Raw genomic sequence first — 70,649 nt, 5'->3', positions numbered from 1 at the left:
CGGATCGCTTACTTCTGCTTTAATATTTCTTATTTATTTCAACCCGGAGCCGGCCCAGGGCATAAGTGAACTAAGAACTTGCTTTAAGCCCCTTGACTGCTAAAGGGTCCCTAAGAGCAACTGAATGGTAAATGTGTCTGCGGCTGAGGTTGCGTGCAAATAACAGTGGCGAATATTCCTGCAAATCTGCATCTTGGCTTTGTGTGAGTGAAGTGGAGTCAAGTGACACATGTAATGTCAGACAGTTAGTCATAGAAAGGTCAGGTTACTGGAGGTTTTATTGGGCCCTATTGAGCTGTGGGCCCCTATAAGTGTCATCACCTTTCTCTCCTATGCAACGGCCCTGGCTACCAGTCATCTTAAAGGGATAGTTCAACATTTTGGCAAATTTGCCTATCACCATAAAATCCCCATAGTCATAGCAGTAGGTTCATTACCTTAAATTATCGGTGCATGTTTTTGGAGATCCGCGGGGCAGAGACGCAAGCTGCTCAGTGAACACAATGGAGGTGAATGGTACAGGTCCCCTGTCCCTCATCAAACTCCTCAAATACACAACTCATCAAATAGGATACAACAATTTCAAAACGGTTTGTTTGCTGTTAAATTGTAAACTGTATCAGGGAATTGCAGCTAAGTCTGTAGCTGTGGATGTTTGACTCCGGCAAGGCAAGGCATCTTTATTTATATAGCGCATTTCATACCAAGGCAACTCAATGTGCTTTACATAAAGACAAAACATTTGAAAAGAACAACATAAAAACAACCTTTTAAAAAAACAACAGTTAAAAGCAGGATCAAAGAAGAATAAAAAAGTATGAAAGTAAGAATAAAAGAAAATAGATAACGTTTAAAGTTATTAAAAAGAGCACATGAAAAGAGAAATGTTTTAACCTGGATTTAAAAGTGCTCACAGTTGGGGCTGATTTCAGTTCTGCTGGTAGTTTGTTCCAGTTGTGTGCAGCATAACAACTAAATACTGCTTCACCATGTCTAGTTTGAACTCTGTGCTCCACTATCTGACCTGAGTCAGTAGATCTCAGAGCTCTACCGGGTTTATACTCTACTAACATGTCATTCATGTATTCTGGTCTGGACCTAAACCATTCAACCACAGCATTCACAGTCCTACCCTTGTGAATGCTGTGACTGCTGCTCCAGCAAGATATGAATATTATTTATTTATTTATTGGTTTATTTGAGATGGGACTCCACATATTCATGAACATACAAAAAAACAATTATTTGCTGTAAATATGTCGGATTTAACTAGAAAGCTAGTTAGCAGTAGACAACATCATAACCTAACCTAATTCATGGTTGTGGTTTCCAGCTTGGAAATAATGCAGCATTGCATTCCCTTCTGGGGTTTTGAGAGAGTTGCTGCTGCAATTTAAAGGAATGACCCGAGATCAGATCAGCAGGTGGTTTTCTACGTTAGAGGCTTTTCCTGGCAAATCCACCTGGAGATTTGGGGTAAACCCTGCAGAGCACTTGACTCTAGAGATTATCAGGTCTCAGGATCCCTCACGAGGAGTTAGAAGATGTTACCAGATAAAGATCCGTCTTGTTTTTCTCACTCATCACACAACATGTTTAAATATCTTCTTCTCCCATCCAAAGGTCTTCGTCATCGTGTGGTTCGGCTCCATCATCATCACCCTCAACTCCAAGCTGCTGGGCGGCACCATCTCCTTCTTCCAGAGCCTGTGTGTGCTGGGATACTGCATCATGCCTCTGACGGTGGCCATGGCCGTGTGCCGGATCATCCTGATCACCGCCTCGGGGCCGGTCAGCTTCGGCGTGCGGCTGGTGGTGGTGGCGGCGTCCTTCGGCTGGTCCACCTTCGCCTCCACGGCCTTCCTCGCCGACAGCCAGCCTCCCAACCGCAAGGCGCTGGTGGTGTACCCGGTGTTCCTGTTCTACTTCGTGATCGGGTGGATGATCCTGACGTTCTCGCCCTAGCAGTAGAGGGGGGGAAAAACAAAAACAAAACAAAAAAGGGACTGGATTTGAGTTGAACTGACGGAGATGAGGGAGGTTTTTATAGAGTGAGAGAACTCAAAACAACCACCAGAATCTGCCTTTGAATGAGGATCGAACGACTACTGAAGAGGCCGAGTGTGTCTGAGCCACTGAAACAGCATTTATTAGACTCATGGGACGCCACAGTTAACTCCTTCAGGAGCAGCAGCGGCTCGCCGAGTCGAGTTGACGCCGTGCTGCAGGGTGGAGCGTGAAAAAAGCTGATGAATAAGTTTGGGATTTTTCCTGTTTGTCTCCTAAAATATGTTTACGAGCTGTGTAAAAAATAAAAAATCTATAGGCTTGTAAATAGAAAATACTTTATGAATGTTTAAACTACCAGGGCTATGATTATTTTATTTTTTTTCCTTTTCCCTCTTGGTCACTCTGGGTGTTTCTTGAACCTCACATGATCTCACAGACTGGTGCAAAAACACAATGGCTGCATCTTTATTTTAAGTATTTGAGGAGTGTTTTTGTTTCTATTAGACAGATGATGGTTCATCCTCAGCTGCATTCAAACCTGAGACTTCTCTGTCCAAACCAGTGTTTTGAATCGGCCAATCAAATGAGAGCTCTCTGCCCGACTGTCACCTGTTCAAAAGAATCAGGAAATATGGTTATTTGCTGTCGCACTGAGAGAAAACTGATACCTGGACTGCAACTATTGATTATTAAATGTCAAAAACTGGTGACAAAAAAGAACTGTTACAAAATCCAGACCCATATTGAAGGAACACATCAAATCCTTTCATTTAAAAGACTAGACTCGGCAAATGTTTTGATGTTTTTGCTTTAAAAACTGCCCGAAAAATGGATCAGTTGTCATAAATGTCTGTTATTTGACTCATTCATAAATACTGACCTGAGATTAAAAAAAGATATACAGTTATTTTGATTTTAAGACTTTTTTTAAAGCAAAAATGCCAAAAAGTCTCAGGTTGCTGCTTCTCTAATGAGAGGAATTGTTGTTTTTTCATCACTGTGAACGGAAACGAAACCAACAACACAAGGACTTTAAAGGCATCAAGTAATATATAAAACATAACGAGTCTATATTCTGACATTTTATTTTACTAGTGTACGTCAGTGAGTTCTTGCACATCGTTGAGTGGGTGGGTGGAAAACAGAACGCACAGACTATCATTTGAGGCCCCTTGCAGAGGTAAAACACCACAGACTGACCAGACCACACCACAGCTCAGCAACACAAACCTCCACAGTGCAACAAATCTCAGCTCTAACTCACAGTGGAGTAGTTGGTAAAATAACTAACACAACATCGACTTGTTGTTCCTCCTGCTCAGACGCTTTTCACTGCTCTAAGTCCAGTTATGACATGGAAACACACACAGCCTCACTAATCCAGCTGGTTATTGGCTCTAATGCAGGCGCTGTTGTGGTCAGCTGTAGGCTTTTTTTGTGTTGCGTTCAAGTGCGACTTTCACCTCGTCAGCCTTCGTCTGTGCTTGTTCTGAGGACATGTACCGCATTCAACACTAAGTAACCACAGAACACACAGGTGATGCTGGTTTATGTGTCTTTTTCCTGTAGATAGCAAAAATATTTAAGCAGCAGACGACAGACAGGTTGTATCTGTGAAACATCTTCTAAATGACCAGAATGCATTGCAGCAGTCGGATCTGTCAAATCATCCAGAGTCATCGTCATTGTCTTTACCTCCACAGGTGAATAATCACACTGTAATCATACTGACATGGAAACATATAGTGGGTGTGTATAAGTATGCATTCTGGGAAATGTAGGAAATTGGTAACTGGAGTATAGATGGAGCTGCAGCTAGTTGAAGAAAAGCGAGGAGCATAGTGTTTTTATTTATTTTTTGTCTCTGCTTTGTGGCTGTGATCAGTCGACTAATAACCCCGCCGGATGACCTTTAACCTCTGACCCCTTGGCTCTGTAGTCAGATAAGCTGTCACCTCACTTCTCCCAAATCACTGGGGCTATCTTTGTTATTTTCTTTTAATTTATGTCTATTAATTTACATCAACAAATGAAAAAATATTAAAATATATTTGATCCGCAGTGATCGTCTGTTTTGTACTTTTTTAAATCCACTCATCTCTGTTCATCTCACAACATAAATCATTTCCATTTATTTATAATTTTTCTCCATTATATAATTTCCTTATGTACATTTAAGATCAAAATCCAGGCTTCTTTCCTCCTATCGTGCGAAACAGTTTAACTCAGAGAACACCAACGCTCGCTCAGTATCAAATTTTCCCTTATTACACGTACATTATGCAGGAAATTCACCAACACCTGTCAGCAAAAGCTACACATATTAAAAACACAGTGCAAAGTGTCTTTATGTTCATTTAATCATGAACCGCATGACAAAGATGATTCTAATTATTACTTAATTTGAAATGATCATAGATTGAAAGCAATGTTTCCTCCTATAATAAAATATTATGAATACTAATTACTTAATTAATCCCCAAAGAAAATTTAATTTGTTTGTCAGCTCATCTACCATTTGCAGAAGAATTAAGATGTCTGTAGGTATAAAGATCTTTTATATCTCTCCATACTGCAGTGAAGGGAGAGGAGCCACAGGGTGGCGTCCTCCAGACCTGCACCATTTTCAATAAAAGAAGCTCCTCTACTGAAGAATCTCCTCTCCCCACAGCTACTTGACAAAATACGATAAAAAACATACAAAAACACAACAAAGACAGAGCAAAGGCGGAACAAAAACTCAGAGCTACCAGACTTTGCTGCTAACAGTTGAAGCGCATGTTCTGGAATATGTTATATAATATATTATGTGGTTATCCTAAAAATGATGTATCAAAATAATAACTAACAAAATGTAATATAAAAAGAGTCAAATACTTAAACATAAAGGCAACCAAGACAAATTAAATGATAAGATTTTGTGAATAAAATATGTTCCTATTAATTTTATTTAAAACATTTGTTTTATTGAGCAAGTATAATATACAGAACTGACAAGGTATGTAGAACAGCACATCAAAATGAAGTCAAAACACAGGAAAATAATAAATCATTACAGAAACACAGTTTAAAAAAAGATAAATAAAGTCAAAGGTAGGTACAAAAAAAGAAAAATAATTAAATTAAATTAAAAAAGCAAACAAAACACAAAAATTGGGTCAGTCAGAGGCTTCAGAGGAAAAAAAACCTTTTCATAATGACTAATGAAAAGTAGAAAAGGAGCAAAAGGCCTATTGATTTAGCTATTTTTTGTTTGTCAATAAAAAATAGATAAATGATGATTAAAGTCGGGTCTTAAAGAGCGCGATCTTCTGGTTATTGTAGCAAAAAAAATAAACGTTAAAAACCTTTAAAAAAAACGTCAGTGAATAACAATTGACGTCATCACGGCGCGACGGATCCATGGGCGTTCGGCAGTGCGGTGCGATGAACCCGCAGTGAAAGTAAACTTAAACCCGTGCTATTAACACAGTAGTAAATGAACGCTGTGTTTGTTTTAAGCTCCTGTGACTTTAGTCCCGGTATCAACCTGTTGTTTCACCCCCCGCGTCGTCGTGCTGCTGCTCTCCTCGCCCAGCGGGCAGAGCCAGAGTCAGGTGTCCCGGCGGTGACCGATGGAGGAGCAGCAGCAGCAGCTTCCCCCGGAGGTCTGGGTCTACATCTTCAGCTACCTGAGCACGGAGGAGAAACACACGCTGCGCACCTGCAGCAGGTACCTGAGGAAGCTGGTGGACCACCCGTCGCTGTGGAGGGAGCACACCGTGGTGCTGTCCGACCTGCGCCGCTACACCTACGGCTTCTGGGCCACGCTGCGGCTCCGCAAGCTCACCCGCGTCGCCGTGCGGCACCTGCGGCGCAAAGAGTGGCGCAGGCATGTAAAACAGTTACAAAACCACTAGAGTTATCGTACAAAAGTAGTCTTAAGATCCATGCCAAAAAACCACGGCATTACCATCATTGCCATGTACTTGCCAAATATGATATTTTGAGCTTTGAAAACCTGATTATACACTCAAATGTTTGTCTACTTCACAAAATTATTCATAATGCTTATGCCCCCCCTCTGAAAAAGTTAGTGACACTATGCTCTGAAAACACAGTACATCTAACTAGATCTGTTACGAGGGGTGAGTGTAGTAGCCTATTCCTCAACGTAGAACTCAGTTTGGCAGCTCTTCTTTTTCATGTGTGGCCATGAGTCAGTGGAATGTCCTTCCCACATAACTTATGTGTATGTGTTTGAATGTGTGATGAGAGTGAGAGAGATTGTATGTGCTGTTAGTCCCTATTGTGCACTTTATGATTTGGCGCTCCTGTTTCCCTGCTTTTATTAGTGCATTCTGTCAATTTTTTAAATATTATGGTTATTATGTCCTATTTCAATTAATCTTAATATTGTATATGTTCCCACTTGACCTGCCCGGGGACTACAGGCGGAAATTGGCAATTGTTGCTATAACCTGGTGTAGCCGATGTCATATCTGGCCCTCTGCGTTGTGTTTCTCACGGCCTGCCCTAGGCGGGGTTCGATCCCATGACCTCCCGCATCGGAGGCGACGATGCTAACCTCTTCGCCAAGAGGTTGACAACCACTTGGTGGGATGGTTAGCACGTCTTTTATGGGTGGAGTGAGTGCACATCCATTACACTGGCTCAAAGCATCTCTTCTTGTTTTACAAGATTAATGTTTTTTTGTGCATTGTCCCTGTTTCAAATAAATAAATTCATTCATTCATTCATTCAGGCTCGTCAAGTTCCTCCCGTCGCTCACCGCCATCGTGTTCGTGGACGGGGGGCGGCTGTACAAGGAGAAGTACTTGGATAACCTGTCGCGGTTCCCCGACCTGAGGGACCTCGGCGTGCGCAACGCCACCTGGGACGAGGCGATGCTGAGCCGCGGTCTGAGCGAGCAGCTACACGGACGGCTCACGCACCTGAGCGTGTGCAACGTGATGCTGCCGTGCACGGTGGAGTTCATCAACACCGTGTCGTCGTGCCTGGTCAACCTGCGGTATGTAATGGGAAATTTTGGTGTAACCCATAGTATGCTTTACGAGTGCTGTATAACCATGTTAAATAAGTGAAATTCCTTGCACCTTGTGGAAGGTGGTATTCAGCTAATCCCTTGGATGATAACAGTGTGAGATACTGTCCCCGTTCCTTTTCAATGTATATATGGATGACTTGTCACAGCAACTGAATGTATGTAATACAGGGTGTATGGTTGGCTCTATGTTAATTATGCTGTATGCTGACGATTTAGTAATTTTTTGCCCATAGGCCTATAGTGCTGGCTTACAACAGTTATTGAAAATATGTTCACAATACGGCCTCGACTTTGACATCAAATACAATGCAACTAAGAGCAACATTATGATTGTCAGAGGTAAAGGTGATAGGAAATTAGTTTTCCCTGAATTCTTTTTATCTGGTTCTGTTCTTAAAGAATGTAATGAAGTGAAATATCTTGGTCATCATATTGTAAACGATATGTCTGATGATAGAGACATAAACAGACAGTGTCGGAGGCTTTACTTGCAGGCCAACATGCTTGCACGGAAGTTCAGTATGTGTACTAGTAATGTCAAGGTAGCGTTATTTAGAGCATACTGTACTCCCCTGTATACTGGACACTTGTGGAGCGTTTACAGTAAAAAAAACATGCAGAGACTAAATGTGGCCTACAACGATGGCATGAGGATGCTTTTAAAGCTTCCTCGGTGGTGCAGTGCCAGTGGGATGTTTGTTAATGTTGGAGTGCCAAACTGCTCTGCTGTAATACGCAATCTTATGTATAAATTTATGTGCAGGCTATTAGCCTCTAGAAATGATATCATTTTGTTCCTGTGTGATGGTGAGAAGAGCTCATTAAGGTTCTCCTCAAGACTGTGGAGCCACTGGCGCTCTAGTCTGTATGTGAGGGCTGATGTCTGTCCCTCTGGGACCGCATCTGGTTGTTATTGATGGCTATGTTTGTGATCGATGTTTGTTTTACATTAACTGTTGCCATGTTTTTATTGTCTGTCTTTTATGTATTTTTAGTCCCTATGGACCTCTGATTGTGTCCTTAATAAAGTCTTATTATTATTATTATTATTATTATTATTATTATAATACACCAGACCAGACACAGAGACAGAGTCCACGCAAGACAGGTTAAAGGTCAGACCAGTGCTCTGTGTGAATTTATTTACAAGGGGAGTTGTGTCCTGGTGGTGAAGCCAGGTAGAACTATCAGAGTTCAATGTGTTTTGGGAACTATATAGGGGTGTGACTGTGTACACGTGTAAACGTTTACACGGAATGAAACTGTAAACGTTTAGTAAAAAATCCCTAAACGATACACGCAATTTTTTTTATTTTTTTTTACATAGCATAACGTTACCCTACATTTTGGGGGGGCTGGGTGAAAAATAGTCCCTCACACTGTCTTAATTTAGAGAAAACTATGATTTAATAAAAATGATGCTGTGACGCGCTTCCCTCCTTCAGACAAAATGTGTGTGAGTGCGGTTTTTTCCCCCTTAATTTCTTGTCTTTTTTTTTTTTTGCGAGCGAGTGTGATGGCGCCGCCACCGAGTAAACCGTAAACACCCATCCGAAATAAACGCCGGGTCAGACATTGCTTTTCTGGTTGCCAAAAAATATTCTATGCAAATATAGCCTCCCTAAACACAAACAAATAACCTTAAACGGATTGAAAGGGGTGTCTAGAGACACTGAAGACGGCCGAGGACTGACGAGACGCCTCTGGGCTGGTTGCTCCTGCCTGGTCTGTCCACTCCTCTCATCCGCACTTCAGCACCTGTCCTGGGCTGCACCGTGTCGGCTCGGCTCGCTCCTCGTTTTAAATGACTTATTACTCCTTTTAAAAGTAGCGTAAACTATTTACTGTTCTGATCACTCATACGCGTGTATAGGCAATACGTTGCATTATTATTAGTTATACTTAAAAAAAAAAATAAAGGACGGTGGAGCGAGCCAAGCTGTAGCCCAGGACAGGTGCTGAAGTGTGGGAGAGGAGGGAGAGACTGGGCGTCCGCGGTGGAGACCGCAGTGTCAGTGCTTCCACCGGCTGCGCATATCAGACTAAACATAAAATAAGGCTATAGCAACCTATAGCGGTCCTGAAGCGTGTACACGAAAAAAATTGCACAGTGTACACGTGTACATATTTTAGTACACGTTCAAAGACTATAAAGCGGGCTGAGAACATCTTCAGGCCACTCACTCACTGACTGTACTCCTGTTCGGTTGTGTGACTCCATTCATGAATGCTTTATTAAAACTCAAGAAAGGCAGCTGACGTGTCAAGATATTCTTTTTTAAATACTTTATTTAAGGAACAACATTTTTTTGCCACCACAGGTACCTGCTCTTCCACCAGCAGGGGGAGGGCTACGGGCTGGACACGGTGCGCCCGGTGCCCCGCGGCGTCTTCCACAACCTGCTGCTCAGCCTGAAGAAGCTGAAGCACCTGTCCTGGGGGATGAGGGGGGAGCCGCCGGAGCCGCTGCCCGACGACTACCTCAGCCCGGCGGACCCGCAGCAGCCAGGTCAGGGGGAGGCCGGGGATGGTTGTAGCATTCTTGACCCTTCTGTCTGTGTCTTTTAAAGGGATAGTTCACCCAAAATTCAAATTTCACTCATTATCTACTCACCCTCATGTCAACTAACTAGCTGTGAGAATTTTCAGAGTCCTCCGTGCCTTCTCTGAGTTACGGGGGGGGGTCCGTGCAGCAGTATTTGTCCATATAATGGTTGTGAATGGGGCTCACTTTTCTTCGTCCAAAAAGACACACCAAAAAACAATCCAAATACCTCCATACTGCTCGTCTGTAATGTCCCTCTTGTATTGAAGCCCCAACATGAGAAATTGTTCCGCCGGTCAGTGCAAATCACGCGAGATTTGCACGGACACAGGAAGAGCAGTGAACCGAGACACTGGGAGCTTCCGCTACAAACAAGCTTAAAATATAGACTTATTTAAATTTTTTCGGAACAATTTCTCATGTCGGGGCTTCAATACAAGAGGGACATTACAGACGAGCAGTATGGAGGTATTTGGATGTTTTTTGGTGTGTCTTTTTGGACGAAGAAAAATGAGCCCCATTCACAACCATTATATGGACAAATACTACTGCACGGACCCCCCCCACCCCGTAACTCCAAGAAGGCATGGAGGACTCTGAAACTTCTCCCAGCCCTTAGTCGACATGAGGGTGAGTAGATAATGAGATTGAATGAATTAGAATTTTGGGTGAACTATCCCTTTAATTGATTTATTATCACTTACAACAAAGAAAAGCAGCAACCAATCACATTTAAGAAGCAGCAATTTGCTTATTCCTGTCTGATGAATCTGATTCAAAGTAAGTTTTCCTCAAATTCAAACGTATTAACTGCAAACTGCTAAAGCATTAAACTCCTCTTGGGTCCTTCTGGATCAGGCCGGTACGGGGGCCCGGCGCTGACCTGTCTGGAGCTGGTCGATTACCCAGAAACCATCCTGCCGGAGAACGCCCTGCGGAGCCTGACGTCGCTCAGGTCGCTGACCGTCCGCTACAGGTACATCAGAGACGGCATCGAGTGTCGGCTCCGGTCCTGGCTCAGTCCCCTGCAGCAGCTGGAGACGCTCACCATCATCGGTCAGTAGATGCTTGTTGATGTTGTTGTTGTGCTCTGTGAACCAGGTTCTGGTTCTGGCTCTGGACCAGTTATAGTCCAGTAATTTAAAAAAAGGGGTCAATGTTGAACAAATTGCAACAGAAGCAAACTCAACTGATTTTGTATCCTCAACATGTCCTGAATAAGGGAAAAAAAAGCCCTGAAGAATCCCATTAGGGGAAAGTTTAGAAAAAGACCCAAATATATCCCATTTATACGCCTATTAATTATTTTTCTCACGTGAATAGGGTAAAATCTTTAACCTTTAGATATCTCCATGAAAATTACTGAGTTGATTACTTACATTAAGACAAACAAAAAATGTATTACAAGTTTTTTGAAATTCTTTGTTAACATGAGAAAATTAGCATACATTTGCATAAATTCCACCGCTTTGACGGCACATGTATACGTAAGGTGCTGTGGTGGTACCAGCATGAAAATTGGAAGGAGCTGACTCCAGAGGTTCATAAAGGGACCTGTGTATTGTCTTGAAATTTTGGACCAAGTCACGGAGTTTACTTTCACTTTTGTCAACTTACCAACTGTAGCTTTAATGAGCTAGGGCGCTTAGGCTACCATGTAAAACGAGTGCTTCCCCCAGCGACGGATTCTTGAAAAATTGCAGTCATCTTGAAATTTAAAGTGATTTCTTGTCGGTTGACCGATGGAGTCAACTCATTCCAATTTTCAAGCTGGTACCACCACAGCACCTTTATACACTGCTCAAAAAAATAAAGGGAACACTTAAACAACACATTGTAACTCCAAGTATATCACACCTGTGTGAAATCAACCTGGGATGATAATTTTGATTTACATTGATCATTTTTATGTTATTTTGTTTTCAACACACTCTACTATATATTGAATATTTCATTAATTGAGATCTAAGATGTGTTGTTTAAGTGTTCCCTTCTTTGAGCAGTGTATATACATGTGCTGTCAAAACGGTGGGATTTATGCAAATTTATGCTCATGTTAACAAAGAATTTCAAAAAACTTGTAATACATTTTTTGTTTGTCTTAATGTAAGTAATCAACTTGGTAATTTTCATGGAGATACCTAAAGGTTAAAAACGTTACCCTATTCCCGTGAGCAAAATAATTAATAGGCGTATGAATGGGCTATATTTGGGTCTTTTTCCAAACTTTCCCCTAATGGAATTCTTCGGGGCTTTTTTTCCCTCATTCAGGACATGTTGAGGATACAAAATCAGTTGCGTTTGCTTTTGTTGTAATTTGTTCAACCTTTTCTCATAAAATGACTGGACTATTAGGGTACATGTTCTCTCTCACTCTCCTCCTCTCAGGCGGTAACTCTCTCGCCACCTACACCACCACTATCCCGTCCAGCGTGACCAGGCTGACGCTCCGTGTGGCCATAACCCTCAAAGACATGGACTCCATCGCTCCCAAAGTGCCGGCTCTGGAGCACCTGGACATCGAGCAGAACCGGTCCAGCGGCAGCCTCTGCAGACGGATCCCCATGTTGTTCCCTCAGCTCAGGACGCTCAGGATACGGTGAGCCAACACAGAGGAGGCTGGAAATACAGTGTTTTAAAACATCATTCTTAGTTGCTGCACATACATCAGTTATCTTACTGTACATATATAGAAACATTGAAAGGGATAGTTCAACATTTTGGCAAATTGGCCCATTGCCATAATCCCTATAGTCATAGCAGTAGGTTTGTTACCTTTAATTGTCGGTGCAAGCTATTTTTAGAACGGCGGAGCAGAGCCGCGAGCTGCTCAGAGCTACGCTACGGAGGCTCATGGGATTTCTTGGTTTCCCTCATCAAACTCATCAAATACACAATCCAACGACTCCAAAACGCTCTGGTGGACAAGTTGTGACCTGCACATTTCGAGGTAAATACAGAGACTGCTTGCTGAAAAACTGTCCCTGAAGGCAATGCGCATCAGCGGTTTTGCATGAATTTCTCTCTAAAACAACTCTGTCTGGTAATGTTGTGTTATTATCTCATAGTGTGGTGAATGTGCAGGTCACAACTTGTCCACCAGAGCGTTTTGGAGTCGTTGGATTAGGGATTATGGCAATGGGCCAATTCTCCAAAAATGTTGAACTATCCCTTTAAGCTGTAATTTATAATTTCTTATGGTGGTAGTCAGTCTGAACAATGTCAGACATGTGGAGGCTGTGACCATCCCTGTTGTTTACGGACTTTAATTTACTAATTTCATTAGTTTGATGGTATTTTCATTATTTTTGGAATATATTATTAATATTAAACTAAGTTGTCATCATTTTTGACTGCTTTTGGAAATTAAACCTTTATTAAAAGAGGTACAAAGTCGGCCTTTTTGTCTTGGAGGTGCGTTCAAATGCCACAGGCTGCTCAGCGTCCACGGCTGTGACATACAGTATGATGATGATGTTGGAGAGTGCAGCTCGCAGGGGTGCAGATCCGATGCCAGGATTGGGGGGGACACAAAAGTGATTTTTTTTTTTTTTGCCCATATGCAACTCATACAATGCCGCCATAAATCACAACTCCACAGAGGCTCGGCATATCATTCAAAAAGTACTGCACAGGGAATCATTTATTGTGCTTACCTTTCTTGTTTATTTGTCCTAAACAGCCAACAGCCGTATCACTGCTGTTATATTAGTAAATTATAATTTAAAGGGTCTCGGACATATAATATCTACTCACATTCTTATCTTTCGCCTCCCACCGACCCTCCCAGATCCCCAATTCTTCTCACCATCTTCCTTTTCTCCCAATGTATGGAACTTTATGCATGATTAATTGATATGGATGAATATCAAAATATGAATCCCTGAGATTGAGGGGATCGTTTTTTTAAAGCCTGCTGATGTCATCAGCGTCTGTGTAAGAAACTACCCATTAATTTGCATCGTTGTGGTGGAGACCAGAGATGGGATGTGGAGTCAGAAATATTTTTGTCAAACATTATTTGTTCCACCATTTCAATCATTTCTTTTTCGATGTGAAGAATGTGAAGTCTGAAAATACATTTGTTAAGTTTTGAATAGTTTGGGGTATTTTTATTGGGGGGGGACAATTCATGTTTTTCAGAAATCCCCCCCCCCCCGGGATCTGCACCCATGACAGCTCGTCTCATGTCACATCCTCTCTCCCTCTTTTCTTTCGTTGTGTGTCTCCAGGTTTTTCCGCAGAGAGCCGGAGAAGGACCTGCTGAGCCTCAACCGGCTCCGCCACCTGGTGCAGCTGGAGCTGCTGGTGGAGCGCTCCTTCATCCTCAGAGACTACCTGAACGGACACCCCTGGCCCAGCCCCTGCGTGCGGGAGCTGATCAACCAGCTGCGGGAGCTGTCGGAGAACCGGATCACCGTCATCACCAAGATGCGCCAGAGAAACCCGCTGCGAGAGTGTGACTGTGGGTGGGAGGGAGACTGAAGAACCGGGAGGACACGAGAACGAGACAAAAGTCATCGTTGTTGTTGTTGTTGTTTTCCTCCTAGAGTGAGAAGAAGAAGAAGAAGATGGAGTTGGGTTGTACAACGGTACGCCAACAGCTGCTGCTGCCCGTTTTCTCCTGGTACTGAAAGGCGACCTTGAACGTGGTGCACACACACGCACACTTGAAGGCGTTTGGATGGTCAAATCTGAAATCACACATTTCATCAAAGTGCCTGAACATGATGATCCCTGGAGGATGCTCTCCAATGCCTCGGCTTGAAACTCCCCGAGAAACAAAGAACCAGTGCGGCTGGATTCGAGGGAGTTTGCTGCTGAACGACCTGTGAAGTGTTCAACAAAGCGAATCCAGAAAGGAGACAGTGAAGAGAGTCAAGGCTGAGACCTGAGAACAGAGGCCAGTAGCAGGGTGCAGGTTCACTAACTGGTTCTCTTCTGGAGCCAGTTCCCACATTTCTTTAAAGGGATAGTTCAACATTTTGGAGAACTGGCCCATTGCCATAATCGCTATAGTCATAGCAGTAGGTTCGTTAGCTTTATTTGTCGGTGCAAGCTATTTTTAGAACGGCGGAGCAGAGTCGCGAGCTGCTCAGAGCTACGCTACAGAGGCTAATGGGATTTCTTGGTTTCCCTCAATCAAACTCATCAAATACACAATCCAACAACTCCAAAACGCTCTGGTGGACAAGTTGTGACCTGCACATTCACCACGCTATGAGATAATAACAGAACGTTACGAAACAGAGTCGTTTTCGAGACAAATACTGAGACTGCTTGCTGAAAAACTGTCTCTGAAGGCATCGCGCATCAGCGATTTTGCATGAATTTACCTTGAAAACAACTGCGTCTCGTAACGTTCTGTTATTATCTCATAGCGTGGTGAGTGTGCAGGTCACAACTTGTCCACCAGAGCGTTTTGGAGTTGTTGAATTGTGTATTTGATGAGTTTGATGAGGGAAACCAAGAAATCCCATGAGCCTCCGTAGCGTAGCTCTTAGCAGCTCGCGGCTCTGCTCCTCTGTTCTAAAAATAGCTTGCACCGACAAATAAAGGTAATGAACCTACTGCTATCACTATAGGGATTATGGCAATGGGCCAATTTGCCAAAATGTTGAACTATCCCTTTAAGCTAATAAATCTTTAACAGCTCTTATAATTTAGTTATTTACATTACGGAAAAAACAGCAATGAAAACATGTGGGAAACATGCTGCCTGAACCAAAGATGGTCCACGGGTGAAGACTCACCACTCTGTTAGGTTTCTCAGTAACCATTTTTATTTTTGTAGCTCATCACAGTGGAGATCTGGAGCTCATTAAATTGTGACTTAACCGTGTCACAGTGATTAATTAGCCTAATTAGGCCCAATTAACATGAATGTTGTTTTATTTAGTAGCTGCCACTAAAAACTGTAGTGTTTGTGGTTAATTTTGTAAAATGCTATAGAATGATTGTAGCTTTGTCCCAGGATGGGAAACAAGCTGTCCTACCCCTTTATTGAGTATTGTTGGGCTTCTATTGTGAAGTCGCTACAGAAAGTGTTGATGATGGAGCCAAACATCGATAAAAAAGGAGGAGATTAAACAAAGCTTGTTATGTATCAGTATTTACAGCGGTTTGTTGTAAGATCCAATTAAATCTTTAATGAATTTTAGGTTTATTGTTAAAAGATCCATGATTTTTTTGAGGAGACTCAACTGAAGGATCCAGATAAATAAACAAACAGGTTCAATGTCAAAGTCTCATCAGCCAGTTATCCCTGGAAGTTGATTAATGCACCTTATTTATTCAGTTACAGCTGCAAAGTAATTTCAGGGTTTTTTTTAAAGGTATGAGGAAAGACATGGATATGAATTTTGTATTTCATAATTTTTTGTTTGTATTTAATAAACAAACCTAAACACATTGCAGTCACCTGCACAGTGAGGGATTAATATAGTTTTCCTCCAGTTCATGATACTGTGTCGGATTTCTTTTCTACGATCATACTTTTTTTTCCCCCAGATTGTTAGAGCGCAGTTTGGTTTGAGAGAACGAACTTGAAAGATGCAGATTGTTTTTCTTTTGTTTTCTTGTTGCGCTTTTTTTTTTTTTAATTGATCAGTTTGACTTTTTCAGTCTGTTTCAGTTTGTCTGTTAGAAAAAAGACTGAAACTGTAGCAGCGGCCAAACAAACCAAACCTGAGCAGGACGACTTGAAACATCCTTTATCTTTTGTGATAGATGTTGGTCTTACAGCTGCTCAGTTTTTTTTAAAGGGTCACAGGGTTGTTGTATGCTGAAAGTGTAAGGTGTGTATTACTTACATATGAATGAATTACTTTTTGTATTTGTCCAGTTTTATTTCCCTGTAGCTGCTTAATTAAATGAGAGGAAATCCATGTGATCAATACACTCTGAACGGTCGATTGTAACTGTAATTCATTAATTTGGCTGATGAGTTCATTAAAAGTGACTCAGATCATGAATGTGTGCTGCTGTTGTTTCTTAAACAGAGGAAACATAAGTTATTTAATATCAACATCTGTTTTTGTTTGTTAACTACCGTATACAAATATAAACAATATGAACAAAATGATAGAATACAAAAGTACGAACAGGACTTTCCACCTTGTAGTTCTCGTTTTTCACCAATAGTAAGACCAAAATTTGAATTTTTTTTATAAAAATAACAGAAATTGACTTTTTTTGGGTTAACATTGAGTTAAAGGGATAGTTCACCCAAAATTCAAATTTCGACTAAGGGCTGGGAGAAGTTTCAGAGTCCTCCATGCCTTCTCTGAGTTACGGGGGGGTCCGCGCAGCAGTATTTGTCCATATAATGGTTATGAATGGTGCTCACTTTTCTTCGTCCAAAAAGACACACCAAAAAACATCCAAATACCTCCATAGTGCTCGTCCGCAATGTCCCTCTTGTATTGAAACCCCGACATGAGAAATTGTTCCGCCGGTCAGTGCAAATCACGCGAGATTTACACTGACACAGGAAGAGCAGTGAACTGAGACACTGGGAGCTTCCGCTACAAACAAGCTTAAAGGATCCATCACCTGAAAATCACTTTTTTTTCAGGTTATTGTATGTATAACTCAATCTTCTCTGTCACTGACAATAGCTGACATGTTTTCCGGGCAAACAACTTCACTCTCGTCTCCTCCCCCTTGAATTCTCCAGGAGAGGAAAAAAACGCGACTTCTGATTGGGCTTCTCGTTGACGTCACCGAGAAGCCGAGGAGCAGGGGAGGGGGGGGGACTACCCCCCCGCACGCCGTACACAGCAGCCGGCAGCGGTAGTGGTAGCTGTGAAACAGGCAAAAAGCCGTTTTATTTCCTGCTGTAGCGCTGTTATTACGTCACTTTATTAAGTTTTAATATTTTTTGATGCGAGAAAGTAACCGTTTAGATCCAAATAACGGCTGTTTAGAAGTTCGCTCTGATGTTTTTCGGAGAGAGTGAAACTCCACCTGTGGAGCAACGGCCGCGACATCACAGAGGCAGCCAGCTGGTCTGCTGACGTGCTCGGGCGGCCAGAACTACGTCGACACCGCGGCGGACAAAACGTTCGTTAATTAACTTACCCGCAGGCTTTTAGAGGTTTACCATTGGCTGGTTAACTTCTTTTTAGGATATAAATGCTGGTCTCATTGATGAAATCTAACAATTGTGGCAGTTTGTTTGAATGAAAAGTGAAGCTTCCTGTGTGTACTGGACAGAGGAGTGGCGCTGCCTGGGGGCTCAGTATGTACAGAAATCACCACATTTACATCAATAAAAACATGTTTTACAATGAACCGATCAGCCTGCATTACATTTTTTTAATTTATATATCCACCTTTTTCTGAACCTCAAAAACGTAAGCCGGTTTTGCTCTTCCGGCGGAATTTTATATTTACGTTTCCATGGTTTCAGTAGTCGTGGTAAATGCATGGAATTTTTTTTTTTCAATGACAATCTGTAAAACAAGATTGTGTGTTTTTCTCGCGAGAGCAAAATTGGGTACACAAATAAGGATAAATAAAGGTGAATGTTGCATATTATTTCTCAAAAATGTGCATTGAGGACCCTTTCAACACCTGAAACCAATATAAATACCAGGTGATGGATCCTTTAAAATATAGACTTATTTAATTTTTTCCGGAACAATTTCTCATGTCGGGGCTTCAATACAAGAGGGACATTACAGACGAGCAGTATGGAGGTATTTGGATGTTTTTTGGTGTGTCTTTTTGGACGAAGAAAACTGAGCACCATTCACAACCATTACATGGACAAGTACTGCTGCACGGACCCCCCCCGTAACTCCGAGAAGGCACGGAGGACTCTGAAAATTCTCCCAGCCCTTAGTCCACATGAGGGTGAGTAGATAATGAGTGAAATTAGAATTTTGGGTGAACTATCCCTTTGATGGATCCATCCAGAACCGTCTCACAGGTGATAAAACTGGACCCAGAGACTCAGAACTCCAGCAGCAGCGTCAGCGGCTCTGCAGAGTTCAGCACCAGCTCTTGTTTCTGTCCGTACACGCCCTGCTCCACCGTCGCGCCCGACTTCACGCACTTGGCCGAGGCCGCCATGAGCTCCCTGCAGGCGGACGCCAGGTTAGAGAGCAGCTGAGCTCCGCGCCACGGCTCACACCCGCCTTTATACTGCACCCGCCTCTTCGCCGCCGGCTCCCCTAGCAGGGAGTCCTGGGGGATGAATAAAACGCTCCCGGGAAGGTCGAGAACCGAGGCCGGGCGGCCGCCGGCGCTCCGGAAAAGTTTAGTGGTCATGAGGCGGTCGGCTGTGGACGGGATCACAGGACAGGAGACAAAGTTAAAGGGATAGTTCACCCAAAATTCAAATTTCACTCATTATCTACTCACCCTAAGAGCTGTGAGAATTTCCACATAATGGTTGTCAATGGATACCAACTTTCTTCGTCCAAAAAGACACACCAAAAAACATCCTCCATACAGCTCGTCTGTAATGTCCCTCTTGTATTGAAGCCCCGACATGAGAAATTGTTCCGCCGGTCAGGAAGAGCAGTGAACTGAGACACTGGGAGCTTCCGCTACAAACAAGCTTAAAATATAGACTTATTTACTTTTTTTCGGAACAATTTCTCATGTTGGGGCTTCAATACAAGAGAGACATTACAGACGAGCAGTATGGAGGTATTTGGATGTTTTTTGGTGTGTCTTTTTGGACGAAGAAAGTTGGTATCCATTGACAACCATTATATGGACAAATACTGCTGCGCGGACCCCCCCGTAACTCAGAAAAGGCTCTGAAACTTCTCACAGCCCTTAGTCGACATGAGGGTGAGTAGATAATGAGTGAAATTTGAATTTTGGGTGAACTATCCCTTTAACACAGAGGAACTCAACGTGTGGATGGAAGAGTGACTTTCAGAATAAAAGCACGTCTTACCAACTTCATGAGTGACGTCTTCGGCGGCTCCGTGGAAAAAACAAACGAACACAACCATCCCCTCCTGGATCTGAAGACAGAGGCACAGATAGGAAATATTATATTCATTCATTTTAACCCTCAGCCTCCCTGGAACTACTTTCTGGTGATCAACTATTACAAATATCCATCCGCCCAGTACTCCTGTGTAGCATCTCTGATTTTAACTCTCATTTTTGTGTCAAGATATTTCCCTTTAAAGGAATAGTTTAACATTTTTGGCAAATTGGACCATTACCATATAATCCCTATAGTTTTAGGAGTAGGTTTGTTACCTTTAATTGTCGGTGCAAGCTATTTTTAGAACGGCGGAGCAGAGCCGTGAGCTGCTCAGAGCTACGCTACGGAGGCTCATGGGATTTCTTGGTTTCCCTCATCAAACTCATCAAATACACAATCCAACAACTCCAAAACACTCTGGTGGACAAGTTGTGACCGGCACATTCACCACGCTATGAGATAATAACAGAACGTTACCAGACAGAGTTGTTCTTGAGGCAAATGCAGAGACTGCTTGATAAAAAACTGCCCCCGACGGTCGGGAACGTGCATCAGCGGTTTGTCCACCAGAGCATTTTGGAGTTGTTGGATTTTGTATTTGATGAGTTTGATGAGGGAAACCAAGAAATCCCACTAGCCTCCGTAGTGTAGCTCTGAGCAGCTCGCGGCTCTGCTCCACCGATCTAAAAATATCTTGCACCGACAAATAAAGATAAAGAACCTACTGCTATGACTATAGGGATTATGGCAATGTGCCAATTTGCCAAAATGTTGAACTATCCCTTTAAGCCAGTGTTGGACTGACAAAACAACATGAGTCTCTAAATCTCTAGAAAAATAAATTCAATCAAACTTGAACCCACCTCCGCCCACTGAGCTTCAGCTCCGTCCAGCGCTGGCTTGATCTTAACTTTGGCCCGGCTGCACTGCTGGATGACGGTCCGAGCCTGAAGCCTCCGGGGGGTCTGGAGGACAGCTGGGCTGCTCACGCACACACACACACACACACACACACACACACACCCACACCCACACACACACAGTCAGTCAGTCAGTCAACATGTGTTAAAGGGATAGTTCACCCAAAATTCAAATTTCACTCATTACCTACTCACCCTCATGTGGACTAAGGGCTGTGAGAATTTTCAGAGTTATCCGTGGCTTCTCTGAGTTACAGGGGGTCTCGGCGTAGCAGTGCATGTCCATATAACGGTTGCAAATGGATACCAACTGTCTTCGTAACAAAAAGACACACCAAAAAACATCCAAATACCTCCATGCTGCTCATATGTAATGTCCGTCTTGTATTGAAGCCCCGAAATGCGAAATTGTTCCGAAAAAAATTAAATAAGTCTATGTTTCAAGCTTGTTTTGTAGCGGAAGCTCCTCTTCCCGGTTCGTCAAATTTGGACGAACCAGGGTCTATCCTCTTCCCAGTTCGACCAAATTTGACGAACCGGGAAGAGGAGCTTCGAGAAGCTTCCGCTACAAAACAAGCTTGAAATATAGAATTTTTTTCAGGACAATTTCGCATTTCGGGGCTTCAATACAAGACGGACATTACATACGAGCAGCATGGAGGTATTTGGATGTTTTTTGGTGTGTCTTTTTGTTACGAAGACAGTTGGTATCCATTTGCAACCGTTATATGGACATGCACTGCTACGCCGAGACCCCCTGTAACTCAGAGAAGCCACGGAGGACTCTGGAACTTGTCCCAGCCCTTAGTCCACATGAGGGTGAGTAGATAATGAGAAATTTCAATTTTGGGTGAACTATCCCTTTAACAACAGTGCAACCACTAATGTCATTCACACACATTAGTTCTTCTATAGGAGGTGAGTTAAAGTAAATCAGCTCACACCTGTCCACCTGTGGAGGGGGCGTGTCTGCGTGGACCGGTGCAGAGCCGGCGATGGTGAAGACGGGCCACGGTTTGGTGCTCGGGGCCACGACCGGCTCCAGGCCACAGCTGGAGCTGCTTCTACCCGAAGAGACGACGACTCGCTCCTGGTCTCTGCTGACCCGGTTCTGTCTTCGGGGTTTGGATGACGAGGTCTGCAGCCCAACGCGTCGACTTGAAGGTTGAACCTGTTTCCGTGAGGCCGGTGGGATGTGAAGATGATGATGTGGTCTGGAGTCTCTCGTCTCCTCCGCCTGGTCTCCAGGTTTTGCCTGTATGTGGAATCTTTACTTTACTTCTTCAGGAAACTGAGGTCTCTTAAATAATTATAGTAATATCTATATGTTGAATAAAGCGACCTGAGAGTATAAATCTGTGACTTCAGAACCACGGACACTAGCGTCATGGTTTCATCAACAACATGTCTATTAACAACAAATATAATATCATATAAACTGAGGAATGTCAACTGATTTACAGTAGATAAATCAATCTAATCTCTAATTAACTGCACATTTTCTATTTGTTAATAGTGACAAATACTGCTCAAATAATAACTTTGTTAAGCTCCGTGTGAGTGGAAACAGAGACAGTTTATTCTGCGACTGCAGCTGATTAATTTCCAGCAACTAATTCAAAATCTGGTTCAAGCCAAACTCTGTGTTAACCTGTTATTATCATTCTACCTCCGACAGCCCTGAAGTTAATATAAAAATACACACTATAATTAAATATAAATGACAATAAAGCCCCCTCAGTTATGGGATGGCATAGGACAATAATGGGCTTTCTGACCTGTCTCCTGCACTACAAAACTAATGCTTTTGAAAGAATATGAAAACCATGTCTTGATTATATTAATGTAAATATTTCTGCTATAATGACAAGAGCATTTGTATAAAAAACTGTATTATTTTTCTTTATTTAGCTCCCATTGTATTTCAGCCTGTACTGTATAACCATTAGTCACATTTATCTGGAACTGATCTTTCTGTTAGTGTTTTTGGTTTTTAGCTTACAAGCTGAATATAAAACCAAAAACACAAACAGAGAGATCAATTCCAGGTGTGTATATATATATTTCTTTTTTTTGGAAAAAGAAAAAGACAAACATGTCACTTCAACCGTCGCTGTTTAGAATCTTTAAAGTCCTCAGTGTTGTTCTGGTGGATGAAACTGAGAAAACCTACTACCACTCTGTACTCTGAACTCACCACTGGCTGCATCTCTTCGTCCCAGACACTCTCACCACCTTCATCATCATCCTCGTCATCGTTGTCATCGTCCCTCCCACTGTCAACACACAGAGACAAGAAGAGGAACCACATGATCAGTTCATCCTGCTCTATCACTCCTACTGTAAATGATGCTGCTTTTTAAGGAACTAGACACGTTTTCATAAACTTCATTAACTGGAGCCACACACACACCTGTCCAGACCATCAGGTATCTGAGGTGAACCCAGCGGCCGCAGCTCCGCAGACTCCGACCCTCCTGCTGCTCTGTGGCTTCCTGGTTTCTTCCTCTTGTCCCGGCTGCACTGGGAGCAGCTGTCGATCCACTGCACCACGTCGGCTCTCATGGTTTTCCAGAAGAACCTGAGAGAGAGAGAAAAACACCTGCTTCCACCCACTCTTCACAAAGGATGGAGAAGAAAAGAAGAAGAAGACCCTCCTCTCACCTCTCGTTGAGCAGTCGGAGACATTTGTTGAGGTCCAGGTGGTTCAGCTCATTGTGATAATCATTGAGTGCGTCTTCAACCTGCTGTCGGCTCCTCAGAACCAAAGACACCCGATCTCCGCTCACCATGTGGAGCTCATTGTCTGAAACCAGCCACATCAACCACAATGCAGTATAAAGGTAGATGTTTGTGTTAAAGCTCCAAACAGTATAAAGGTAGATGTTTGTGTTAAAGCTCCTTCAAAATAAAGGTAGATGTTTGTGTTAATGCCTTATACAGTATAAAGGTAGATGTTTGTATTAAAGCTCCTTACAGTATAAAGGTAGATGTTTGTGTTAATGCCTTATACAGTATAAAGGTAGATGTTTGTATTAAAGCTCCATACGGTATAAAGGTAGATGTTTGTATTAAAGGAGCATTATTGCAAATACAGCAGTAATAGCATAAAATAAGCTGAAATATGCAAAAGATAGGTTGGGAGGAGCCATAACTAAATTTACAAAGAAAATAGCCAACAGTGTAGTGTTCGTGGGGCAAATGCAGAATTTGTCTTTGTTATGACACAAGCCGGCCCAGCGCTTAGCCCCACCTCCTTAACACCACCCTATATAAAGAGGTGCGACGTCACCCTGACTGGCAGGTGAGAGGTCGGTGGCACTGCGAGTACCGGTACTTGAGAATGGCTGAGTGTTCAGGAGCTTGTTTATATCTGATATGCTCTGCCACTGGCTCCATCTAGTGGCCAAATTAAGAATTTAGATTTGCGTTAATGCTCCTTTAAAGCTCCATACGGTATAAAGGTAGATGTTTGTATTAAAGCTCCATACGGTATAAAGGTAGATGTTTGTGTTAAAGCTCCATACGGTATAAAGGTAGATGTTTGTGTTAAAGCTCCATACAGTATAAAGGTAGATGTTTGTGTTAAAGCTCCATACAGTATAAAGGTAGATGTTTGTGTTAAAGCTCCATACAGTATAAAGGTATAGATGTTTGTGTTAAAGCTCCATACAGTATAAAGGTAGATGTCCATGTGTAGTGTGATTAAAGCAGCTCTAGGTTCAATATTAAAACTGTGAAAGTATCAAAGCCTCAGTCCACAGAGAAATGCACACAGCCTGTATTCAGAAACTGAGCCTTAAAACCAGCCGTCAGGACTTCCTGTCACTTTGTGATGTCACAACAAAGCAGTCACCCAAAGCCCCGCCCCCTCACCACCACCTAGCCCCACCATCCATCCAACAACTTGCAGGATTTGGTTTCTCTGAGTGTTTTGACCTTATTCTAATCAGATTACTCTGAGAGAAGGTTCTGGTTTGTACGGACCTTTGATGCTGAACTTCTTGCAGAACCTCCTGAAGGTGTTTTTCTCGACGTAGCTCAGACCGGGAGGATAAGTGCGTTGACGGAGGTAGAGCTCCACAGCGTCGTACTTGGCGAAATGAGTCTGTCAACAGAAGATGAAGAAATTAGAAATATGAACAACACTCTGCATCATCAGCGACCGTCTCCTGCGTCTCACTCACCGCTGCATCGTTGTGGATCAGCAGCGTGGGCACGGCGTCCGGCAGCAGGACTACTTGGTCTCCGCTGCGGTCGAAACAGTCCTCGGTGAAATGGGTGGAGCAGATGGAGGAGCCGGGCTGCGGGTGCCAGTGTGGACGCGCGACAGCCTTCAGCCACCGAGTCAGCAGGCCCACGTCGTCAAAAGGAAACCTGAGGGGACGGATCGACATGTTCAAATATTATAAAGTATCAAACATGGTGATGAAGTGACAGAACAGACCATGATGTAACGTAAAGCCACAGCGCAACGTCAGCATGTTAGCATAGCATCACAGTTAGCATTCAGCTATTAGCCTATCTAATTTAATTGTTTTCATTTTCAACAACCGTATTTTTCTTTTCATTTTAACTTACTCTCATTAGTTAACATGCAGCATCAATTTAATTATGTTCTTGTCCTGCTTTATTCATTTAGTGGAAATTTAATAATGGTTGTTTTTGTGTGTGAAGCCAGAGAGGACCAGTAAAGCACTGTCAAGAAGCTGATGGAGATATAAGTGAAGAAATAATAAAGACAGAAAATGACAAACCACCTGTTTTACACAAATACAGTTGATTCTGATTGGCTGTTAGCCAGCTAGCTTGTTCTGACCTGATTCAATATCATTACTATTAATATTACTATTTATGATACAAATATGACTTGTTGTGGTTGACATTGTCTTTGCTGTATATTATGTCTTTCCTGTTTTAATATTCTTGATATTTAATTAGTTATTGACCCCTGGTGCACTTTAATGTTTTCAACTTTTTAATTGTTTTGCTGCTACAGGAGACTGAAAATGAATGAAATTGAAATTTCCTTGTATAGGCTATGCACTTATGAAATGACAATAAACTTAAAGGTAGGGTTGGTAAAATAAAGGTAAAATAAATAAATAAAATAAATAGGGTTGGAGATCCTGCTGGAAAAACGGTTCTCGCAGGCCACATTTTGAAAATACACAAGTCAAAAGTCCCAGCCCCATGACCTCAGACTTCTGTCTGAAACCACGCCTTCACCTTTCCATGGACATGGGCAAAGACACTCAACATGCATTGCCAGAGCTTTATTGATAGGCTACCCACCAGACTGGAGTGTGGCTTTTGCATGTCAGAGGTAGGAGAGAGGGAGCGAGACAGCATCTTGATTGACACATCACGATCCAATTGACTACAACATAACATTGTACGTGATTGGATGGTGTTTTTTGAGGCTTGTTCGTTCCCCAGGCAAGTGATTTTTGTTTTTGTGAAAAAGCCTTTATCTACTCAGTTGCAATCGGGTGTTAAGAAGATTTCTAGCAGATTAGTAAAGAATGATCCAGAATAAGATCTCCAACCCAACCTTTAACTAACCAACTACTGCAGATTAACTAGGAGGAGTGCCGGTGTGTGGGAACAGACTCGTACTTGTGGAAGGTGAGGCCCAGGCCTCGCTCCACCGGCCCGCAGCAGTTCTTGCAGCTGTAGACGCTGCAGCGGAGCCACTTCCTCTTGGTTCTGTTGAGGCAGGTGCTGCAGCTGGCGATCCAGCGGGCCACGTCCCGGGTCACGGTGCTCCAGTAGAAATGCTTGGTGATCTCTTGCTGGCAGATCCCCTGACTGTAGTGACCCTGGTTGTCGTGGAACTGCTGCAGGATCGAGTTCACCTGGGATCACAGGGAAATACGTGTAGGAGTATTGAAGGAGTCGTGTGTGTTTTTTACAGGGTTTTTCTGTGCTGTGTGTGTCGTCCAGCTTGATGCACGTGCATTTATCTTTTTATTTTGCATCTAAAAGTTATTTTAGTTTTGGTTTATTTATCTATAATTACCTCCTCTCTGCTGCGCGGCACTCTGAGCGGAGGAGAGACTCGAGTGTACATCAGCTCTCCATCTGAAACACAGGAGAAATGTTTCTACATCCTCGTCTCTGCAGGGACTTCCATGTTAATGAGACACTGAGATCTGGTTCATTAACTAATTAAAACTCACCTATTAACCCGAAGCGTTTGGCCTGCTTCTTCAGAATACCTCTGCATTTATTGCTTTGCATCGGTAAAACTCTGTGACTCAGATACCTGCAGGAGGCAACATGATAAAAATGTTCAATTAAACGAAACAATGTGTTGTGTCTGGTGCTGATCGATCGCCTGTTGCTGTTCACCTGGCGATGCGGTTGTACACCACGAAGTTCTGCTCAACGACGGTCGTCCTCCTGTCCTTGTCTCCGCTCGTGGCTCGGAGCCCGGGGTCTGAGTGTGGAGCGGTGAGGCAGTACTGATGCTCCTGCAGCTGAGCAGGAACCTCACAGGGACCAGAGTCTGGTTCTCCAGGTCCAGCAGCAGCAACAGCAGCAGCAGCAGCGGTGGAGAGAAGCTCATCCAGACTGTTCGACTGCAGGAAGTCGTCATCTGAAGGAACCGGAGCCTGGAGACCAGAGGAGATCAACCAATCAGGTTACAGGAACTCCGGGGAGTCTCATTACCAATCAAGTGCAGTTTTAAAGCAGAAGTAAGCGGAATATTTGTGTTAATATTAGTCTTAAATAGTTATATCTTCCGACAGCAATCATTTATATAGAGTGTTTGGTCTGAAACACGGGTCTGTCAGTCACTCTGCTCTGCTGTAAGCCAAGGAGAAAACTTTCCTGTATCCTACAACATTTATCCAATGAGGAGAGAGAACGGCATAAAGGGGCGGTCCTCTCGTGTGTGCAGCCAAGGGATGCGTGTGAATGCGGTGACGTAGGGACGAGGGCGGGGACTGCTAACTCCATCGGCTGACAAGAAGTTAGCCAAAACCACCGGATCGCTTACTTCTGCTTTAATATTTAAACGTCTGTGAGGAACACGTCACCTCGTCCTCTCGCGTTGCCACAGGGATGACGATGGTTGGGACGGCGTCGGGGGATAGAGTCAGCTGACCGTCCTCGCTCAGCGTGAAGCAGGACGAGTCGAAGTGGCGCGAGCAGAGGCGGGAGCTGTAGCGCAGTGAGCCCTCGTCTCTCTGAGCCGCCGCCAGCCACGTCCGCCGCCGCTTGGCCTCCTTTGGAAACCTGCAAAGAAAAACGAAGGAAGAAGACGTTTTTGTTGTTGAATCTGAGAGTCCACCTGCTGCAGATTGAATCCTTGTTAAACGAAGATAGATAAAAGCGTGCAGAAGTTAAAGGGATAGTTCAACATTTTTGGAAAATTGGCCCATTGTCATAATACCTATAGTTTTAGGAGTAGGTTCATTACCTTTAATTGTTGGTGCAAGCTATTTTTAGAACGGCGGAGCAGAGCCGCGAGATGCTCAGAGCTACGCTACGGAAGCTCATGGGATTTCTTGGTTTCCCTCATCAAACTCATCAAATATACAATCCAACAACTCCAAAACGCTCTGAGATAACGGAACATTACGAGACAGAATTGTTTAAGGCAAATGCAGAGACTGCTTGCTGAAAAACTGCCCCCGACGGGAACGCGCATTAGCTGTTTTGCATGAATTTACCTCTAAAACAACTCCGTCTAGTAACGTTCTGTTATTATCTCATAGCGTGGTCAAAGTGCAGGTCACAACTTGTCCACCAGTGCGTTTTGGAGTTGTTGGATTGTGTATTTGATGAGTTTGATGAGGGAAACCAAGAAATTCCATGAGCCTCCGTAACGTAGCTCTGAGCAGCTCACGGCTCTGCTCCGCCTCCGCCGTTCTAAAAGTAGCTTGCACCGACAATTAAAGGTAATGAACCTACTCCTAAAACTATAGGGATTATATGGTAATGGGCCAATTTGCTAAAATGTTGAACTATCCCTTTAAAACCCATGTGACGCCACCTGTGGAAGCCGAGCTCGGGGGAACTGTAGCTGGAGGCGTCGCAGCCGTAGACCAGGCAGAAGTGGACGGCCGGAGCAGGAGCTTCACTGGGAGCTTGGCTCCGACAGACGGTGCAGTCTCTGATCCAGGTCTTCATGGCCTCCGTCACTCCCACCCAGTAATACATCAGCTGGACAAGTAGAGGAGGGGGAGGAGGGGGAGGAGTAAGGAGGAGGAGGAAGAGGGGGAGGATGATGGAGGAGTAGGAGAGAAGAGGAGAAGGTGATAAGATGAAGGAGGAGGAGTAGGAGGAGGAGGAGGAGGATGAAGGAGGATAAGGATGGAGGATGAAGGAGGAGGAAGAGGAGGAGGAGGAGGAGGAAGGAGGATAAGGATGGAGGATGAAGGAGGAGGAGGAGGGAGGATAAGGATGGAGGATGAAGGAGGAGGAGGAGGAGGAGGGAGGATAAGGATGGAGGATGAAGGAGGAGGAGGAGGAGGAGGGAGGATAAGGATGGAGGATGAAGGAGTAGGAAGGAGGATAAGGATGGAGGATGAAGGAGGAGGAGGGAGGATAAGGATGGAGGATGAAGGAGGAGGAGGAGGAGGAGGGAGGATAAGGATGGAGGATGAAGGAGTAGGAAGGAGGATAAGGATGGAGGATGAAGGAGGAGGAGGAGGATGAAGGATAAAGGATGAAGGAGGAGGAGGAGGAAGAGGACGGAGGATGAAGGAGGATAAGGATGGAGGATGAAGGAGGAGGAGGAGGAGGATGAAGGATGAAGGAGGAGGAGGAGGAGGAGGAAGAGGACGGAGGATGAAGGAGGATAAGGATGGAGGATGAAGGAGGAGGAGGAGGAGGGAGGATAAGGATGGAGGATGAAGGAGGAGGAGGAAGGAGGATAAGGATGGAGGATGAAGGAGGAGGAGGAAGGAGGATAAGGATGGAGGATGAAGGAGGAGGAGGATAAGGATGGAGGATGAAGGAGGAGGGAGGATAAGGATGGAGGATGAAGGAGGAGGAGGATAAGGATGGAGGATGAAGGAGGAGGAGGAGGAGGAGGGAGGATAAGGATGGAGGATGAAGGAGGAGGAGGAGGAGGGAGGATAAGGATGGAGGATGAAGGAGGAGGAAGGAGGATAAGGATGGAGGATGAAGGAGGAGGGAGGATAAGGATGGAGGATGAAGGAGGAGGGAGGATAAGGATGAAGGAGGAGGGAGGATAAGGATGGAGGATGAAGGAGGAGGAGGAAGGAGGATGAACATCTGTCTCCAACATCTGCCACACAGCTGATAATTTTGGTCTGAAGTAACTCCACTCACCATGATCTCCCTCACCGCCCGAGACCGGCCGGCGTGGTTGTTGTTGTCATGGTAACGGGTCAGGATCTCCCGCACCTCCTCGTCGCTCCTGACGACCTTGAGAAGGCGGCCTCGGTACGTTCGCCACAGAGAGCCATCTGCAGGACGGAGGAGGAGGAGGAGGAGCGACAGTCAAACACAGTGATCATATTGATTTGTACCTTTGTCATGACTCAGCAGTTTCTTCCTTCAGTCAGGAGTTTGTTCTGATTGGTTCACATGTTTCTCTCCAGTAGGTTGGTTCTGTACCTCTGTAGGAGAAGTGTTTGCTGGCAGCTCTGATGACTGTCTTTGAGCTTTTTGTTGCACCAACAGGATGATTTCCTGCCCGCAGGTAAAGCTCCAGCTTGTCCAGGAAGTCAAATGACGGCATCTGGAGGTGAAGAGACACAGACAACTCTTTACATGCTGTTTTCTTTCTTTCTTTCTTTCTTTAATATTTTTATTTTTAAATGCTTTGTCTTTGAGGTTTGGATGTTGTCTTGAGGTCAAAGGTGAAGTTTGGTAAGTTAGGACGTTGGATAAAGTAAGTTTTAAATCTTGGGAGCTTTGAAATATGAGCAACTTATCAGTAAGTATGTTTCATAGTAAACTGACTGCTTTAGGGCAAAAATCTGCTCTTTTATGAATAAAATAATTTACAAACTTATTACAAAAAAACAATAATTATTGCCACAGACTTATACTCATTAGTTGCAGCTCTCAATCAGCTGATAAATTGATTATTGATTTACTATTTCATTAGGCCTATTAAACTTTTCCTTATGCAGCTAATAAGGCAATAGCCTAAGTCAGATTTTGCATGTGAAATTTGTTACTGACAATTCACAACCAAATAATCAATTGATAAAATGGCTCATTAATAATGATGCATAATAATAAAAATCATAATCGTGACAACAGATAAAAGTTTTCTTCAGTGAGACAGTTCCCCACCTTGCAACATCTTGTGTCCGGTCGTCACAAATCCTCGTTACACCACCGTCAACTTTCTGCAAAAACTCTGGTTTTCTCGCGATATTTTTCCTCGTTACTGATCGGATAATCGATTAAATGTCACTGACTTCATCTAAACCAACAGGTAAATTCTCCAAAGGGACAGATTTCAGGGGAAATTTGTGGCTAAACGCGACGCTCGGTGCTGTGAACATTTAAGCTACAACAGCAACTTGCCATGCACACCGGTAAGAGGATTTTCAAAACAAAAGTTGTAACTTGTTGTAACTTATTTCGATGTCGGTTGTTTATCTCATAATTTAAACTGAGCAGAGCCGTGTAGAAAACATTTTTAATTTGGTGCAATTGATGCTTATTCAAGGTTACAATTTCCCAAAAGAACTGCGTTACTATCACTTTGATTCAAATGTATTTTTCAGGTTGTGCCTTTATTTTGGTGGAAAATGGAGAAACCGGAAGTTATATTGTTGCCACTAAAACGGTTTTGTTTTTTTTGGGTGCAGAAGCAGCTGTACCCCCACGCTCTTCATTTCCGGCTCCTGCAGAGCTGAGCGCCCCCTGCTGCCCCGGAGGAGACAGATCAGCTTTATTACCTGCACACATGTTCTGATGAGGTCTATAAATTATGAATAATTCTTTAAAAAATAACGATAAAATTGAAATTGTTTAGTTTTTTTTTCCGAAGTGGGCTAGTGCACATATGAGGATGTAGTTTAAGATCACCTCTTTTTGTACATAAATGAATGATGTAATGATTTTTCTTCGAGTTTCTATGTTGAATAGATCAAACCTGAGAAGAACATGTAGTGGGGTTGAATTTGCAGTAATGCCACTGAATAAACTTTATTAATTAAAAAATTATTGATTGTTTTGTAACAATCAATCAATTGCTTCGTCCCTGTCTATTTATGTCCTTCTATAATTAGAATTTGTGGTTTTGCTGAGTGAGTTCCCAGGAAAATAAGCTTGTGTGTGTGTAACGACTGTGTTCTACAGGTTTGCCTTGATAATGGTTTCAGGTGTCAGGAGGAGGAAGCAGCTTCTTATTGTTTTCTGCAGCAACTGGTGCAGGTTCATTCCAGGTTGAATTGAGGAATGCACTTCCTTCCATGTGACTGCAGGTAGCACATGCACTGTTGCAATCAGGAAGCATCAGCTAATTTTGGCCCCCACCCCCACCCTTACCCTTCCAGTCCAGATACCTGTCCCAGAGCCAGAGGATCCAGTCTGAGGTTTGGTCTCGAGCTGACGAGGATCCCAGAGCCGCAGACTTTTTGTACCGGAGCACCTGCTACGAAGATGTCCCACAGTGAGTGACGCTTTTCTACATGTTTACATTTCAACTGCAATGAATCACTTCACAATTCTACAACAATTCTGCACTTGCATTGCAAACTTTGTGCTTTTGTTGTGGACAACATGTGTTTTCATTGCATCTGTTCACCTCAGTGTCACTAAAACCTTCATGACCTTTCTGACTTAGAGTAGATCAGAGCTCTGAACCGTTGCACTGCAGCTATCACTGTGATTTTATGAGGATTTTACATTTTTATGCATCGTTGTCTACTAGTTGGACCTTGAGAAGTTGTGTGTTTATTGTGTTTTGTGAATCTGTCTGTGTTCTGTAAGTGTGTGCATCATTGTTTTCTGCTGGCTGCACAACAACGTGCACCTTCCACTGGATTTCCACTATTTCAAAAATGCACGGGCCTGCTGGTCCAGATGCACTGATCTGATTATTGTTTGTGCATCTTAAAAAGTCACCGACTGTTGTTGCTGTTTGTCAGACGGTGCAGCTCCCACGAGGCACACGGTGACGGTGGTGTCCCTGGTGGAGGAGTGGACCTCTCTCAAGTCTCTGCTGCAGGACAGCAGTGAAGAAGGAGACCACCACCGGCCGGCCTTCAGCTGCCTGGGGTCGAACCAGGTGTGTGACCTCACGGTGCACGGCCACTCCATCAGCTTGCACTATGCAGACCTGAAAGAGGACATGACAGAGGAGGTCATCAGCAGCGCCATGGAGAGCTGCTTCAAGTCCTGCACGGACGGATCCAGTGTTTTCCTGCTGCTGATCCAGGGGGGCCTGTACACCAAGAGGGAGAGGAGGCTGGTGGAGATCCTGCAGAGCCACTTCGGAGCCGAGGCCCTGAAGTATCTGGTGATCCTCTCTCTGGAGGACGGGAAGGTTAGTCCAGTAATTTTAAGCCAAAATGGGGCGGGGGTCAACCTTGAACAAATTGCAACAGAAGCAAACTCAACTGATTTTGTATCCTCAACATGACCTGAGTGAGGGGAAAAAAGCCCTGAAGAATCCCATTAGGGGAAAGTTTCGAAAAAACACCAAAATATAGCCCATTCATACGCCTATTCATTATTTTTCTCAGGTGAATAGGGTAACATTTTTAACATTTAGATATCTCCATGAAAATTACCCAGTTGATTACTTACATTAAGACAAACAAAAAATGTATTACAAGTTTTTCTTAAATTGTTTGTTAACATGCATAAATTCCACCGTTTTGACTGCACAGGTATTAATAAAGTTGCTGTGGTGGTACCATTACCAACGTAAAAATTGGGATGAGTTGTTGACTCCATCGGTCACTCGACAAGAAACCAACTTAAATTTCAACATGGCAGCAATTTTTCAAGATGACCGCCACCTTAGTAATTAATAGGCGTATGAATTGGCTATATTTTGGTGTTTTTCGAAACTTTCCCCTAATGGGAATCTTCGGGGCTTTTTTTTCCCTCACTCACAGGGCCGTTGCTAGGAATTCTGGGGCCCCTGAAAGAATACTAAACTGGGCCCCTGACTTTTCCACTTTTTTTTTTGTATTATCATTTTTTATTTAGCCTACTTTGTTTTGATGCTAATGCAGCACCTTTTTTCATAAAATGCCTGGACCAGGTGGTGGACGCGCTGGACGACGCCCTCATGGAGCTGATCAACGTGTGCGACGGGAGATACTGCCGCATCACCTCGTCCGCGGCGGCTCACAAGATGCGCGCGCTGCTGGAGATGATCGACTTCACGCTCGCGGAGAGCGGCGCTCGCGGCTACACCGAGGCCATGCTGGTCCAGGCCCGGACCCGGAGCACGGAGGACACGGCCATGACGATGCTGAGGCAGAAGGTGCGAGAGGCGGAGGAGAAGGAGCAGGCGTTCAGCCAGCTGGTGCAGCGGCACGAGGAGAGGAGGAGCAGGGAGATGGAGGCAATGAGGGCCAAGCACGCGGAGGAGAGGAAGAAGGAGGCGGCGGAGAAGAAGCAGCACGAGACCAAGAGAGAAGGTCTGGAGGAGGCGGTGATGAGCCACAGGGCCGTGGTGCAGCTGCAGATGAGCGACGCTGAGGGTGAGAGACTGATGCACACACGTCCACAGCTGCACAGCGTGAATTCATACATGCATCAACTTTTATTTCACACTTGTTAAAGTTTTGCTGCAACTTTTCACTTTCACACACTGTGATGCTGCAGCTTCCGCCACTAGAGGGAGACACAGCCACATACCATCATTGTCTTTAATCATCTAATAAGAGCACAACCCATCACAAATTAGGCCTGTTGAAGAGTTCAGTTTATATGAATGATTTTTTTTTTTAATTAATTTTTTATTTTCGTGTCATGCCACCACTGTGGCCCATCCCATATGGGATTACAAGACACATTTAATGACAAAATTTTGAAATACAAAAACAAAGATGAGACAGTCCTTCCTGTTGGTATTACCTGCCACACAGGTGTGACACATAAATAAACAATTTAAGATTACTTTCAATACTCAGCTATGTATCGCTCTTCGTCTCATTGCCCAGGCCTTTTCAAGAAATAAAGAAAATGCAAATATATTCAACTGAAAAAGATGTTTTAACTTCTCAGCATAATCTAACCACACAAATGTGTTATTTGGATCTACCTTACTAAACAATTTTTGCCTTATAGAGTCATAAAAAGGACAGTATAACTGATGTCTATTGTGGATATTTTTTAAAAGCAAAATGAAGACCTTCTCTTAAATTTTATTCTTTTGAGATGATTTATAGCACTATTTATTGTTTTAATTGTTCTGTTTTATTAGATCTAAACTTTGATTTTATGCAGTATCTCAGTTTTTAGTCCTTTGAATTACTCATATATTACACATTTTATTTTTATTCTATTCCATTTACCTATTGTATCTTCGTTTGTATCCACTCTCTAGTATTTTCCCCACTGAAAAGTACAATTAGTTGAGTTGTAAGATAACGTTTCCTCAGTATTTTTAACTCCTCAGTGTTTTTATTTCTGTATGTCCTCTCTGTTTATTATCTTTTATCATGTAAAGCACTTACTTCCTGTATGAAAAATGCTCTACAAATAAAGTTTGATCTATCTATCTATCTATCTATCTATCTATCTATCTATCTATCTATCTATCTATCTATCTTTGGCTCTCAGGTGACAAAGCTAAGAAGATGTGTGTGGTCCTGCTGGGTCTGTCCGGCAGCGGGAAGTCGTCTGCTCTGAATGTGATTCTGGAGAGAGCGTGTAATCAATACTCTGCCCACGAGTCCGGCTGTGAGCGTCTCCACCAGTCCACGCTGGTCTGCGAGAGGAAAGAGGTCTCGGCCGCGGGGAAGCGTCTCGTCCTGGTGGACACCCCCGAGCTGTGGGACGAAGACGGGGCGGAGGACCCGGAGCTGCTGAAGGACTGCTTGGCCTTGTCCCTCCCGGGTCCCCACGTCTTCCTGCTGGTGCTGCAGGTGGGACGCTTCACCCAGGGCGAGTGCGAGATGCTGGGACACCTGCAGAGGATGTTCGGACGAGAGGTGGTGGAGCACGCCATCGTCCTCTTCGTCCGCTTCGACAGTGGCAGCAACCAGCACAGGCCTCAGAGGATCAACGACTACGTGTCCGGAGCTCACTCGGCCCTGCAGGACCTGCTGCGGAAGTGCGGGAGCCGTTACTACGAGCTGAACGTCACCGAGTCCCACAACGCTTTGAGCTACCCTCAGGTGAAGGAGCTGCTGGCGGGGATGAACAAGCTGGTGGCGTCGCACGGCGGCCGCTCCTACGCAGTCAGGAGGTTTTCAGTACAGGAGCTGCAGGAGAGGAGGAAGGTGATAGAGGAGGGAGGAGAGGAGGTGCAGGAGGGAAACTACTTACTGAGAGAAGCTTGATTTCTGCACAAGCAGAGAGGAGGAGGAGGAGGAAGAAGAGGAGGAGGAGGAGGAGGAGGAGGAGGACACTCAACCTGTGAGATGAGCTGTTGCTGCAGGGACATGGAAGTCAAACTGATTTACATTGCAAATGTATTGCTTTCTGTTATGATTTGTTTTAGAAAGTGGGTTTGAGGTTCACACAATCTCCAACATCTGCAGTTTTAAAGGGATAGTTCACCCAAAATTCAAATTTCACTCATTATCTACTCACCCTCATGTCGACTAAGGGCTGGGAGAAGTTTCAGAGTCCTCCGTGCCTTCTCTGAGTTACAGCGGGGCTCCGTGCAGCACTGCATGTCCATATGACGGTTGCGAACGGAGCTCACTTTTCTTCGTCCAAAAAGACATACCAAAAAACATCCAAATACCTCCATAGTGCTCGTCTGTAATGTCCCTCTTGTATTGAAGCCCCAACATTTTTTCAGAACAATTTCTCATGTCGGGGCTTCAATACAAGAGGGACATTACAGACGAGCACTATGGAGGTATTTGGATGTTTTTTGGTGTGTCTTTTTGGACGAAGAAAAGTGAGCTCCGTTCGCAACCGTCATATGGACATGCAGTGCTGCACAGAGCCCCGCTGTAACTCAGAGAAGGCACGGAGGACTCTGAAACTTCTCCCAGCCCTTAGTCGACATGAGGGTGAGTAGATGAAGAGTGTGAAATTTGAATTTTGGGTGAACTATCCCTTTAAGGGAATCACCCGTTGTATTTTTTTATGCTACAGACATTTTTAGATATATGCTCATCTGTCACAAAAGAATGAATAAATAAAAACTCGGTGGTGATGGGGGTGTGTGGTGGTGGTGGTGGTGTGGGGGATTTTCCAAAGCAAACATGAATGATGAGTGTGGAACGCATCGGGAATAACTCATGTCATGTTTATCTGCAGCGAGCGGAGAGGGAGGAAGAGAGAGAAGGAGTTCAGCTGCAGGTTTGATGGACTGCTCTCTGGACTTCCCCGTCTCCGTGACGACTAATCTGACAAGTTTATGAGATTCACTTGTTGATATGATGTCGATTTCCAAACAGTCACTTCCTTAAACTGAATTCTTCGCTGCCAACACACACACGGACACACAGACACACACACGCAACAGTTGACTGCTGATGGATGTGGTTCAGATTTCGTTATCGCTGTTGTGTAATTCTTGGATTATTTCTGCTCAGTCTCAGGATTTGATGTGATGCAGCAGCTTCTTATTTAACATTTTGGGTTGTTTTTTTTTTGCACATATGTCTTTGCAGTCTGCTCATCTCTATTCCACCGTGCTACATTTGATGCCAGTTGTGCAAAACAAGTGAAGGCGCAGACACAACATCTGGATGTGATAAACTGTATTTTATTGATTCTTTTACAAGTGACGATGTGAAACAGTGTGAAACTGATTATTCTGGTGAAATGAATCTTTGGTTAGAGGTTAGAGCGACTTCAGTTCACATGCAGAATTACCAATAACTCTTGTTCTTTGTCATATAATTCTCATTTGCTGTGTTTTATCATGAGCTTGCATTCTGTGTGAAACTGCATGAAGAGGTGCTGAAAAAAAAAATTATATAAAGTTTGACTGATCAGTTGCTTTGTGAATGGAGATGCTGTCGTGTCTTTTATTACTTAGATGCATCAGCAGCAGCTTCTGCAGGAGCGGCCTGCTGTGCCCCCATGACGCCGTCAATCCAGTCTGTGAACTGGGAGATGACGGTGTAAACGCCGGGCTTTTTCAGCTGGACACACTTCCTCCCGCCGTTGGAGGTGATGCCCACGACCACGCCGTTGTAGAGCAGAGGACCGCCAGAGTCTCCCTAGAAAGACAGGAAGAGAAGGGTTAACAGGAAGTTGACCGTTTGAACCTGCATCATGCAAAGAAGAGTGATTGACACCAGTGAAGGCAAACAGGTGACACACACACACTGCAGCTTTAAAGGTTAAAGGGATAGTTCAACATTTTGGCAAATTGACCTATTGCCATAATCCCTATATAGTCATAGCAGTAGGTTCATTACCTTTAATTATCGGTGCATGTTGCTTTGAGATCTGCGGGGCAGAGACGTGAGCTGCTCAGTGAACACAATGGAGGGGCATGGTACTTTCCCATTTCCCTCATCAAACTAAATACACAATCCAACAACTCCAAAATGCTCTCATGGACAAGTTGGGACCTGCACATTCACCACGCTATGAAATTATAACATATATATATGTAACATTTCGACACATGAAGCAAATACTTGGAACTTGCGCTTTTGAAATATAGTTCCGGCTGCATTTGCCTCAAAAACAACTCTGTCTCGTAATACAGTTACATGATTATTTCATAGTGTGGTGAATGTGCAGGTCACAACTTGTCCACGTTTAGGAGTTGTTGGATTGTGTATTTGATGAGTTTGATGAGGGAAAGGCGTAACAGCTGCACGCTGTGCAGAGCTCACGTCTCTGCCCCGCCGATCTAAAAACAGCTTGCACCGACAAGTAAAGGTAATAAACCGACTCCTAGGACTATAGGGATTATGGCAATGTTGAACTATCCCTTTAAAGCTGCAGACATGTTGGTGTCTCTGTGGGGCCGAGCTTCAGGCTGAATGCTGAGATTCTCACAGTGGCGATGCTAATGTGGAGGTATTTAGCAGGTTTACTGTGTTAAAGAGATAAGAGCAGATAAAGATCTAAAGCTGGTCGGTCCGGTTTGTGCTTCAGGAACCAAACAAACACTCACGTCACAGCTGTCGTCCTTCTTCACGTCTCTGTCGCAGGGCTCTGGACACAGTCTGTGTGCACACATCATGTTACTGGTGAACTTGGAGCCGTAGTAGTCACTGCGCGCGCACCGCTTGGGGCTGAACACGTCCACCGTCAGCTCCTGGAGCTTGTCGGGTCTGGACCCCAGGTGGTCGCTGGCCCCCCAGCCGGCCGTGTCCACCTCTGCACCGATGTCGGGGTTGGTGCCTCCCGCTCGCAGGAATGCAACGGTTCCCACTGCGTCAGAGGCGACGAACGGCTGCTCCAGCTGCAAAAACAACACAAAGGAAGAAGAAGTGATAGTTTGTGTGTTGCTGCTCTTGAGACCAAGACCGGCATTAAGACCACATCTCCAAGGTCTTGGTCTTGTCTCAGAATCGACTACATTTTTTACTTGGTCTTAAAACTGTTCTACTAAGTATACGAAGGAGTATTAGAGCCAGCCAAGAAAAAAAGCCAGGCGAGAAAAAAAAAAAAAATGGTGGGGAAAAAAAAAATCTGACAAAAAAAAAAAATTCTGGCAAAACAAAAAAAAAAAAAATACATTGGAAAAAAAAAAAAATCTGGCAAAAAAAATAATTAAAAAATACATTAAAAAAAATAAATACATAGAACAAAAAAAAAAAAAAAAACATTGGGAATTTTTTTTTTTCCCAATGTTTTTTTTTTGCCAGATTTTTTTCTGATGGATTTTTTTTTTTGCCAAATTTTTTTTCCCCAATGTTTTTTTTTTCTTTTGCCAGATTTTTTTTTTCTGATGGACTTTTTTTGGGGGGGGGCCAAATTCTTTTCCCCCGATGTTGTTTTTTTTTTTGCCAGATTTTTTTTTTCCTAATGCCAGATTTTTTTTTTTTCGCTGGCTCAAACACCCCACAGTGTAGGAGAGACTGAGTATCTGTTGCCACATTTCTAGCATACACTCACCTTAATTAAAGTGATGTCATTGTCATAATTTGACGGGTCAAAGTTTTGGTGTTTGTGAAGGTTAGCCTCCAAAATGTCAAAGGTTTGTTTTGTGTCCTCCGCTTCACTCAGGGAGTGGACGCCCAGCACCACTTTGTGCCCATTCAATCTGTTGAAAAAGACAGTAATAGTGTTGCACATTTTTCAAACTATGATATTATACACATTTCACTTGCTACTGAATAAACACAACAACCAATGACAGTGTGACAGGCAGATACATACATTTTCTGAAGCTACACATCAGATTTGGAGAAAGTGTCCTCACCCGTTAGGGAAACAGTGAGCTGCAGTCATCACCCACTGCTCTGCAACCAAAAACCCTCCACATTCATGTTTCATGGCGTCTCCTTCTGGCACCTGGATGGAGACCATGTAAGGCCGAGAGTGTGGCGCCGCCTCCCTGCCGCCAATTATACCCTCACCTGAAACCACGGAGACACACAAACCAGAAGGAAAAGTTGAAGTGACCTTTGGCCTTTGAGAAGCTTCTCATTAAGTTAAAGGGATAGTTCACCCAAAATTCTAATTTCACTCATTATCTACTCACCCTCATGTCGACTAAGGGCTGGGAGAAGTTTCAGAGTCCTCCGTGCCTTCTCTGAGTTACGGGGGGGGGGTCCGTGCAGCAGTATTTGTCCATATAATGGTTGTGAATGAGGCTCACTTTTCTTCGTCCAAAAAGACACACCAAAAAACATCCAAATACCTCCATACTGCTCGTCTGTAATGTCCCTCTTATGCCCCGACATGAGAAATTGTTCCAAAAAAAATTAAGTAAGTCTATGTTTTAAGCTTGTTTGTAGCGGAAGCTCCCAGTGTCTCGGTTCACTGCTCTTCCTGTGTCTGTGCAAATCACGATTTGCACTGACCGGCGGAACAATTTCTCATGTCGGGGCTTCAATACAAGAGGGACATTACAGACGAGCAGTATGGAGGTATTTGGATGTTTTTTGGTGTGTCTTTTTGGACGAAGAAAAGTGAGCACCATTCACAACCATTATATGGACAAATACTGCTGCGCGGACCCCCCCCCGTAACTCTGAGAAGGCATGGAGGACTCTGAAACTTCTCCCAGCCCTTAGTCGACATGAAGGTGAGTAGATAATGAGTGAAATTTGAATTTTGGGTGAACTATCCCTTTAACATCTTTATCCAAACTATAGACCTACAACCAGTAAATTCAACCTCTTGGCAGCAAAATGCATCAATAACACAACAGCAATTTAAAACTGATGGACACACATAGATGCCATATTAGTTAATTAGGTTAGGAAACAGTGTAAGTGTGGACTCACCCTGGGAGATGAGGGCAGCAACAAAAACAGCAGCAGCCACGAGCGCTCGTCTCTCTGACACCATGATGTCGGTCCTACTGAGTCGAACCGAGCTGCTGCGCTGTTTTTAAACTCGTCCACTGGAGGGAGAGGAAAACATAAATCAAGTGGATGTGGTGCAAGACACAAAAGGAGGGAGTCTGTCTTGTGCCTTGCCCGACAGTCCTCCTATTCCCAGTTTCCCGGAATGCAAAACAGGAAAACAACAACATAACGTTCACTGACACTCTGTCCATTTTTAAAATCGCCTTTTATCGTAAATCACCACGTGTTTATCTCTTAAGTCTGTAAAATACACTGACCGCTGCTGACACCCCCACTTCACACTTTCATGCACGTTTATGTTGCATAACGCTGAGATTTGGATGAACCCCACTTGACCTCGTGCACTTAAACACAACACAGAGAGGAGGGAGGATATCCCTCGTTTCTTCTTGTCAGTCTGATGGGAAAAAAATGAACTTTAGGTCACAAAATATCATCCCAACTTATCAGCTGCTCTTTAACATCACAAAACCAGAGTACATGCAGGGATGTTTTCCTCTTATTAATATATTGAGTCAGATAATTCAGCATGCACATGTTTACAGAAAGAGAGTACACGATGCAAGTCCAATACACTTTAATTAGAGCAAAATAAATAATCTGTAAACTTACCAAAAAAACATCTGACAATGTGATCTTGGACACGTTTGATGATCCAAGTCTTGGCTCTTTATTTCTGGAACTCATCATGTGCATGAGGATGATTATGGAGCTGAACAAGAACCAATCAAAACTCCATGTTGACTCGGTTGGATTGAAAATGACTGACAGTCCAACCCAGTCCATTCCAGTCCAGTCATATATCTACATATAAGATAAAAACACAAAAGAAACATAAAAATTAAAACAGTTTCATATATTGAGATTCATAAAAATCTGACTTTACTATACAGGAACTCCAATGTGGAATAAATGTAATTCACTTTTGCAGTGCAACAATATGTTTGTTGACACATTTTTACATAATTTCTTAAATTTGTCATAAGTATAATTGCATCAATTATTTATTTTTTGTTTAAATTGCATATACAGTATAGATTAAACACATGTCTTTTACACATATGGTTGCAACATGTGTTTTACAATATAAAAATGAGTCATAGTGATATTTCTCATTCTACAATGGGTGTTTCACATATGTAATGAACTTATATCTTCATATATGTGCAATATATGTATGATTGCATGACATACTATGACTGTATCACTCTCGCTGTCTGTCTCTCTATATATAAATACTGTATATATATGTGTATATTATCCATGACAAGTCTTAGCTGTCTTCAACCGTCTGACAAAGAGACCAAAGCTCAGACATGAACAGAACCAGACAGCAAACACCCCCTCCTCCTCCTCCCCCCTCCAGACTTCATTAGAGGGGTGACAACAGATTGGAAACATCATAACTAAGTAACACAGAGAGGAACCTCAGAGTCCTGAAGCTCCAGATCCAGATGAAGTTGTTGTCTGATTGTTATATTACTCTCTCAGTGTGGGAGACGATGCAGCTCGTCTCACTGAGCAGGCCACAGCTTTTATTATACACACAGTTTAATAAAAGACTGTAACTGTACAGCATTGAGCCTCCTCACTGTAACACCTCCTTACTTCTGCCTCCAGATCAGCTCTGAGAGACGTCTGTATAACTGAACCTCCCGTCGGCTGGTGTTTGGGCAGCGTGACGGATTTAATCCTGTTGTGAACCTGTAAAAGAAACATCGCACTCCCTCGTTCTGTTTGGCTGATTAGATGTGAGGTGGAGGTAAGGGAGGAGGAGGAGGAGGAGGAGGAGGAGAGATTAACAAGTCAAATAATTCATCCAGGGGGAGTTTAGCAGTGTTGATGCACCTACTGATCCTGAATCCTGCTGCCAGCACATAAATTAACTTAACATACCATATGTATGTGCATGTTTAAATTTGAAGTATATAAATTAGATTTTGGAATAGATATAATTGCATTTGCATCCCAAAATCTGTCAGTATATAAACGTTGATACATGAGAGCGACAAGTTTAGGGTTTTAAACAATAAACTATTATGTTTCAGGGAGGTGCACACAGAACCTAAGTTTAATGTAGAACACAGTGTGTGACCCTCGCCTGACTGTATTTACAGGTATTTGTGTTTTTAATCAAAGCTCAATAACACAACCAAATATTCCTCCTCAGATCTGACTGAGCCAAGCGTCTTTGCCAACTTTGACCCAAAATCTTGTCTCCTCCGCATGTTTCCACCGCTGCACCTGCAAAAGGGGTCGGGAAACTGAAAAAAAAAAAAAAAAATTATATATGCATTAAAACACTGGATTCAGGAATGTTTGCTTCATTTTGTGGATTCCTTGATTGAAATGTATAATAAATAAAAATAATACAAAACATTTAGCAGCAGTTTACAGCAGTTTATAAACTCTAACATCAACTTCTCAGTGGGATTACCAGATCCTAAGTTTATTTAGTTTATTTTAGTTTTATGTAGTTGTCTATTTGGAAGCCACAGACAGGTGCATATTAATGAACTTCAGTATAAATATGATGGAGTTAGCATGCACCCATAGTCCATTGGTAGGTAACAGTACAAAACAACCAGTAACCGTATAAAGTGTATGATGAAAAGTTGTGAAAAATGTGGAACTTCCCTTTATCCGGGCACCTTAACCACATCCCTACTCTCATTCCTCCATCCTTCCCTCCCTCCCCCCATCCCTCTCCATTCAACCGGTGCATCCCCTTCCATGTCTCATTCCAAGTTCTGTCTGGGGGGCATGAAACCAGTTCGGGCGGAACCACCGCGCTGAGACGAAACCTCCACTCTGAGTCTCTCTTTCATCCTCGTTTCATCCTCCCAGACCAGCAGCGCAGACATCAACCTTCCTTCACCTTTACCACTCTCCATTCATCCATCCTCAACACTTACACTTCCATCCATTCAAATGTTTAATGGCTTTCTAATCTACTGTATGGTATGACAACAATATGTTAAATGCAATACCTGTATGTGACTGTACAATATAGTGTGCAATACATACAATAACTGTGCAGTGAATTTGCAATATTGTTTTGACAATGCCTTTGTTGCTCTCTATATATAATCTTTTATGTGTTTTGTCATCTTTTATCTCGTCTTGTTTACATGTTTACATGTACAGCTTTTATGTCGGACCACTGAGGGACTGTGACAGAAATGTTTCAATGGCAATAAAGGCTCTTTAACTTTAACTTCTTTGAATATGAATTTAAAACACCAACTTTCACCAAACACCGTCTTAAAACTTATTTTTATTCTTTGGCTTTTAACTCAGTTGTGTGACCTCTGTTGTTGTATGTCTTTCTATTCTCATTTTATTGTAGCTTTTTTCCCTCTGTCTGTCCTTTTATGGCTCTTACTAATTCTTAATTTCTATTATCATTATTTTTAAATTTTTAATTCTTACTATGTGCTTTCTTACCCATTTTATGTTCTACTTCCTGTATGTTAGTCACTGTGTGCACCACTTTGGTAAACTTTTATGTTTTGAAAATGTGCTATATAAATAATGTGGATTGGACTGGATTGAATGTCCAGCCTGTGAATGCATCTGAGAGCAGATCTCAGATCAGTGCAGCACTGACCGCAGCAGTCTGACTGTGGAGCTGTGGCGCCCTCTGCAGGTACAAACATCAAACAACACCCACGTGGAGGAGATAGGAATATTACAAACAAAATAATATTTAACTTTTGACTGAAGCGATGAAGTGAATGAGAGGGAAAGTGCTGCAGCATTTAAACTCTCTGTACATGAACTAGTGTCTCTAAATGTCAGTGTGTGTGTGTGTGTGTGTGTGTGTGTGTGTGTGTGTGTGTGTGTGTGTGTGTGTGTGTGTGTGTCATTATCACCATCTTCTCAGCACAAAAAAACAAACCCATTATGATAATTAAAGTTGCACAAGTGCTTAGTAAGAGCTTCCTCTTATGTCTCAGGGGAAGTTGACCTACAGATGATCATGTGGTTGCATTACCTGTAAAGAGGGAAGGGGATTTATCTTTTTTTATTTTTTATCTCTATTCACTGTTTCCCTACTCCGTTGTGACTCACACACTCTCAATTACAAGTTAGGAAGAAGATAATGAGAGAGAAATGACGGGTTTAAACTTTAAACTGACAGAGACATCTGTATCCACCGAGATGATGATGATCATGATGAGTTAATTTAGCTACATACATTTGCGAACATCCAGAATCTCTGAGTGAGTCACAAAAACAAACAGAAACCTTTGTGAATATTATGATTTTTTTTCTTTAAAGATTTTAAATCATCAATCAGTTCATAATTTGTTTTAATCACACCTGTAAATCATGTTAGAGAATGAACAAACAAACAAACAAACAGATGACCTCATGACCCCACAGAGTCTGTTTCAGACTCATTTGTCACCTGAGCGTTGCCGAGCGAAGCGTCGTCGCCATGGGGACGAGCCGCGACTACAAAGCCTGGAGCATCAAGCCCACCCAGCCAGGTATGCAAGCATGTGTGTTTGTCTGTTACATATGTTTATGTGCGTGTGCTGAAATCCATATCTGTTCATCCATGTGTGTGGTCTGGCACCGAACCAGATATCAGACTCATTTTCCACTTTATGTTTTTTAAATGTTTCCTCACTCACTCTCTCTCTCTCTCTCTCTCCATGTCTCTCCTCCCTCGCTCGCTCATTCTCAGACACTGACTCAGCCTCATCAGTCTCATCGTCTGGCAGCTCTTCTCTCCGTCAATCAATCACCCACTCACTCAGTTTTTTTATGATCCAATCAGTGTGAGCACTGCAGAGTGCAGAGTTTTTGTTTTGCCTCTTAAAGTATTAACAAGCACATAATTATCACACTCACACACACACATGCACACACACGCACACACGGTTTTAATCTCACAATTCAACCTCTGCAACACTAAAGACATATTCTTTATCTAAATATGCGAAAGGAGCAAAAGCAGGGTGCACAACTAAGATCTAAAACTGAAGTATGAACCTCATTTCCAGTTTGATTGACAGGTCTGTGATCACTAACTATTAATGATGTTGTTAAAGTGTATGTGTGTAAACACAACAGGAAACAGGCCTCCTGCTGTTTGTGTTATTTACAGGCTGATTTGCTACAAATGAGTCTGTAAATTATATGTTTAAATCTGACACACACACTCATGAGGATACTGATGTTGAATCAGTGCCATATAGCATAAGGGTTGTTTCACTAAAGGTAATGTTAATGATAAAATATAAAAAGCAAAACAGATCAAATAACCAAATGAAGAAAATTTGAATTTATTAGTATTTAAACTTTATTTGAGAATATCAAGATTTGACAAATTCACATACAGTATTGGCCCAAGTGAAACTCTTAAAGGGATAGTTCAACATTTTGGCAAATTTGCCCATTGCCATAGTCATAGCAGTAGGTTCGTTACCTTTATTTGTCGGTGCAAGCTATTTTTAGAACGGTGGAGCAGAGCCGCGAGCTGCTCAGAGCTACGCTACGGAGGCTCATGGGATTTCTTGGTTTCCCTCATCAAACTCATCAAATACACAACCCAACAACTCCAAAACGCTCTGGTGGACAAGTTGTGACCTGCACATTCACCACAAGACGTAGCGTAGCTCTGAGCAGCTCGCGACTCTGCTCCGCCGTTCTAAAAATAGCTTGCACCGACAATTAAAGGTAACAAACCTACTGCTATGACTATGGCAATGGGCCAATTTGCCAAAATGTTGAACTATCCCTTAAAGTCTCTATGGACCTGTTCAGTTCAGTTGATTTACTGTTAAATTTGGATCCAGATTAAGTGAAAAGACAAAACAAACATGAATAAAAAAGAGGGTGGTATAAATATCAACATGAGCTTTATAAAACTGAATCAGTCAGACTTCAACTTAAATAAACTGTCTCTTTGTCTCTCTCCTCTCTCCAGGAGAGCGGTGGTCTTCAGCTCAGCTCTGCTGGCGCTGCTCCAGAACGGGGGGATTACTGCTAAACGGCTCTAATCTCTGCTGTTTCCTCCGTGGGCCCGGGCCCATCTGATGGGAGCTGGTGTTTAGAAGGGGCTCCACAGGACGAGATGCTCTTTAACTGTAATCTCTCTAATCTCTCGTCTTACTGCAGGACGGGGTCCCACAGACCTGGCACTGCTCACACACTCCTCACACTCCTCACACATTTGAAAAGCATGACGAGTCATATTTTCATTTTGGAAAATAAAGATGTGTGAGTTTTATGCCCTAATAAGAACGCATAAAAAGTAATTATAGTGCCTTTAATTGACCTAATAGATACTTCAGGTCTGCTCTGTTTTAACAATGTAATATTTATTAGTATACTTATTGCTTATTTTATCTATCACAGACTCACAGTTATTGTACGCTGAGTACAATGTGAAAGCATGCAAATGACAATAAATTGACCTTATAAAATGGGCCCAATGCTTTATTGAAATGTATTCTTTATTTGGATAAGATACCATTAATAATACTGCACAATTAGATAGAATAAATGAATATCCAGGCATTTTTCAAGTGTACCTATTTATGTAGAATATAAACTGACATTCATTTATTTTCATATACCTGATAATTTTTGGTATTTTTACTGTAGTTTTCAAAACGTGAACTATTTCTCTTTCTATCATCTCATGTGGTTAGGAAATATTAATGTGAAGCAAAATAAGTGATATGAAGGCAGAACAAACAACAAAATGATAAAATATTTATTTCCATGAAAGTTTTGACGTGTGAATCTTTAGATGAACCAGTTTTCATGGGGATTTAATGACATGTACATTTAAACAAGGACCAGGTGCATGTTTGTGTGCACACATGTACAGTGTGTGTGTGTGTGTGTGTTTGTCTGTGTCATATTCCCATCAGAGGTTAAATCCTGCACTACGTTGTTTATGGATTTGTTACGTTTGCATTTGCATATCATGAGCACATCAGCTGCTGCAAATCTTTTGAGTGTGTCTGTATTGGTGTCAATACAAGTTTGAATCTGCCTCAGAGTGTGTGTTTGTGTGTGAAACTCCTCCGCTTGTTTTCTCAGGAATGACAAAATGTGCTTCAGTGTGCAGGTTCCACTTACTTTCTGTGGAAGTCAGTGAATGCGTCACAAGCTCCTCTGTTTCCCATGGAGAGGACTGAATCCTGTAAATCTGACGGCGGTGGTCCCAGGAGGATTCGGGGGGAGATTCCACCTTTTCCCACATCGCACCTTGATCCACCTGACTCCTCCTGGCCTCGCCCCGTAAGCCTGCCTTTTGTCCACATCTGCGCACGGCTGCTGCTCACACAGGTTTGTTTGTACATCCAGAGAGGGAGAGAGGGAGCGATGAGAACGAGTGACAGTCCCACCAGGCCTGAAAAAAACAAAAAAAACCCTCACATCTCAGTCAGGACACATTCAGACTAAAAGACCATGAGAGAGGAGGATGTGAGGCCATCTGTAATTACCTGCAGGGAATAATAAATAATCCCCAAATAAACGTCAGAGCTTAAAGGAGGAGAAGTCACTGCAAGAAGATCTCAAACTCAGTGGTGAGAACTTGTGAATATTTCTGTTCTCACTCATACAGTATGCATCATATGATCCATAGAAGAGCTGCAGGATCCAGTTATTTAAAAACTGCTGTAATAATAAGGAAGAAGGCATTTTCTTTGTTGCATTTTGATGCATTGTGTTAAAAAAACTTATTTAAAACATATTTTCTGGGCAAAACAACACTCAGAAGAACTAATTGTTGTTAATTGTGTCATGAGTGTGCGTGTACGTCTCAAACTGTCATGTATTTTAGGTATATTTATTGTCTAGCAGCCTTTACCATTCACTTGAGCCCACAACAAATTTCCCCTGTGGGACAATAAAGTTTATTCTATTCTATTCTATTCTAATTGATCTGGTATAGGACAATTAAAATAAAACCCATTAGCTTTCATGAAAATATATAGGACAGTTAGGACGGTCATAATGATAACTTTGATTTATATAGAGCCTTTAATAGAGCAATTAATACCCAAGAACGCTTTATAATAACAACAACAGGAAACAACAACAGACACGGACAACCAAGTTAGCAGGCAAAAGCTAAAGAAGACCAAATTTTGAGGCAGATAACAATAAAATGTTGTAATTTATTCATCACAAAATGAAACTGACTATCTAAAGACAGAGAAGCAGAGGTGAAAACAAACAAGACAATAGGCCTACAATGATAATAAAAGGTTGAATAAAAAAAAGAGAGAGACAGACAGAAAAAGGTAGAAAAGAAAAAGACAAAAACAGAGAGAGGGAAAAAAAGAGGAGGGAAACATGAGCACACAGAGAGGATGATGTGCGACCACAGGCCTCGCCCGAACACGTCGTGAAAGTGAGGTTCTTCTCCCTCAGACGCTGTAATTTAGGCAGATTCAGATTCAGATCACTTTGGCAGAACTCTGGGACCACCTGCGCTCCGGCTCAGTGTGAGCAAACCTCCAAACTGCAGGAGACTGAAACCCGGTGTTTTAGTAAAAGCGTGAGATCTGAGGCCAATAACAGCTCAGAGAGGCGCTGCTCTGACAACCTGACACCTCCGCCGTGTTTGGGTGCACATGTGTATGTATGTGTGTGTGTGTGTGTGTGTGTGTATATGCGTGTGTGTGTCTCAGCCCGGAGGTATTCAGAGAGTTTAAAGCAGCTGTCAGTGCGAAGGAAGATGAATCTATATTGGAAGCTGTCAATGTTTTAATTGAGGCGGCTGCAGACTGAGCCACCGACTCTTTGTGTCTCTGACTCCATGTTAATTTATCTAAGAGAGAGTTTAGCTGTGAGGGACAGATCACACATGCTCAGAGCTGCATGTGTATAATGTAAATTATTTTGATTTATTTTTACCAAAGATGTTAAAGGTCAATATTTTACATTTGCACTTTTATTTTCTGAGTGATTCAATAAACAAAATAGAGCAGATTTCAGAATACTAACTCTTAGAGAAACCAAATCTTGCAAAGTGTTGGATGTTGGTGGGTCCAGGTGGTGGTGGGCGGGGCTTTGGGTTGTTGTGACATCATAAAGTGTCCAGGAAGTGACAGGAAGTCCTGACGGCTGGTTTTAAGGCTCAGTTTCTGAATACAGGCTGTGTGCATTTCTCTGTGGACTGAGGCTTTGATACTTTCACAGTATTAATATAGAACCTAGAGCTGCTTTATAATCACACTACACATGGACATCTACCTTTATACTATATGGAGCTTTAACACAAACATCTACCTTTATACTGTATGGAGCTTTAACACAAACGTCTATATTATACTTCAACTACTTGTTTTAATAAACCTGTGAATAAAAACAAACAAATTAAAAATGAAGAATATAGATATTACTAGGGGTATTTCAGATGTAAAAAAAAGAAAGAAAAAGAAAGATGATTTATATATCTGATAGAAATATAAGCAGCAAAATAGAAACATCACTATTTATTTACAGACATCTATATCTTTGATTTGATCTCTTCAGCTCTACATACAGTTTGATGGACGCTGTCTTTGTGTCTTTGATGTGCAGACTGTGACGAGCCTCCTGCTTTGAAGCTGCTGTGTCCTAAGTGTCGGATGCGAACACGGGACAATCGGAGGCCGAGGGGTCGCTCACAGGCGCTGACCCCTCCAAACCACCGTCCCACACAAGACTGAGACTCACTCAACAGGGGAAGACACACACTGACTCTCTGAGTGTAAATAGACCTGAGCAATTGATCTTTGATCCTTGCTTCAGAAACACTAACTTACACACACGCACACGCACACATGCAAACGCACGCCAGATGAATCAGGAGGGGGAATATATTAGGAGACAGAAGATTAAAATGTTCACAAAATAAACTTTTAGAGCAATTTTCTATGATTGGCAGCAGCCGAACTGACAGCACTCAAGTTCTTCACATTTGTTCAGCTGTAAATCTGGAACAAGACGCATGAAATGCCAAGAGCTGCTGCAGGTCTGACCCTCTGGCGATCAGACTGGCATCTCTGAGTGGGTGTCATCCACCGTGCCCGCTCACAGTCACGGCAAGGAAAACAAAAAAACGCCAAATCTGAAGGATCCCGACTGTCAGTCAGAAGAAAGGCTATCTCTTTCATTTTTAAAGAGCGTAAACACCCGGGGATTCTGGGACTAATTTGTTGAACATAGTTACAGTTGTCAAGGGTAAAATCTGCAGCAGTTGAAGCACCTCTCTCCCTGCAATGTTTATTTTGGAAGTGGTTGATTCCTCTGCCTCTGGCGTATTATGGCTAGACGGGGGCCAATTGTCAATAACTGTCACCCCCCCACAGAAGGGAGGAAGAAACACGGCCCAATCTGCCTTTGCCTTTGCCTTTGCCTGCCGTGTAATTAGCACTAAAACAAAATGCTTTGTGTTGAAATGCAGACACTGGCACCCCTGCCAAGCGGCACATAGCGTTGCGTGCCCAAAGAAAACATCGATGGGTGGCATGATGGAACATAATCGCCCTTTCCCCCCACCCTACTCCACTCATGAGGCATGCAAATCACACACATCCGACACAAAAAAAAAGCAACTATTACAAGCTAATGTGGTACATCTGAGCCGTGCCGATGTTGTTGTCTCCTGGTGTGTGTGGGTTTGTGCAGATGCAGACAAGACAACTCACCTAAAAATCCACCTGTTCCCCCCGGGGGCTCGATACTAAAATAACAAGCCCTCCTGGAACGGACCAGAAACCTGCAATCCAAACCGGGAACAAAAATATGTTAATATTAAAAAGCACTTAATATTATCCTCCTCCAATTTCACCATTGTACTCTACTATGCTACCTGGCTGTGTTTCTACTCAGTGGCTTTTTTACTAATGGGACTGATAAATACAGCTCTGGGAATAAAACATAACAAATACAACGTCTCTGCCAGATCGTTAAATCAATTGATTTGTGCGCACACACACACACACACACACACACACATGACAACAGTGAAAACTAACAGTAATTTATATAAATATCTAATGCTTTGATGTAAGTCACTGTAGTTCTTGTTCTCTGTGTTGATTCACAGTCAAGCGGGTGAATGTTGGAAGAAACACAATTTTGCCACAGGGTGGTGAGCAACTGCAAAGATATCAATCCAAGCTTTTATTTTGTTAAGTGCCTCATATATATAATTATAACTATTATTATAATTTTCTGCAGCATGATTGTACAGGATCAGCTTTAAGGGTGCAGGAACTGAGATGCACGAATTTCACTGTGATTTAAAAAAAAAAAAAACACCACAGTGAGAAGCTGTTGGAGATTTTTATCATTGACGTCGGTGCTGTGGCTCCATTACACTGCAATGCAACATCATAATAGTGAATTAATGTTTATCATAGGGATCATAGAGGAATCCATCCCCTTAAGTTTGTAGGATCACAATTAGATGGGAAACAGTGGCAGGATTGTTTCGGCAGCAACTGCCACAAGGAAGACGAATCATCAAGATCATGACCAAGTAAAACAAATCTCAGAATGAGTTTTTGATTATTGTGATGCCACAAAACTCTCTTTGACAAATTATATAAAAGCCAAAACCACTGGGTGCGTGTGCAGGCTAATTATGTGCAACCAACTCATTCTCATCAGCAGCCAGTGGAAACGCTCTGAGGTTAGTGGGCTGAGGTGGCGCTCTGCATTTTGTACAAATTAGCCTGTCGAACATTTGTTTGTAGCTTTTCATGGAGGCGCCTTAAATCACTTATAGCCACATTAGCAGTGTGGATCCAGAGACAGTGGACTGACAGTTTAGTCAAATGGCATTGAGCTGGTCATGATTTAACATTTTAGAGCCAACCATCTGCAAAACTACCGACATTTCCATCGGCCTCTGCTTATTTTGTATTAGCCGAAGCGTTAATTAGAAAATGGTAGCAGGCTAACATGTTCAATTAAGAAAGTGAATCTAATATGGTGCCTTTCACTTGTACTTGGAATTTCTAAATTCTGAGTAGAAATTTTAATCTGGAAGTCAAAGATCTCTGAGTTGGAAAGTTGGACGAATCCCTCAAGCCCGATATAAGAATTCAAGATGGCTGCTACTGACGTTAAAGTCAGTGTAAAGTGAATCTAGATTTGTTTTCTGAGTTAGTCACATCATAGACATATGTCTTATTAATAAGACCCAGAGGAGTTTGCTTTTGGTTATACAAGAGTCTCATATTCCACATTAACTTGTTAATGGGTCCATTTTCGATAAATATATCGTTTTGCCTTTATAGTTATTTTGATATTATCATTTAGTGGTCGACTCTCCCAGCATTTCCTAGTTTTGGTTTAGACAACCTACCGTTGTGTTTGCAGCCACTATTCTCTGGCGACTGTGTGTGCGTGAAGATCTACTGCACCTGTATAATGTGTGTCCTCCAAGTGGAGTGTAGACCACTACCATCTGTAGTGTCTGCAGCCATCCTTACATGTGCCCAAATGCCAATCCGTGCAGTGGTGCAGCATGTGAATTGCATTTGATGTTTTCTGTCAATTCTTGTTTACTTTTGCTTAATTGCGATTCGCATCCGTAAATGTTAATTTGATATCAGATAAGTGCAATAGGCCTACAGTACTTAAAGTGCTTCTCTAACAAGTAACACAAAAATACTCCATCTATTTAGACACTTCAGTCTCAGGAAACTCAAGACCAAGGATGGATTGCTGATGCTCTCTAAACTCATGTTCATACTCTAATCTTCCCTCAGTAACAATCTCTACTTTCTGTGGACACCCCTGCTCCACCCATCCCACTTCCTAAACCACACTGATGAGCTAAGTACTGTAAGCCCCGCCCACTCAGTGCACCAGAGAAAGACAATGAACCTACATCCATCACATTTCTGCAGCTGCTGCTCAGGTTAATTTTTTAAAATTTCTTTTATATTCATTAATTGCAACTGCAGATGGACAACTTTAAAGTTTCTCAGTCAGTCAGTGTCTGTGCTTTTTGACCTGTCTGTCAACTTACCTGTCTGTCTCGCCTTGAAGAGCCTGTTTGCTCAAGCCTCGTCGTCGGAGCCTGTCAACAAGCACAGGAAACTCCTCCCTCCTTCTCTTTACCCTACTTTTCCTCCTCTTCCCACTCTCCACCTCCCTGCTTCACCTCCCCCGAGCAGCGGTTTGATTTATGGGCCCTGTCGAGCTACCTGGCCCGGGACGACAGGTTATTTCCATTACTGCTGGGATTCTCTGTAATAAAGGGGATCCGATGTAATGGCATAGCACGACGACGAGGCCCAGCTGTCTTGTCCCAGCTGGGCAGCAACAACAGCAACAACAACAACAACAACAACAGACCTCCAGAGAGCGAAAATATTCATATACCGCTTTGTCCTCACCTGATGTTGTTGGATTATAACACATGTTTTCACCTCTGTCTTACTCCTGAAACCTGGACTGCTGTGATGTTTTGTAATCACGATCCATAATTTATGTTTGAGTCATTAAATGGAAATCCACCGCACACAGCCACTTACGAAGGCAAACAGCTAGAAGCTTGTTCCAGTTCGCCCAGATCGTTTGCCTCCACACAAAAAGGCCGTTTTGCAATATATCTCAAAGTGAAGTGAGTGAGTGAGTGACGGCAAAGAAGTGACACCGAGCTGAGAGACTTTTACAGCTCCCCCCCCTCACTGCAGCAGCCTCGTCTGTCAGTCAGGACTGATGGACTGATGTTCCAACCTCTTTGATTTTTTTTTTTTTTTTTTAGCCCTGTGTTGTTTTTGTGTCTCCTGGCTCGACGTTGCATCACTTCCCCTCTGCGGTATAGACTCGCTCAGACAAAAAGCATCACTCACGTGTCGCCGGTTGTTGTTGTGAGTGCGGCTCAGACGAAGGTGAGTTCACACATTGTTTGAAAACTCAGCAGCTCGCACAGATGCACAAGGGGTGGGGGGTGATGGGTTCCTTACACACCACAATTAAGTCACAAGTCCTCCGACCTAAGCAACCGCAGAGGATGCTGGTCCAAATCCACAACCACTGGAACCAGTGTTGGACAAACCATTTTGTTGATATAACAGTTAAAAGACTATCTGACCACTGCACTAATTGGGGTTAAAGCTATCCAAATTACAAAAACACATAAAATCTGAACATATACTATGTGACATAAATAATATTTAGTACCATTCATATCACTGGTATTTGGCAAAAACAACAATGCATTTGGTGCTATATTGATCTGATCTTCATCAATGTCTTGCACAGACATAAGGTTTAGTTATCTTGTGCATGTAAACACATGGCTGCATTCCCATGTTGGTTGCCAGATAAGTGGATTTGATAACTTTGGTAACTCAATTCATTCTTACTTGCTATATTTTCAGTGTTAAAGTTGAGTTCAACAACTAACAGTAGGAGTAAACTAAAGCTAAGAAGCAGCAATAACCACCACAGATCACCAACCATGGAGTAAAGCTTGGAGTCTGCTTGTGTCATTTGTCAGGTCTCACAGGTATTAGGCTAAACTAGTTTCTTAGTTTTTTAAAACCAGGAAATTTCCCCACAATGGGTTAAATGCATCAAAGCAGAAAACTAATCCACACATCTTCAGTGATTGACTGGAACAAAGCGATCTGTATCAAGGATAAGGATCCATGCCCATCAGAGAAGCAGCAGTGTCCAAGAACAGGACACAAGCTAATGATGATGATGATGACGACAATGATGAGTAAAAGTTCATTTAGAAGATGAATTGACAGATGTTTGGCCACAGCAGCTGGAGACTGTGCCACACACAAACTTTTCAACACAAATTCATGCACAGACCGCAGCCCACAATGAATCACAGGAATCATTAATAAAGGGGAAGTTATGAACCAGATAATGTGGATGACTTATTATTGTCATCCAACTGTTGACAGACACGCTGTCTGCTCTGTCTGCTTCACCCTCTCTGTTATACTTTGTTTTTATGCACATTTTGACTCCATCATTCATGAGGATGTACGTCATCATTTTAATAGTGAAACACCTGTTTATAATAGCTGCAGTAATAACGATCTCCTCCTGGGCCATTTATAACAGTTGCACATCACACAAACTACCTGAGTTAGCTCACAAAAACATTAGCTTGCTATTAAATGACCTGTTCATACTGAAGAATAAAAGAGGTAATATGAAATATAGTTGACCCAGCTCACCTGATATACATTTCTGTTTGATAATGATATATAATTGTGAGAACAGGGTTTTAACATTTAAAAATGACTTGTGTGCCACTTGAACATAGATTATTATAACCTTTTTTTGGTAATAGCCTATATGTATGAATATACATAATCATTCAGAATGACAATTTGGTTAGATTTATGAAAACAAAGTATTTTTTGTTGGATGACTTGCTAACATTAGCTACCATATCATGCTAACTAGCATGAGCAGATATTTCCTGCTCATGCTAAATGAATACATGACTTTTACCAACTTTAAACATGAGTATGAATTCATAAATGAGTATAGTTATCTATAGTTATAAAGAGTTGACAATGCATTAGCTAATTATTACCAGCCTATCCACCTTTTTCCGAACATCAAAAACGTAAGCAGGTTTTGCTCTTCCGGTGGAATTTTATGTTTACGTTTCCATGGTTTCGGTAGTAGGCTAGTTTTTTTCTCCTTCATTTTTTTAACAATGGATATCACACAAATTGACATGATCCGTGTTAAAAGCCAGCGTTATAAATGACAACGACTGAAAACCATGGAAATGTAAACGTACAATTCCACCGGAAATGCAAAACCGGCTTCCGGTTTTGACCATAAATGACCTTCGGAAACTTGTGGATTTTGAGTCAATTTGGAGCTCATGTTTGTATGTTAGAAAAAAAAAAAAAAAAAAAGTTTGTAGGCCTATGTTAGAATACAATTGTCTCCTAGCAACCAGCTGAGACATTACATTTTAATGGTGCTGCCAGTCAGAATAAATAAAGTTTAAAACCAATTAAAAGTCACAGTGACAAAAGTTGAAGCTCTTGCTTCATTAATTGTCAGGTGTGCACCACCATAATAGCCCAGGCCTACATAATATAATAATAACAATAATGTGTCATTTCTGTGGTAACTGTGACACATCCACCAGCAAAGAAAAAAACAACAGATGATGGAGAATTGGAATTGGACCTTAACCTGTTTGCTGTTGCTCTGTGTCAGGATCTCGACTACGTGCCAAGTGCAGGTGGTGAGGGCTACACCAGGAATTCGACTTCATTAATTGGCGCTGGCACGTTACAAGACAGTTACACAATGCATGAAAATAATAAGAGGACCTCACATAAAGACGTGATGTTGCAGGAGCCACGGTTCGGTTTGACAGCAGGATAAACAGAAACACAAGCAGCTGTGGGAGTTACGTCACCGCATCAGTGGGTAGCCTATGTAAACTGTTTAGGATATACCATCTTAATTATTTAATATGGGTTTTGTTTTGAAATGGTATTATCCCTCAGCAGCTGCTTTGCGATTAATATTAAAATAAAGTATTATACTTATTGCTGTCGGTTTTCTGCATGCTAACTTTTTGGACTGGCACCCAAGTATCCCCCCTGATAACTTATATCTGAAGTAGGCCAAGTGTGTATAGCCTATACATGTGACATTTTTATGAGGCCTATATAATATAATATAGGCTACACTCACACTGTGTTGAACTTGGGTGTGATGCTTTAAATGATGAAAACAAACATCATTATGCAAAGAGGTGAAACTGAACTGATGCAGTTTTTGTATTTGGGGGCTATATGCAAAAAACATACTGCAATTATATAGGCAGATGTATCTATGTCAGTGTGAATGGTCTTTTGTTTTTCCATTTTCACTTATAACATTGATGTAAACTGATGAATGAATTGTTTTCTATGCAGCAACACAGAATTATTGCACTTGATTATAATATGGTTTTGTTTTGCACTAAAATTACTTGTGCAGCTCTTACATTTACATAAAAACACATGTAATCTGCATGTGAGGTCACAATAGCTTCATTCTCATCACGGTGTTGTGAGTTTTGAACCTCAACCTTCAACCTCTTTAATTCTTCCTTGTCTATGTGCAGGTTTTTGTTATCATTATGAATGATGCTCTACTGTTTTCCTGGACAGAGCCATGTACAGTCAGGTTGTAACATCTCCTTTTCTTCACACCAACACATCCTTCATTCACATAAATAGATTCTTTGTGAATCTCAGGGTCATCTTTACCTTTACCACTTCCCCCAGCCCCGGGTTCGGGTCTAGACCACCTGGCAGAGGGGAGGCGTTGTGGGTGTTCTGCAGTGTCTGGGCTGGACCAGATCGAGAGCGAGAGCGATGTCTGTGGCTCAGCGGGGGTGTGTGTGTGTGTGTGTTGTGTAACCCAAAGCTATGGTTGGATTTTTTTTTTTTTCTTCCCACATGAGCTGTCAACTGGCTTCATGGTACAGGAGAACGATAATTAATTCAATTAATTCCCACAGTGACATTTACTTTCGTAAAGAAAATAATAAATAGTGTAAATGTTAAAGTGGAAATATGAGGAACGTACGTAGGAACGGACGACTCCACTCTGGATTTAATGTGAACTAAATGTCTGTAATCTTCACGCCTTCTCCTTTTTGAACAGACTGTAAACCTGAATGACTAACTATCAGTTTGATGACATTGTGTGTAATGTGCCCTATAAAGACTGAGTTTATGCCTCCCATAAAAAAGAAAAGAAAAGAAAGATGCTCCTGTAAATTAAAAGGTGCTCTGCTGGGTTTACCCTCCATTACAAGCTGAAAATTTGCCTCAGATGTCGAAGAGAGACCTGTAAGTATTGCTTTTCCTGCAAGGAAACTCTGCAGGAGAAAGTTAAACAATAATGTAGATACAGATGATTTTTTTTTTCTTTTTTACCTGCGACCAGTTCCCAGACGACGAGCCCCTCTCACACACCCAAACAGGTGGCGGTGTGTGGAGCTGTGTGAGCAGAGGAGAGCAGCGCAGGGGGGTAATTTAAAGCTGAATTAGGACCTTTTATACTGATGCCATATTGTCAACACAGCCCGTAAAACCTCACCTCTCCCCTCCCTCCTCCTTCTCTGCCATTCTCCCTTCAGTCACTCTTTATTTGTTCTAATTCCAGGGACCGGCTCGGTCTTGCCTGGATTTGGAGAGTGCTTGGTTTCAAAGGGTAATTGACACCTTACCTGTAATTTCATGGTTTCACTCCACCTGCCTTTGATGTCTGGGTCTCTGGGTTGTTGTGTGTGGTAGGGGGGGGGGGCGGGATGCGTTATAGGTGGAAGACACGGCGTCGTCGTCGTTGGTGCTGCTGCTGCTGCTGCTTCGTGCTCTCTGTGCCGTGAGTCTCTTCCTTCCAGCTCCACTTTTCTGAAACATGAATGACGTCTCATGCGAACGCAGGTTATTAAAAGCAGAAGAGGGGGGTTCCACGGGCGGCTGAGAAGCTTTTCTTGTGGTGACAAATAGGCCTATAGAGTTGTCAAGGCTGACTGAGAGACACAGGGATCTGAGACGAGGCCGGGGCAGAGCTGATGACGGTGACCTCTCTCTATAGTTTTAAGAAGATCACAAGAAAACCACATTAAAAAAAGTCAACGGTGAAGACAATTAGACAAAGACTGATTCACTTACTCATCCTGTGTGTCGCCTTTATAAGATATTCTGACCTCAAAGTTCATTTACTCAAAGCTTCCAGACATATTAAGTGTTTGCAGGTGGATTTTCAGCTCTTATATGAAGATTTGTTATCACACGGTTCAGGTTTAGACGCCTGAACAAGATCCTTTTTTTACTGAAGATCATTGTTGAAAGCTCTGGAAAAAAGCAGCCCTTTAAATGACATCAGATGCGGAGATTTGTAATTTGTGTTTCTTATTCTTAAATTTTGCAATTTTGTGTGTGATTTGTTCTCTTATACTCAACTTACTTCTTGTATTTTACCACATTATTGTTGAGATTTCTTGTTTTTCTCATTTTTATTTTGCCATTTTCTATGAAAAAACTTTGTGAAATTTACAATGCAAATACTGTTTCATCTTATTTTACCATTTACCATAGACTATCCAATTAACCAGATTAACTAATCTTACTCTTAATATTTCTCAGTCACAGTTTTAAGTGGTGCTACTTTTGTTTCCTTGAGCTGATTGTGTGATTTCATCATTGTTATTAACAGTAATACAGTACTGGTTTTACTGTTTGTTTTGTTGCCATTAGATCCTCATTTGTAATTTGTATTAATGTTTTGCGTTATAATGTGATGTTTACATGTGTAGTTTATAGCTCCTCTGTGGCTGAAGTGGATCTAAATACAGTATATAAAAACGTTTAATATTAGTGCAGTGTCAGATGCTCCAGTCTGCTAATCCTATGGGCTGTTATTGCTTGAAGGGAGGTTCGCTGTCTGTGCACTGTGTCTCTCTCGGCCTCGTCGTCTACAAGCTCACACACGCTCTCTGACTGGAAGTAGCCTAAATGGTTCAGGTTTGAATCCTCCCGCCGCGTGTTGATTGTCGGCAGCAAATACAGTAATGACACAGAGAGGGGCAGATGTTTAGGGAGTGTGTGGGGGTGAAAGAAGCAGAGTTTTGTCGCTTGAAGCTACAAAGTCAAACGACAAGGAGAAGATGTTCGTTATATATGAACAGAAATGTTTGAAGTGTCTGGTGGTGGTGGTGTTGAACGCAGCAGCGACGCTCCTCTCAGGGGCGAGGAGAAGGATCCCTGCAGATCCAGGCGAGCAGCAGTGAGTGATGAGAGGGGGAGTGACAGGAAAATTGCATTTGTGCAACCATGAATCATTACAAACAGCCCTTTAAGAGACACCCCTCACTGTAATTACCTCCTCTGCGATGCTCTATTACGGGGTACTTTATTACCTTCTGTACCACTTCGCTGTGCCTGCCGTGGCAGATGCAGACCTCACACTGACTAACTGAGCCTTTGGCTGGCAGGTGAACGAACGTGGACGTGCTGCGTTTGAGTGCAAAGACTCTGGCACAGAAAAGAGCAGTGTTTTTTAAAAGGAGGCTCACGTCAGCGGTGACTTGTTGATGCCGACAACACGGGCCGACCACAGCTTACACCAGCCTGAGGCGGCTAACTGTAACATAATGAGATTACAGTTTAATATCGGACACCAAGAGAGAGAGATTTCAGCACAAAGGTGTTCAGATGGGAAGAGGCTCAACAAGTTGTTGTATGAACCCTCTGATAACGACCGTTTACCAAACCTCAGTGCCCCGATTGTCACCATGGTTACTGTAATAATGGTCATGGTTTGATGTGTCAGTGAAAACAGACACTTATGTTCTGATAATTGCATCGTTAAGTCGCGGGATACAACAAACGATTTAGCTGTTAGTTTAAAGTGGAAATCAAAGTGTTTCATTGACTTTTCCTTCTACCTCAATATTTTCTTTGCATTGACTTTGTTACTTTTTATTCTACGTGACTGCACTTTTCTCTCCTGTCATACCTGCTGTGACCACTAGATGTCACCTAGCGACAAAACGTAATAGGTCAAAATAACCTGCTGCATAAACAACCTGTGGACTTTTTTGTTGTTGTTGTTGTTTTTTGCTTCTAACTAAACCAATAAACCTGTTTTTTATATTGACAATGAAGCTCTTTACTTCCTTTAAGCTCTGTGTTTTGGTTTCACAGTGTAAAATTTAGGCTACTGATATTTATTTTGTGATCCTTATAAGCAAAATGAAAAATAAACCAACGTTGAAATAGAATATAATAATAAACACAATTTGCTGACAATGTTAACAACGTTTGGTGTTTTTGTGTTTTGTGAAGATTTGTGGCTAAATTGATCAAATATTTGCTGCTTTAGAGAATCAGTTCACATGAATCACAAACAAACAAACAGCAGACATGTTGAGACACCGGAGACAAATAATGTTTCGCCTCTATACAGTAAATGGTGCAAGATGAATACTTGTTATTATTTAAATGTTCTTACTTCCAATTACAAAGAAGAAAACTGATTATTATTATTATTATTTCTAAAGAATCAGAAGAAGATGAATGTGTAATTTCCATCGGTATGTGCTGTTAACAAAGGAGTCGATGATCCATCTGTCTGAGTGGAGGCCGACTAAGCCGATCACAGAGAAGTGGATCTGTAGAGACAGAGAGAGAGAGACAGAGCAGGAGGGGTGGGGGGTGGGGGGGCAATCTGAGGAAAAGCAGAATGAATGGACGAATGAAAACATATTGGTCATCCTGAGTTCAGCCCCCGGCCCCCGCTGGGAGCCCCGGGCCCTGGGCTGCTTCACTGCCTTGCTGCCCAGGCTCTGCTGGGCCGCCGGGCACAAATCCAGTTTTCTGTCCAAATTACCAGCTCTGCTTCGCAGGAGAAGGCCAGCGGGGTGAGAAGATCTCACCCTCCTCCTCCCCCCATCTCCCCCACCACCACCCCCACCCTGTCTGAACCCCTCACTGGCCCGGCGCGAAGCTGACGGAGCGTCGCGGATGGCCCTGGGTTGCACCTGCACTCGGGGGCTTTCCAGCTCTTCAACCCCTTTTCGGTTCACACACACACACATGCACACACACACACACACGCACACACACAACCCCCAGACCATGTCCCTGTTTCCCTCTCTGTGGCCTACAAATTCACTGAGAGTCGTGCGACAACCAAACGGCTGCTTCAGGTTCTGCAAAAACTCAAAATCTTTCCAAGAATATTTGTCTTATTTCTTGTCAAAATGTATAATTTCTAGTCAAAACTAATCCCTTTCCACTTAAAATAAGACTCATCACCTAAAAATGAACTTTTTTTAAGCTAATTTTTACTTTCACAATAAGTAGAAAAATCTGCCAGTGAAAGCAAGTTTTTTTATTGTAATAAGAAAGAAAAACTTGCTCCACTATCAGATTTTTCTGCTTATTTCAAGTAAAAAGTGTCTAAAAACAAGCAAATTTTTAATGTGACGAGTCTTATTTTGAGTCTTATTTATTTTGTTTTGACTAGAAATGACATTTTGACTAGAAATAAGACAAATATTCTTGGTAAGATTTTGAGTTTTTGCAGTGTAGATTAAAGAGATGGTTCATGATGAGTCGCAGTGAAATAAAAACTGTCACCATAGGAACCGTCTGTATCATGGATGGCCGACAGCCTCCTGGTGTTTTGCTGTTTGTCCAGCCATCCCTCCCTCCCTCCCTCCCTTTTTTTTTTACCTCCTAACAAACAGAAACATGGTTTGATGCTGTGCCACTGTGCTGCTGTGTAAACTGTAAACAACTCACACACACCTACTGCTGCAGGGTCACTCCCCCCGCGCTCTCTCTCTCTCGCTCTGACTACAATGTACACAATCACAGCAAACAGCCAAACACCCAATTACCAGCTCCGCAGTGGCAGTGGTGGCTGTGGCGGTGCTGCTGCCCTTGAGCAAGGCACTTAACCTGTAATTGCTCCTTCAGAACTGGTGACTGTGGCTGAACGGGGACTTCCAGCTGGGACTGGGTTCAAGTTCAACCAGCTCATTACATTATGCAGAAACATGAAGGTTGTTACGTCAAGTTATTATTATTATTATTATTAATTGTATTATCTATGCTTATTATTATTCATTTATGAATAAATCATAGTCAGGAAGATGCTGCTCAGATCTGTGAAATGTGACATCACTGTGAAATTGAATGTGGGGTTAAAAGAATGTCCAAACATAACCCAGTTCAAAAAGAAGTACAAAGAAATTATTTTCAATATGTACAGGAATGAGAGTGTTTGACAACCACAAGGTGCTTATTATTATTTATTTGGGTATTTACCCACTTAGTTTATTTGTTGCTCTGTTGGTGTTACCTTCAGTTTGTCTTTGTACAGTATATGTGTTTGTATATGTCTTTATATGTATAAAGACATATTAGAGAGATAAAGATTACTGATAATATATTAGAATAAATCCAGTTAGATAAACTCATAAATTAACTTATTGTATAGATTATATTGACAAGGAATCTTGATAGCTAATTTATGAATAAGGGATGGGAGTAAATAAGTTTTACTTCTTCCCACTCCTTTTCGGATATGAAAAAAAACAAACAATTCAATTTTTTTTTTCATGTGTTGTCTTTGCAAAGTATTTATTTGTTATGTCTGTCCATTACTGTATTTTTTTTAACATGTCTGAAATCATTAATTGATGCAATAACATATCATAACTCTGACAACATTGCAATAAAAAAACTTTATAATAGGACGTGTCAGTTTGCATGTTTCAGGCCTGATCAATAACGGAGGAATGTATGATTTGTAATTGATCGAATTTAACAGTAGCGCATTGATTAATTGCAAAACTATGGTTGTGATTGTCTTAAAGCTTCAAGTGTTTCCCTCCAAAACATTTGATCAGTTCTCTGGAAACCACCGTAGTGACATCACTGATCAAACTGTCCCATAATGCACCAGTACAAACACCAACGTGTTCATTCCCTCCTGAATCTGTGGCCTCAGTTAGCTGCTGCCACGTCCAGGAGCTCGGCCCCCCGACCCGAGAGCAGGGGGGGCGGTGAACCAGGACCAACGTGGGTGAGGAACCTCAGAACCAGTGAACCACCCACACACACACACACACACACACACACAGACACACACACTAACCAGCACCATCATACTGGAACCATCAGGAATGATGCTCTCCTTCAATCCCACTACCTCCCCTCCTCCCCCCTCCTCCTCCCCTGTCTTAACCCCCACCTCCCCCACTCCTCCACCACCTCCTCAGCCCTTAGTTTGCCATGGAGGCTGATTCCGCCCTCTGGATGAACCTTTCCCCGGGACCCTGAGCTCAGAGGGGGCTGGATTAGAGGGAGGAGGCAGGAGGAAGGGTGTGTGTGTGTGTGTGTGTGTGTGTGTGTGTGTGTAGTGTAGGCGCAAAATAAATAGATAGGAAGACATAAAGTAACAGAATTGTGAGATGCAGAGAAAGGGAGATAATGTTTGTACTGGAAGTGTGAGACAACAACACACATAGACTGCAAAAAAAAACTTAAAATAAGACTCATCACCTAAAAATTAACTTGTTTTTAGATAATTTTCACTTGCAATAAGTAATCAAAGTTTTTTTATGCTTGTAATAAGAAAGAAAAACTTGCTCCACTATCAGATTTTTCTACTAATTTCAATATACTTATTCTAAGTATAATGAGATTTGTTTTGACTAGAAATAAGACAAATATTCTTGGTAAGATATTTGAGTTTTTGCAGTGCACTCTTTATAAAGAACTCAAATTTAAATATTTCAAAGTTACATCTGTTGTTTTTGTATCTTACGAAAGCTGAAATCTATATAAGGAAACTAAGAGGTTCAAATACCAATACAATGAACTGACACTTGAATGCATCTCAGGTTTCTTCTATCACATTATTAATGAAGTTTACTAAGAGCTGGTTTTCTTGTGGAGAAAAAAAGCCCCATCTCATTCATAAACGGATGAAAGTTGATCAAAAGTTTCTTCACATGCAGCTCCATTTGTTTGAAGGAGTGCAGTTCAACTTTTGGAGGTAAATCCCACACACACACACACACCGCCTCCTCCCGACGTCTAACCACACACACACTCCCACTGATGTCAATCTCTCTCACTGCACCACAGGGGGCTCCTCCATGGACTAACCCCCATCATGCACCTGTTCATAGCTCTGTCCCGGCCTGCCCTCCGTCCCCTGCAGCATTCCTGCACACACACACTCACTCACACACACACACATTTACAGACACACAAGCACAAACTAAGGCATCTTTGATATGAAGACGAACAAACCCCCCCTCCCTCCAACTTCATTATTTTCGTTTCCAGCCAAGTCGTTAATGAAGCTCCGGTCCTGTAAACAAACTTCCTCACATGTGATTTATCTGCTTCACGTCAGATCTGCAGCAGCAAAATAAGTTCAGATTCTCGTCGTCGTGGTGACAAATGAGAGATTGACACCGGCGGGTGATGAATGTGAAGTCTGTACATCCCCAACATAAAACACAGAGTCTGATGTGTGTGCAAGTATTAGCACCTCAGACAGGCTGCAGTGCCAAGGCCTCGTCTAACCCCTTGATTTTCTTGCCTTGGAGGTGTCGGGACTTGTTCTGGAGACGTAACATGGTTTGTCTTTTTTCTTTTCTTTTTTTTAAAGGGAAGGTTCCCTCCTCGCTCGTCCTCGCCTCCATCGAGCAGTGAACAGATACGCTCACGAAAAGACGTTGTGATCAAAGAGCTGCAGGAGAAATAAACACTGTGGACAGATACTGGAGCTATGTCTGATATGTCAAGTATTCTTTACAAATATGTGAAAACAGCTCAGATCTGTCATTAGTGCCAAGAGATCCACATGCACCAGACTAATGTACTGATGGTGCAACATGCAAAAAAATACAACAAAATGTTACATAACAGGACAAAAACATGTGCAAAAGGAACATTTGTGCAATAAAAGTTAGTCATAAATCAATGAAAACACAAATTAAGGCAGGCGACTGTTTTGTGTTGTTGTGTTTTGTAGATGGTTAGAAATGAAAAGACCTGAGGTGAGTTTAAAAACCACTGCGATAAATCAATAAACAGACTCAGAGTAAAGTTGCGTTTCCAAAAACAGATATTTCCTCCTCTTCACGTCTTTCAAAAATGACATTGTTCATACCAGATCGTTTTCCAAAAAAACTTTTCATTTACACCTGCACGAATAAGGTATTATGAGCATGCCAAACCTGACCTCATCCCTCTGCTCCCTCTCTGGTACCAGAGAAGGACCGGAGCACACGCGGTGGACATGCTCTGATGTTTTAGTGTTTTGTATGTTTTTATTCTGTCTTATGCTTCTTTTTTTTAATGTTTTGTCTTTATGTAAAGCACATTGAGTTGCCTTGGTATGAAATGCGCTATATAAATAAAGATGCCTTGCCTTGCCTTGCCTTGATGTGCTCTGCTCCTGAACGATGACCTTGCTGTTGCATTCGGTCACTAATGTGTAAAAATTAACAGAGCAAATAGAAGGAAAACAGAAAATACGGGGGTTCTTTAATTAAATATGATCAATAAGACAGAGGGAATTAGAAATGAAAGCCTCTCTCTAATAAAAGCTGGTAACACTTTATAATAAAATACACACTATTAAGCATTAAATACTGAATTCATAATTTATAACACATGAATACTCATTAGTATTTAGTTTATAAACAGTTAAAATGTTTTACTCATCATTAATAAGCACTAACTGTATTTATAAATTAGATACTAATTAGTATTCATGCATTATAAATGAAGAATTCAGTATTTATTAATGCTTAACTAATGCTTAATAGTGTGTATTTATTATAAAGTGTTACATAAAAGCCTGTCTCCAATAAGGGCTGGTACCCTGGGGCAGTTTAGGTAAATAAAGGCCCTGGTTACTGTTTGAGGAATACGGTAATCGGTGACTTGAAGGTCCATTTTTGTGTAGGAGGCCAAAACACATGGAAATATCACTGTTCATGCTCTGTGTGTTGAACGGAGCCTATGATGGTTGAGAAGCTGCAGAGTTTCTAACAAAAACTGCTGAAGATAATTTTCTCTCTGATGTTCATGCATTTAGTTTTTAAGTCCCACACCACGATGCCGCCACTTTGTATTAAAGGGATAGTAGCATTTTTTTTAAAGTGGGGTTGTATGATCTACAAATAGCCCCTAAGTACTTTAATTGCAGTAGAAGACTCTCTGCACTCCTCCCGTTAGCAACGCCAGCCCATAGACCTGCCCAGAGATTTACAACAGTGTTGTGAACAGACCCAAAGAAACGGCCTATTTTCGCGGCCTAAAAGAGGTTTTACCTGAAGAAAAAATACACAGTTCCATTGTTCGCTATAATATAATTTTTTCCAGCCCCTCAAAGTGCAGGAAAAACGCAGTTTTTATTTGGACCTAACCAACTCACGTATCCCTCCGCCCAGGGTTTGCGCCCGCCGATCAGCAGTTGGTTAGGTCCAAATAAAAACTGCGTTTTTTAATATATATATATATATATATATATATATATAAATTATATTATAGCGAACAATGGAACTGTGTATTTTTTTTTCAGGTAAAACCTCTTTTAGGCCGCGAAAATAGGCCGTTTCTTTGGGTCTGTTCACAACAATGTATGTTGTAAATCTCTGGGCAGGGCTATGGGCTGGCGTTGCTAACGGGAGGAGTGCAGAGAGTCTTCTACTGCAATTAAAGTACTTAGGGGCTATTTGGAGATCATACAACCCCACTTTAAAAAAATGCTACTATCCCTTTAAGGTGAATTAAATACACCATTAGCTGCAACCCGTTTAGCATTTAGCATGTTTGTAATTAGTCCATGAGTTTTGCATGTTCAGCGACTGTAGATTTGCTTCAGTCGAACGGATGGACGCGTTATGAATAATCAGGTCCAAAGTGAGCTGATAAAGTTTGTTAATGATAAAGTGTTTTGTCAATAAGCCGGAGCGACGTTTCAGCCGAGATCTGGGTCTGGTTTCCAAACAGGTGCTGCTTTGTTTTGGGACGAGGCAGAAAGTCATATTTTTGCCAAAGCACGATGGCTGAACCGAAGGTGTTACAGTTTGTTTTGTTGTTTCCTAGGGGGCAGTGAGAGTGAGTTCACCTCTCCTTGATCTCCCTGTCTGTTTACCTCCCCCGCTCACACACACACACCCTTTTGTCCCTCTGTGAGCCGGGCCGTGTGGGCGTCCAAGGGCTCCGAGGTCCGGGGCAATAACAATAGCCGGACTGTGCTGTCCTCAGTCCCGGTCCCACACAATGACCATGTCCATGTCGATTAGCGTGGGGTGGCGGCGGGGCCCGGTCCGGCCGGGGCTAATAGCTTATTACGCAGTGTAAAGTGACAGTGTGATCTGGAGAGGTGCCAGGAGAATGGGCCCAATTAAAGGAGAAAAGAGGAGGAGGAGGAGGGGGGAGTGTGAGGGTGTGTGTGGAGGGGAGGGGAGGGGAGGGGGTGAGGGCGAGGGCAGCGATGTACATTCCTCTGAGCTTCGGTCTAATTCGCCCATGACGGGTTCCCTGGGGACTGGCACCCTCCCTCAATGAAAATATCTGAGTGTCCTCCTCCGGCTCTGTTGTTGCAAAACACATGAGAAACAAACCACACACACACACACACACACACACACACACACACACACACACACACACACACACACACAGAGGCTGCGTTACCTCTGCACAGTTATGGGTAAACAACGATGTTGACTTGTTGGTACAGTGTGAGGACGTGAAGCTGTGACATCACAGGTTTGAGCACATGGAGCAGATCAGCTACAACTCTGAGGATGCTCTTAACCAGAGCAGATTACAGCTCTGTCACACACACACACACACACACACAACACACACACACACACACACACCAGGAGGCTGCTGCTGTCATGGTGTATTTATTAGACACTAAACAGGAAATGAAACTGTCACAAACACACACACTGCAGTATCAAACACACACACACAGAAACTTGAGTTTGCCCGCTGGAATATTTGTTTTTATTCGCGGCATTCGCGTGAATATTTCGCTTCAGTTCAATATTTTGAACATGAGCGAACAGGCGAATTTCGCATTTCCGCTTCATTCGCGTCGCGCCACTCGCGTCATTCGCGCCGCCGGCACAAATTCGCGTCTGTACATTGACTGTGTATATAATTTTATTGTGCGAAAAATTCGCTTTGCACCCGGTGTGAACACGCCGTTAAAGGTGTTCAGAAAAGAAAATTGGGTAACACTTTACAATAAGAGTCCCTTAATTAACGTTAGTTAGTACATTATTAAGCATTAATTAACTGTTTACAGATATTTTAACAATCATTATTATGTATTACTTAGGATTAGGAAACACTAATTAATGTAGCTTATTAGTAAGCAGTTAATTAATGTTTACTACTCAAAGTTAGTTAAAGCAGAAGTAAGCGGAATGTTTGTGTTAATATAAGTCTTAAATAGTTATATCTTCCGCAATCACTTATATAGAGTGTTTGGTCTGAAACACGGGTCTGTCAGTCACTCTGCTCTGCTGTAAGCAGAGGAGAAAACTTTCCTTGTATCCTACAACCTTTATCCAATGAGGAGAGAGAACGGCATAAAGGGGCGGTCCTCTCTGTGTGTGCAGTCAAGGGATGCGTGTGAATGTGGTGACGTAGGGACGAGGGCGGGGACTGCTAACTCCATCGGCTGACAAGAAGTTAGCCAAAACGACCGGATCGCTTACTTCTGCTTTAATAAATTATTAAGTAATAATAAAAGTTGAATAATGTAATTAGTTATCATTATGTATGCATTACTCAGCATTAATTAACACATTAGTTTATATATTAATGCTTAATAATGTACTAACTAACGTTAATTAAGGGACCCTTATTGTAAAGTGTTACCGAAATGGAATTTGAGTCCACTCACTCATCTATCAGACGATGCATTCCAAACTTTGTGCAAAATTCTATTTTCGAGTAAATCCGGGGTGAAAGTGGGGTAGTTTTTTTTTGCATCGGATAATGCAGGCGCACGAATTATGCGTCACGTTGCTCACGAT

The 70,649-nt window shown here is 42.4% G+C and overlaps 5 protein-coding genes and 1 long non-coding RNA gene across 6 annotated transcripts in view; 3 read left to right on the top strand and 3 right to left on the bottom strand.

Moving 5' to 3' along the window:
- yipf6 (Yip1 domain family, member 6) overlaps window positions 1–1,974 on the top strand; it is a 3,091-nt gene extending 1,117 nt beyond the window's left edge. Inside the window, exon 2 of the mRNA XM_085767441.1 lies at window positions 1,624–1,974. Within this exon, the coding sequence (XP_085623567.1) occupies window positions 1,624–1,965 (342 nt within the window). The 3' untranslated portion in view covers window positions 1,966–1,974. The remainder of the gene's footprint in view (window positions 1–1,623) is intronic.
- A 3,437-nt stretch (window positions 1,975–5,411) lies between these two features.
- On the top strand, window positions 5,412–14,571 carry LOC146963319 (uncharacterized). Its single transcript, XM_085767884.1, has 6 exons — window positions 5,412–5,881; window positions 6,755–7,021; window positions 9,379–9,566; window positions 10,461–10,658; window positions 11,991–12,201; window positions 13,835–14,571. The coding sequence occupies exons 1-6, from the start codon at window positions 5,625–5,627 to the stop codon at window positions 14,085–14,087; spliced, it is 1,374 nt and encodes a 457-aa protein (XP_085624010.1). The 5' UTR covers window positions 5,412–5,624; the 3' UTR covers window positions 14,088–14,571.
- A 3,897-nt stretch (window positions 14,572–18,468) lies between these two features.
- On the bottom strand, window positions 18,469–31,014 carry LOC146963318 (uncharacterized). The gene is made up of 18 exons (XM_085767842.1): window positions 30,762–31,014; window positions 30,075–30,198; window positions 29,787–29,923; window positions 28,483–28,652; window positions 27,524–27,722; window positions 26,832–27,094; window positions 26,660–26,745; window positions 26,500–26,561; window positions 26,097–26,335; window positions 24,665–24,854; window positions 24,465–24,585; window positions 23,142–23,283; window positions 22,891–23,058; window positions 22,675–22,753; window positions 21,422–21,732; window positions 20,421–20,538; window positions 19,519–19,588; window positions 18,469–18,889 (listed from the first exon to the last, which is right to left on the bottom strand). Exons 2-18 carry the CDS (start codon window positions 30,196–30,198, stop codon window positions 18,561–18,563), a joined length of 2,808 nt encoding a protein of 935 aa, XP_085623968.1. The 5' UTR covers window positions 30,762–31,014; the 3' UTR covers window positions 18,469–18,560.
- A 949-nt stretch (window positions 31,015–31,963) lies between these two features.
- On the top strand, window positions 31,964–35,965 carry LOC146963317 (uncharacterized). The gene is made up of 4 exons (XM_085767273.1): window positions 31,964–32,091; window positions 32,570–32,967; window positions 33,694–34,138; window positions 35,223–35,965. The coding sequence occupies exons 1-4, from the start codon at window positions 32,082–32,084 to the stop codon at window positions 35,942–35,944; spliced, it is 1,575 nt and encodes a 524-aa protein (XP_085623399.1). The 5' UTR covers window positions 31,964–32,081; the 3' UTR covers window positions 35,945–35,965.
- Window positions 35,966–37,307: 1,342 nt separating this feature from the next.
- On the bottom strand, window positions 37,308–41,058 carry cfd (complement factor D (adipsin)). Its single transcript, XM_085767424.1, has 5 exons — window positions 40,985–41,058; window positions 39,955–40,111; window positions 39,648–39,795; window positions 38,701–38,991; window positions 37,308–37,789 (listed from the first exon to the last, which is right to left on the bottom strand). The coding sequence occupies exons 1-5, from the start codon at window positions 41,046–41,048 to the stop codon at window positions 37,598–37,600; spliced, it is 852 nt and encodes a 283-aa protein (XP_085623550.1). The 5' UTR covers window positions 41,049–41,058; the 3' UTR covers window positions 37,308–37,597.
- A 1,566-nt stretch (window positions 41,059–42,624) lies between these two features.
- LOC146963315 (uncharacterized) lies at window positions 42,625–48,391 on the bottom strand. Its single transcript, XR_015034728.1, has 3 exons — window positions 48,173–48,391; window positions 43,222–43,312; window positions 42,625–42,809 (listed from the first exon to the last, which is right to left on the bottom strand). It is a non-coding gene; the product is annotated as an uncharacterized LOC146963315 (long non-coding RNA).
- Window positions 48,392–70,649: the final 22,258 nt, after the last annotated feature.

Source organism: Trachurus japonicus, chromosome 22 (assembly GCF_045865225.1).
Source record: "Trachurus japonicus isolate A0001 chromosome 22, Traja_1.0".
NCBI lineage: Eukaryota > Metazoa > Chordata > Actinopteri > Carangiformes > Carangidae > Trachurus > Trachurus japonicus.
Note: the sequence above shows the minus strand (reverse complement) of the source record. Positions and strands in the feature narration are given on the sequence as shown.

Bases quoted from the DNA above. Each gene is read 5' to 3' on its own strand.
- LOC146963319 (XM_085767884.1), top strand. From the start codon at position 5,625: ATGGAGGAGCAGCAGCAGCAGCTTCCCCCGGAGGTCTGGGTCTACATC. The intron at 9,567-10,460 runs GTCAGGGGGAGG...CTTCTGGATCAG, and splicing joins GGCGGACCCGCAGCAGCCAG to GCCGGTACGGGGGCCCGGCG. The intron at 10,659-11,990 runs GTCAGTAGATGC...TCCTCCTCTCAG, and splicing joins GGAGACGCTCACCATCATCG to GCGGTAACTCTCTCGCCACC.
- LOC146963318 (XM_085767842.1), bottom strand. From the start codon at position 30,198: ATGCCGTCATTTGACTTCCTGGACAAGCTGGAGCTTTACCTGCGGGCA. The intron at 23,059-23,141 runs GTGAGAGGAGGG...TCTCTCTCTCAG, and splicing joins CTCCGACTGCTCAACGAGAG to GTTCTTCTGGAAAACCATGA. The intron at 19,589-20,420 runs GTGGGTTCAAGT...CTCTGTCTTCAG, and splicing joins CTGAAGCTCAGTGGGCGGAG to ATCCAGGAGGGGATGGTTGT.
- LOC146963317 (XM_085767273.1), top strand. The intron at 32,968-33,693 runs GTTAGTCCAGTA...TGCCTGGACCAG, and splicing joins TCTCTCTGGAGGACGGGAAG to GTGGTGGACGCGCTGGACGA. The intron at 34,139-35,222 runs GTGAGAGACTGA...TTTGGCTCTCAG, and splicing joins GCAGATGAGCGACGCTGAGG to GTGACAAAGCTAAGAAGATG.
- cfd (XM_085767424.1), bottom strand. From the start codon at position 41,048: ATGGTGTCAGAGAGACGAGCGCTCGTGGCTGCTGCTGTTTTTGTTGCT. The intron at 40,112-40,984 runs GTGAGTCCACAC...CCGTGGTTTCAG, and splicing joins TGCTGCCCTCATCTCCCAGG to GTGAGGGTATAATTGGCGGC. The intron at 37,790-38,700 runs GTGAGTGTTTGT...CTGTCTTTCTAG, and splicing joins AGAAGGACGACAGCTGTGAC to GGAGACTCTGGCGGTCCTCT.